Source organism: Lampris incognitus, chromosome 14 (genome assembly GCF_029633865.1).
Source record: "Lampris incognitus isolate fLamInc1 chromosome 14, fLamInc1.hap2, whole genome shotgun sequence".
In the NCBI taxonomy this organism is placed as follows: domain Eukaryota; kingdom Metazoa; phylum Chordata; class Actinopteri; order Lampriformes; family Lampridae; genus Lampris; species Lampris incognitus.
Window position 1 is genome coordinate 108,868 of NC_079224.1, and position 72,089 is coordinate 180,956.

Genomic DNA, 72,089 nt, shown 5'->3' on the forward strand with positions numbered 1-72,089 from the left:
TTTGGCATTGACCAAGCTACCAACAACCTAAAAAATGATCAGAACTGGAGAAATTACACATTGACATTGGGTGAAATCATGTAACTCTTAAGGACGTGTTGCAGACTTGTTGAATAGATTCATTTTTCTTGTTTTGTTTGTTTTTGATGAAATTGTGCTTTTCTCGTCGAGAAAAGGCGTTTAACGCGATAAAAAGGTTTAGTGCGTTCTGAGTACGGGCTAGCTTACCAAAAGTACAAATGTGAACTAAATAAGGCCGGGAGTCGTTTTTATTGTTTAAAACACGATTTCTCGACCAGAAAATGCTTTTCCAAAAAGCCATGTTCCCATGGCGAGAGACAAGTTTTCTGTGAGAAAATGCATTAAAAGGAGGGATTTCATCAGAAACACTATAAATACATATTGTACTTGTCTGAAAACGCACAGAACCTTGAAATAGAAGGTTTCTCACCAAAAAACACATTGGTGAAAACCCTATTTTAAGGCTTTGAGTGTTTGCACACATGTACAACAGGCATGTTTAAACTATAATGTTTTTAGTGAAATCATGTTTCTCTCGAGGAGAAAACGCGTTTAAAGCCATAAAAAGATCTCACTGTGTTTTGGCATTGACCAAGCTACCAACAACCTAAAAAATGATCAGAACTGGAGAAATTACACATTGACATTGGGTGAAATCATGGAACTCTTAAGGACGTGTTGCAGACTTGTTGAATAGATTCATTTTTCTTGTTTTGTTTGTTTTTGATGAAATTGTGCTTTTCTCGTCGAGAAAAGGCGTTTAACGCGATAAAAAGGTTTAGTGCGTTCTGAGTACGGGCTAGCTTACCAAAAGTACAAATGTGAACTAAATAAGGCCGGGAGTCGTTTTTATTGTTTAAAACACGATTTCTCGACCAGAAAATGCTTTTCCAAAAAGCCATGTTCCCATGGCGAGAGACTCGTTTTCTGTGAGAAAATGCATTAAAAGGAGGGATTTCATCAGAAACACTGTAAATACATATTGTACTTGTCAGAAAACGCACAGAACCTTGAAATAGGTTTCTCACCAAAAAACACATTGGTGAAACCCCTATCTTAAGGCTTTGAGTGTTTGCACACATGTACAACAGGCATGTTTAAAGTATAATGTTTTTAGTGAAATCATGTTTCTCTCTAGGAGAAAACGCGTTTAAAGCCATAAAAAGATCTCACTGTGTTTTGGCATTGACCAAGCTACCAACAACCTAAAAAATGATCAGAACTGGAGAAATTACACATTGACATTGGGTGAAATCATGGAACTCTTAAGGACGTGTTGCAGACTTGTTGAATAGATTCATTTTTCTTGTTTTGTTTGTTTTTGATGAAATTGTGCTTTTCTCGTCGAGAAAAGGCGTTTAACGCGATAAAAAGGTTTAGTGCGTTATGAATACGGGCTAGCTTACCAAAAGTACAAATGTGAACTAAATAAGGCCGGGAGTCGTTTTTATTGTTTAAAACACGATTTCTCGACGAGAATATGCTTTTTCAAAAAAGCCATGTTCCCATGGCGAGAGACTCGTTTTCTGTGAGAAAATGCATTAAAAGGAGGCATTTCATCAGAAACACTATAAATACATATTGTACTTGTCTGAAAACGCACAGAACCTTGAAATAGAAGGTTTCTCACCAAAAAACACATTGGTGAAACCCCTGTCTTAAGGCTCTGAGTGTTTGCGCACATGTACAACAGGCATGTTTAAACTATAACGTTTTTAGGGAAATCATGTTTCTCTCGAGGAGAAAATGCGTTTAAAGCCATAAAAAGATCTCACTGTGTTTTGGCATTGACCAAGCAACCAACAACCTAAAAAATGATCAGAACTGGAGAAATTACACATTGACATTGGGTGAAATCATGTAACTCTTAAGGACGTGTTGCAGACTTGTTGAATAGATTCATTTTTCTTGTTTTGTTTGTTTTTGATGAAATTGTGCTTTTCTCGTCGAGAAAAGGCGTTTAACGCGATAAAAAGGTTTAGTGCGTTCTGAGTACGGGCTAGCTTACCAAAAGTACAAATGTGAACTAAATAAGGCCGGGAGTCGTTTTTATTGTTTAAAACACGATTTCTCGACCAGAAAATGCTTTTCCAAAAAGCCATGTTCCCATGGCGAGAGACTCGTTTTCTGTGAGAAAATGCATTAAAAGGAGGGATTTCATCAGAAACACTATAAATACATATTGTACTTGTCTGAAAACGCACAGAACCTTGAAATAGAAGGTTTCTCACCAAAAAACACATTGGTGAAAACCCTATTTTAAGGCTTTGAGTGTTTGCACACATGTACAACAGGCATGTTTAAACTATAACGTTTTTAGTGAAATCATGTTTCTCTCGAGGAGAAAACGCGTTTAAAGCCATAAAAAGATTTCACTGTGTTTTGACATTTGACCAAGCTACCAACAACCTAAAAAATGATCAGCACTTGAGAAATTACACATTGGCATTGGGTGAAATCATGTAACTCTTAAGGCCGTGTTGTAGACTTGTTGAATAGATTCGTTTTTCTTGTTTTGTTCGTTTTTGATGAAATTGTGCTTTTCTCGTCGAGAAAAGGCGTTTAACGCGATAAAAAGGTTTAGTGCGTTATGAATACGGGCTAGCTTACCAAAAGTACAAATGTGAACTAAATAAGGCCGGGAGACGTTTTTATTGTTTAAAACACAATTTCTCGCCCAGAATATGCTTTTTCAAAAAGCCATGTTCCCATGGCGAGAGACTCGTTTTCTGTGAGAAAATGCATTAAAAGGAGGGATTTCATCAGAAACACTGTAAATACATATTGTACTTGTCAGAAAACGCACAGAACCTTGAAATAGGTTTCTCACCAAAAAACACATTGGTGAAACCCCTATCTTAAGGCTTTGAGTGTTTGCACACATGTACAACAGGCATGTTTAAAGTATAACGTTTTTAGGGAAATCATGTTTCTCTCGAGGAGAAAATGCGTTTAAAGCCATAAAAAGATTTCACTGTGTTTTGACATTGGACCAAGCTACCAACAACCTAAAAAATGATCAGAACTGGAGAAATTACACATTGACATTGGGTGAAATCATGTAACTCTTAAGGACGTGTTGCAGACTTGTTGAATAGATTCATTTTTCTTGTTTTGTTTGTTTTTGATGAAATTGTGCTTTTCTCGTCGAGAAAAGGCGTTTAACGCGATAAAAAGGTTTAGTGCGTTCTGAGTACGGGCTAGCTTACCAAAAGTACAAATGTGAACTAAATAAGGCCGGGAGTCGTTTTTATTGCTTAAAACACGATTTCTCGAGCAGAATATGCTTTTTCAAAAAAGCCATGTTCCCATGGCGAGAGACTCATTTTCTGTGAGAAAATGCATTAAAAGGAGGGATTTCATCAGAAACACTGTAAATACATATTGTACTTGTCTGAAAACGCACAGAACCTTGAAATAGAAGGTTTCTCACCAAAAAACACATTGGTGAAAACCCTATTTTAAGGCTTTGAGTGTTTGCACACATGTACAACAGGCATGTTTAAAGTATAATGTTTTTAGTGAAATCATGTTTCTCTCGAGGAGAAAACGCGTTTAAAGCCATAAAAAGATCTCACTGTGTTTTGGCATTGACCAAGCTACCAACAACCTAAAAAATGATCAGAACTGGAGAAATTACACATTGACATTGGGTGAAATCATGTAACTCTTAAGGACGTGTTGCAGACTTGTTGAATAGATTCATTTTTCTTGTTTTGTTTGTTTTTGATGAAATTGTGCTTTTCTCGTCGAGAAAAGGCGTTTAACGCGATAAAAAGGTTTAGTGCGTTCTGAGTACGGGCTAGCTTACCAAAAGTACAAATGTGAACTAAATAAGGCCGGGAGTCGTTTTTATTGTTTAAAACACGATTTCTCGACCAGAAAATGCTTTTCCAAAAAGCCATGTTCCCATGGCGAGAGACAAGTTTTCTGTGAGAAAATGCATTAAAAGGAGGGATTTCATCAGAAACACTATAAATACATATTGTACTTGTCTGAAAACGCACAGAACCTTGAAATAGAAGGTTTCTCACCAAAAAACACATTGGTGAAAACCCTATTTTAAGGCTTTGAGTGTTTGCACACATGTACAACAGGCATGTTTAAACTATAATGTTTTTAGTGAAATCATGTTTCTCTCGAGGAGAAAACGCGTTTAAAGCCATAAAAAGATCTCACTGTGTTTTGGCATTGACCAAGCTACCAACAACCTAAAAAATGATCAGAACTGGAGAAATTACACATTGACATTGGGTGAAATCATGGAACTCTTAAGGACGTGTTGCAGACTTGTTGAATAGATTCATTTTTCTTGTTTTGTTTGTTTTTGATGAAATTGTGCTTTTCTCGTCGAGAAAAGGCGTTTAACGCGATAAAAAGGTTTAGTGCGTTCTGAGTACGGGCTAGCTTACCAAAAGTACAAATGTGAACTAAATAAGGCCGGGAGTCGTTTTTATTGTTTAAAACACGATTTCTCGACCAGAAAATGCTTTTCCAAAAAGCCATGTTCCCATGGCGAGAGACTCGTTTTCTGTGAGAAAATGCATTAAAAGGAGGGATTTCATCAGAAACACTGTAAATACATATTGTACTTGTCAGAAAACGCACAGAACCTTGAAATAGGTTTCTCACCAAAAAACACATTGGTGAAACCCCTATCTTAAGGCTTTGAGTGTTTGCACACATGTACAACAGGCATGTTTAAAGTATAATGTTTTTAGTGAAATCATGTTTCTCTCTAGGAGAAAACGCGTTTAAAGCCATAAAAAGATCTCACTGTGTTTTGGCATTGACCAAGCTACCAACAACCTAAAAAATGATCAGAACTGGAGAAATTACACATTGACATTGGGTGAAATCATGGAACTCTTAAGGACGTGTTGCAGACTTGTTGAATAGATTCATTTTTCTTGTTTTGTTTGTTTTTGATGAAATTGTGCTTTTCTCGTCGAGAAAAGGCGTTTAACGCGATAAAAAGGTTTAGTGCGTTATGAATACGGGCTAGCTTACCAAAAGTACAAATGTGAACTAAATAAGGCCGGGAGTCGTTTTTATTGTTTAAAACACGATTTCTCGACGAGAATATGCTTTTTCAAAAAAGCCATGTTCCCATGGCGAGAGACTCGTTTTCTGTGAGAAAATGCATTAAAAGGAGGCATTTCATCAGAAACACTATAAATACATATTGTACTTGTCTGAAAACGCACAGAACCTTGAAATAGAAGGTTTCTCACCAAAAAACACATTGGTGAAACCCCTGTCTTAAGGCTCTGAGTGTTTGCGCACATGTACAACAGGCATGTTTAAACTATAACGTTTTTAGGGAAATCATGTTTCTCTCGAGGAGAAAATGCGTTTAAAGCCATAAAAAGATCTCACTGTGTTTTGGCATTGACCAAGCAACCAACAACCTAAAAAATGATCAGAACTGGAGAAATTACACATTGACATTGGGTGAAATCATGTAACTCTTAAGGACGTGTTGCAGACTTGTTGAATAGATTCATTTTTCTTGTTTTGTTTGTTTTTGATGAAATTGTGCTTTTCTCGTCGAGAAAAGGCGTTTAACGCGATAAAAAGGTTTAGTGCGTTCTGAGTACGGGCTAGCTTACCAAAAGTACAAATGTGAACTAAATAAGGCCGGGAGTCGTTTTTATTGTTTAAAACACGATTTCTCGACCAGAAAATGCTTTTCCAAAAAGCCATGTTCCCATGGCGAGAGACTCGTTTTCTGTGAGAAAATGCATTAAAAGGAGGGATTTCATCAGAAACACTATAAATACATATTGTACTTGTCTGAAAACGCACAGAACCTTGAAATAGAAGGTTTCTCACCAAAAAACACATTGGTGAAAACCCTATTTTAAGGCTTTGAGTGTTTGCACACATGTACAACAGGCATGTTTAAACTATAACGTTTTTAGTGAAATCATGTTTCTCTCGAGGAGAAAACGCGTTTAAAGCCATAAAAAGATTTCACTGTGTTTTGACATTTGACCAAGCTACCAACAACCTAAAAAATGATCAGCACTTGAGAAATTACACATTGGCATTGGGTGAAATCATGTAACTCTTAAGGCCGTGTTGTAGACTTGTTGAATAGATTCGTTTTTCTTGTTTTGTTCGTTTTTGATGAAATTGTGCTTTTCTCGTCGAGAAAAGGCGTTTAACGCGATAAAAAGGTTTAGTGCGTTATGAATACGGGCTAGCTTACCAAAAGTACAAATGTGAACTAAATAAGGCCGGGAGACGTTTTTATTGTTTAAAACACAATTTCTCGCCCAGAATATGCTTTTTCAAAAAGCCATGTTCCCATGGCGAGAGACTCGTTTTCTGTGAGAAAATGCATTAAAAGGAGGGATTTCATCAGAAACACTGTAAATACATATTGTACTTGTCAGAAAACGCACAGAACCTTGAAATAGGTTTCTCACCAAAAAACACATTGGTGAAACCCCTATCTTAAGGCTTTGAGTGTTTGCACACATGTACAACAGGCATGTTTAAAGTATAATGTTTTTAGTGAAATCATGTTTCTCTCTAGGAGAAAACGCGTTTAAAGCCATAAAAAGATCTCACTGTGTTTTGGCATTGACCAAGCTACCAACAACCTAAAAAATGATCAGAACTGGAGAAATTACACATTGACATTGGGTGAAATCATGGAACTCTTAAGGACGTGTTGCAGACTTGTTGAATAGATTCATTTTTCTTGTTTTGTTTGTTTTTGATGAAATTGTGCTTTTCTCGTCGAGAAAAGGCGTTTAACGCGATAAAAAGGTTTAGTGCGTTATGAATACGGGCTAGCTTACCAAAAGTACAAATGTGAACTAAATAAGGCCGGGAGTCGTTTTTATTGTTTAAAACACGATTTCTCGACGAGAATATGCTTTTTCAAAAAAGCCATGTTCCCATGGCGAGAGACTCGTTTTCTGTGAGAAAATGCATTAAAAGGAGGCATTTCATCAGAAACACTATAAATACATATTGTACTTGTCTGAAAACGCACAGAACCTTGAAATAGAAGGTTTCTCACCAAAAAACACATTGGTGAAACCCCTGTCTTAAGGCTCTGAGTGTTTGCGCACATGTACAACAGGCATGTTTAAACTATAACGTTTTTAGGGAAATCATGTTTCTCTCGAGGAGAAAATGCGTTTAAAGCCATAAAAAGATTTCACTGTGTTTTGACATTGGACCAAGCTACCAACAACCTAAAAAATGATCAGCACTGGAGAAATTACACATTGGCATTGGGTGAAATCATGTAACTCTTAAGGACGTGTTGTAGACTTGTTGAATAGATTCGTTTTTCTTGTTTTGTTCGTTTTTGATGAAATTGTGCTTTTCTCGTCGAGAAAAGGCGTTTAACGCGATAAAAAGGTTTAGTGCGTTCTGAGTACGGGCTAGCTTACCAAAAGTACAAATGTGAACTAAATAAGGCCGGGAGTCGTTTTTATTGTTTAAAACACGATTTCTCGACCAGAAAATGCTTTTCCAAAAAGCCATGTTCCCATGGCGAGAGACTCGTTTTCTGTGAGAAAATGCATTAAAAGGAGGGATTTCATCAGAAACACTATAAATACATATTGTACTTGTCTGAAAACGCACAGAACCTTGAAATAGAAGGTTTCTCACCAAAAAACACATTGGTGAAAACCCTATTTTAAGGCTTTGAGTGTTTGCACACATGTACAACAGGCATGTTTAAAGTATAATGTTTTTAGTGAAATCATGTTTCTCTCGAGGAGAAAACATGTTTAAAGCTATAAAAAGATTTCACTGTGTTTTGGCATTGGACCAAGCTACCAACAACCTAAAAAATGATCAGCACTGGAGAAATTACACATTGGCATTGGGTGAAATCATGTAACTCTTAAGGACGTGTTGTAGACTTGTTGAATAGATTCGTTTTTCTTGTTTTGTTCGTTTTTGATGAAATTGTGCTTTTCTCGTCGAGAAAAGGCGTTTAACGCGATAAAAAGGTTTAGTGCGTTCTGAGTACGGGCTAGCTTACCAAAAGTACAAATGTGAACTAAATAAGCCGGGAGTCGTTTTTATTGTTTAAAACACGATTTCTCGACCAGAAAATGCTTTTCCAAAAAGCCATGTTCCCATGGCGAGAGACTCGTTTTCTGTGAGAAAATGCATTAAAAGGAGGGATTTCATCAGAAACACTATAAATACATATTGTACTTGTCTGAAAACGCACAGAACCTTGAAATAGAAGGTTTCTCACCAAAAAACACATTGGTGAAAACCCTATTTTAAGGCTTTGAGTGTTTGCACACATGTACAACAGGCATGTTTAAAGTATAATGTTTTTAGTGAAATCATGTTTCTCTCGAGGAGAAAACATGTTTAAAGCTATAAAAAGATTTCACTGTGTTTTGACATTTGACCAAGCTACCAACAACCTAAAAAATGATCAGCACTTGAGAAATTACACATTGGCATTGGGTGAAATCATGTAACTCTTAAGGCCGTGTTGTAGACTTGTTGAATAGATTCGTTTTTCTTGTTTTGTTCGTTTTTGATGAAATTGTGCTTTTCTCGTCGAGAAAAGGCGTTTAACGCGATAAAAAGGTTTAGTGCGTTATGAATACGGGCTAGCTTACCAAAAGTACAAATGTGAACTAAATAAGGCCGGGAGACGTTTTTATTGTTTAAAACACAATTTCTCGCCCAGAATATGCTTTTTCAAAAAGCCATGTTCCCATGGCGAGAGACTCGTTTTCTGTGAGAAAATGCATTAAAAGGAGGGATTTCATCAGAAACACTGTAAATACATATTGTACTTGTCAGAAAACGCACAGAACCTTGAAATAGGTTTCTCACCAAAAAACACATTGGTGAAACCCCTATCTTAAGGCTTTGAGTGTTTGCACACATGTACAACAGGCATGTTTAAAGTATAATGTTTTTAGTGAAATCATGTTTCTCTCTAGGAGAAAACGCGTTTAAAGCCATAAAAAGATCTCACTGTGTTTTGGCATTGACCAAGCTACCAACAACCTAAAAAATGATCAGAACTGGAGAAATTACACATTGACATTGGGTGAAATCATGGAACTCTTAAGGACGTGTTGCAGACTTGTTGAATAGATTCATTTTTCTTGTTTTGTTTGTTTTTGATGAAATTGTGCTTTTCTCGTCGAGAAAAGGCGTTTAACGCGATAAAAAGGTTTAGTGCGTTATGAATACGGGCTAGCTTACCAAAAGTACAAATGTGAACTAAATAAGGCCGGGAGTCGTTTTTATTGTTTAAAACACGATTTCTCGACGAGAATATGCTTTTTCAAAAAAGCCATGTTCCCATGGCGAGAGACTCGTTTTCTGTGAGAAAATGCATTAAAAGGAGGCATTTCATCAGAAACACTATAAATACATATTGTACTTGTCTGAAAACGCACAGAACCTTGAAATAGAAGGTTTCTCACCAAAAAACACATTGGTGAAACCCCTGTCTTAAGGCTCTGAGTGTTTGCGCACATGTACAACAGGCATGTTTAAACTATAACGTTTTTAGGGAAATCATGTTTCTCTCGAGGAGAAAATGCGTTTAAAGCCATAAAAAGATTTCACTGTGTTTTGACATTGGACCAAGCTACCAACAACCTAAAAAATGATCAGCACTGGAGAAATTACACATTGGCATTGGGTGAAATCATGTAACTCTTAAGGACGTGTTGTAGACTTGTTGAATAGATTCGTTTTTCTTGTTTTGTTCGTTTTTGATGAAATTGTGCTTTTCTCGTCGAGAAAAGGCGTTTAACGCGATAAAAAGGTTTAGTGCGTTCTGAGTACGGGCTAGCTTACCAAAAGTACAAATGTGAACTAAATAAGGCCGGGAGTCGTTTTTATTGTTTAAAACACGATTTCTCGACCAGAAAATGCTTTTCCAAAAGCCATGTTCCCATGGCGAGAGACTCGTTTTCTGTGAGAAAATGCATTAAAAGGAGGGATTTCATCAGAAACACTATAAATACATATTGTACTTGTCTGAAAACGCACAGAACCTTGAAATAGAAGGTTTCTCACCAAAAAACACATTGGTGAAAACCCTATTTTAAGGCTTTGAGTGTTTGCACACATGTACAACAGGCATGTTTAAAGTATAATGTTTTTAGTGAAATCATGTTTCTCTCGAGGAGAAAACATGTTTAAAGCTATAAAAAGATTTCACTGTGTTTTGGCATTGGACCAAGCTACCAACAACCTAAACAATGATCAGAACTGGAGAAATTACACATTGAAATTGGGTGAAATCATGTAACTCTTAAGGACGTGTTGCAGACTTGTTGAATAGATTCATTTTTCTTGTTTTGTTTGTTTTTGATGAAATTGTGCTTTTCTCGTCGAGAAAAGGCGTTTAACGCGATAAAAAGGTTTAGTGCGTTCTGAGTACGGGCTAGCTTACCAAAAGTACAAATGTGAACTAAATAAGGCCGGGAGTCGTTTTTATTGTTTCAAACACGATTTCTCGAGCAGAATATGCTTTTTCAAAAAATTCATGTTCCCATGGCGAGAGACTCATTTTCTGTGAGAAAATGCATTAAAAGGAGGGATTTCATCAGAAACACTGTAAATACATATTGTACTTGTCTGAAAACGCACAGAACCTTGAAATAGAAGGTTTCTCACCAAAAAAACACATTGGTGAAAACCCTATTTTAAGGCTTTGAGTGTTTGCACACATGTACAGCAGGCATGTTTAAAGTATAATGTTTTTAGTGAAATCATGTTTCTCTCGAGGAGAAAACGCGTTTAAAGCCATAAAAAGATCTCACTGTGTTTTGGCATTGACCAAGCTACCAACAACCTAAAAAATGATCAGAACTGGAGAAATTACACATTGACATTGGGTGAAATCATGGAACTCTTAAGGACGTGTTGCAGACTTGTTGAATAGATTCATTTTTCTTGTTTTGTTTGTTTTTGATGAAATTGTGCTTTTCTCGTCGAGAAAAGGCGTTTAACGCGATAAAAAGGTTTAGTGCGTTATGAATACGGGCTAGCTTACCAAAAGTACAAATGTGAACTAAATAAGGCCGGGAGTCGTTTTTATTGTTTAAAACACGATTTCTCGACGAGAATATGCTTTTTCAAAAAAGCCATGTTCCCATGGCGAGAGACTCGTTTTCTGTGAGAAAATGCATTAAAAGGAGGCATTTCATCAGAAACACTATAAATACATATTGTACTTGTCTGAAAACGCACAGAACCTTGAAATAGAAGGTTTCTCACCAAAAAACACATTGGTGAAACCCCTGTCTTAAGGCTCTGAGTGTTTGCGCACATGTACAACAGGCATGTTTAAACTATAACGTTTTTAGGGAAATCATGTTTCTCTCGAGGAGAAAATGCGTTTAAAGCCATAAAAAGATTTCACTGTGTTTTGACATTGGACCAAGCTACCAACAACCTAAAAAATGATCAGAACTGGAGAAATTACACATTGGCATTGGGTGAAATCATGTAACTCTTAAGGACGTGTTGTAGACTTGTTGAATAGATTCGTTTTTCTTGTTTTGTTCGTTTTTGATGAAATTGTGCTTTTCTCGTCGAGAAAAGGCGTTTAACGCGATAAAAAGGTTTAGTGCGTTCTGAGTACGGGCTAGCTTACCAAAAGTACAAATGTGAACTAAATAAGGCCGGGAGTCGTTTTTATTGTTTAAAACACGATTTCTCGACCAGAATATGCTTTTCCAAAAAGCCATGTTCCCATGGCGAGAGACTCGTTTTCTGTGAGAAAATGCATTAAAAGGAGGGATTTCATCAGAAACACTATAAATACATATTGTACTTGTCTGAAAACGCACAGAACCTTGAAATAGAAGGTTTCTCACCAAAAAACACATTGGTGAAAACCCTATTTTAAGGCTTTGAGTGTTTGCACACATGTACAAAAGGCATGTTTAAAGTATAATGTTTTTAGTGAAATCATGTTTCTCTCGAGGAGAAAACATGTTTAAAGCTATAAAAAGATTTCACTGTGTTTTGGCATTGGACCAAGCTACCAACAACCTAAACAATGATCAGAACTGGAGAAATTACACATTGAAATTGCGTGAAATCATGTAACTCTTAAGGACGTGTTGCAGACTTGTTGAATAGATTCATTTTTCTTGTTTTGTTTGTTTTTGATGAAATTGTGCTTTTCTCGTCGAGAAAAGGCGTTTAACGCGATAAAAAGGTTTAGTGCGTTCTGAGTACGGGCTAGCTTACCAAAAGTACAAATGTGAACTAAATAAGACCGGGCGTCGTTTTTATTGCTTAAAACACGATTTCTCGACCAGAATATGCTTTTTTCAAAAAAGCCATGTTCCCATGGCGAGAGACTCGTTTTCTGTGAGAAAATGCATTAAAAGGAGGGATTTCATTAGAAACACTGTAAATACATATTGTACTTGTCTGAAAACGCACAGAACCTTGAAATAGAAGGTTTCTCACCAAAAAACACATTGGTGAAACCCCTATCTTAAGGCTCTGAGGTGTTTGCACACATGTACAACAGGCATGTTTAAACTATAACGTTTTTAGTGAAATCATGTTTCTCTCGAGGAGAAAACGCGTTTAAAGCCATAAAAAGATCTCACTGTGTTTTGGCATTGACCAAGCAACCAACAACCTAAAAAATGATCAGAACTGGAGAAATTACACATTGACATTGGGTGAAATCATGTAACTCTTAAGGACGTGTTGCAGACTTGTTGAATAGATTCATTTTTCTTGTTTTGTTTGTTTTTGATGAAATTGTGCTTTTCTCGTCGAGAAAAGGCGTTTAACGCGATAAAAAGGTTTAGTGCGTTCTGAGTACGGGCTAGCTTACCAAAAGTACAAATGTGAACTAAATAAGGCCGGGAGTCGTTTTTATTGCTTAAAACACGATTTCTCGAGCAGAATATGCTTTTTCAAAAAAGCCATGTTCCCATGGCGAGAGACTCATTTTCTGTGAGAAAATGCATTAAAAGGAGGGATTTCATCAGAAACACTGTAAATACATATTGTACTTGTCTGAAAACGCACAGAACCTTGAAATAGAAGGTTTCTCACCAAAAAACACATTGGTGAAAACCCTATTTTAAGGCTTTGAGTGTTTGCACACATGTACAACAGGCATGTTTAAAGTATAATGTTTTTAGTGAAATCATGTTTCTCTCGAGGAGAAAACGCGTTTAAAGCCATAAAAAGATCTCACTGTGTTTTGGCATTGACCAAGCTACCAACAACCTAAAAAATGATCAGAACTGGAGAAATTACACATTGACATTGGGTGAAATCATGTAACTCTTAAGGACGTGTTGCAGACTTGTTGAATAGATTCATTTTTCTTGTTTTGTTTGTTTTTGATGAAATTGTGCTTTTCTCGTCGAGAAAAGGCGTTTAACGCGATAAAAAGGTTTAGTGCGTTCTGAGTACGGGCTAGCTTACCAAAAGTACAAATGTGAACTAAATAAGGCCGGGAGTCGTTTTTATTGTTTAAAACACGATTTCTCGACCAGAAAATGCTTTTCCAAAAAGCCATGTTCCCATGGCGAGAGACAAGTTTTCTGTGAGAAAATGCATTAAAAGGAGGGATTTCATCAGAAACACTATAAATACATATTGTACTTGTCTGAAAACGCACAGAACCTTGAAATAGAAGGTTTCTCACCAAAAAACACATTGGTGAAAACCCTATTTTAAGGCTTTGAGTGTTTGCACACATGTACAACAGGCATGTTTAAAGTATAATGTTTTTAGTGAAATCATGTTTCTCTCGAGGAGAAAACGCGTTTAAAGCCATAAAAAGATCTCACTGTGTTTTGGCATTGACCAAGCTACCAACAACCTAAAAAATGATCAGAACTGGAGAAATTACACATTGGCATTGGGTGAAATCATGTAACTCTTAAGGACGTGTTGCAGACTTGTTGAATAGATTCATTTTTCTTGTTTTGTTTGTTTTTGATGAAATTGTGCTTTTCTCGTCGAGAAAAGGCGTTTAACGCGATAAAAAGGTTTAGTGCGTTCTGAGTACGGGCTAGCTTACCAAAAGTACAAATGTGAACTAAATAAGGCCGGGAGTCGTTTTTATTGTTTAAAACACGATTTCTCGACCAGAAAATGCTTTTCCAAAAAGCCATGTTCCCATGGCGAGAGACTCGTTTTCTGTGAGAAAATGCATTAAAAGGAGGGATTTCATCAGAAACACTATAAATACATATTGTACTTGTCTGAAAACGCACAGAACCTTGAAATAGAAGGTTTCTCACCAAAAAACACATTGGTGAAAACCCTATTTTAAGGCTTTGAGTGTTTGCACACATGTACAACAGGCATGTTTAAAGTATAATGTTTTTAGTGAAATCATGTTTCTCTCGAGGAGAAAACATGTTTAAAGCTATAAAAAGATTTCACTGTGTTTTGACATTTGACCAAGCTACCAACAACCTAAAAAATGATCAGCACTTGAGAAATTACACATTGGCATTGGGTGAAATCATGTAACTCTTAAGGCCGTGTTGTAGACTTGTTGAATAGATTCGTTTTTCTTGTTTTGTTCGTTTTTGATGAAATTGTGCTTTTCTCGTCGAGAAAAGGCGTTTAACGCGATAAAAAGGTTTAGTGCGTTATGAATACGGGCTAGCTTACCAAAAGTACAAATGTGAACTAAATAAGGCCGGGAGACGTTTTTATTGTTTAAAACACAATTTCTCGCCCAGAATATGCTTTTTCAAAAAGCCATGTTCCCATGGCGAGAGACTCGTTTTCTGTGAGAAAATGCATTAAAAGGAGGGATTTCATCAGAAACACTGTAAATACATATTGTACTTGTCAGAAAACGCACAGAACCTTGAAATAGGTTTCTCACCAAAAAACACATTGGTGAAACCCCTATCTTAAGGCTTTGAGTGTTTGCACACATGTACAACAGGCATGTTTAAAGTATAATGTTTTTAGTGAAATCATGTTTCTCTCTAGGAGAAAACGCGTTTAAAGCCATAAAAAGATCTCACTGTGTTTTGGCATTGACCAAGCTACCAACAACCTAAAAAATGATCAGAACTGGAGAAATTACACATTGACATTGGGTGAAATCATGGAACTCTTAAGGACGTGTTGCAGACTTGTTGAATAGATTCATTTTTCTTGTTTTGTTTGTTTTTGATGAAATTGTGCTTTTCTCGTCGAGAAAAGGCGTTTAACGCGATAAAAAGGTTTAGTGCGTTATGAATACGGGCTAGCTTACCAAAAGTACAAATGTGAACTAAATAAGGCCGGGAGTCGTTTTTATTGTTTAAAACACGATTTCTCGACGAGAATATGCTTTTTCAAAAAAGCCATGTTCCCATGGCGAGAGACTCGTTTTCTGTGAGAAAATGCATTAAAAGGAGGCATTTCATCAGAAACACTATAAATACATATTGTACTTGTCTGAAAACGCACAGAACCTTGAAATAGAAGGTTTCTCACCAAAAAACACATTGGTGAAACCCCTGTCTTAAGGCTCTGAGTGTTTGCGCACATGTACAACAGGCATGTTTAAACTATAACGTTTTTAGGGAAATCATGTTTCTCTCGAGGAGAAAATGCGTTTAAAGCCATAAAAAGATTTCACTGTGTTTTGACATTGGACCAAGCTACCAACAACCTAAAAAATGATCAGCACTGGAGAAATTACACATTGGCATTGGGTGAAATCATGTAACTCTTAAGGACGTGTTGTAGACTTGTTGAATAGATTCGTTTTTCTTGTTTTGTTCGTTTTTGATGAAATTGTGCTTTTCTCGTCGAGAAAAGGCGTTTAACGCGATAAAAAGGTTTAGTGCGTTCTGAGTACGGGCTAGCTTACCAAAAGTACAAATGTGAACTAAATAAGGCCGGGAGTCGTTTTTATTGTTTAAAACACGATTTCTCGACCAGAAAATGCTTTTCCAAAAGCCATGTTCCCATGGCGAGAGACTCGTTTTCTGTGAGAAAATGCATTAAAAGGAGGGATTTCATCAGAAACACTATAAATACATATTGTACTTGTCTGAAAACGCACAGAACCTTGAAATAGAAGGTTTCTCACCAAAAAACACATTGGTGAAAACCCTATTTTAAGGCTTTGAGTGTTTGCACACATGTACAACAGGCATGTTTAAAGTATAATGTTTTTAGTGAAATCATGTTTCTCTCGAGGAGAAAACATGTTTAAAGCTATAAAAAGATTTCACTGTGTTTTGGCATTGGACCAAGCTACCAACAACCTAAACAATGATCAGAACTGGAGAAATTACACATTGAAATTGGGTGAAATCATGTAACTCTTAAGGACGTGTTGCAGACTTGTTGAATAGATTCATTTTTCTTGTTTTGTTTGTTTTTGATGAAATTGTGCTTTTCTCGTCGAGAAAAGGCGTTTAACGCGATAAAAAGGTTTAGTGCGTTCTGAGTACGGGCTAGCTTACCAAAAGTACAAATGTGAACTAAATAAGGCCGGGAGTCGTTTTTATTGTTTCAAACACGATTTCTCGAGCAGAATATGCTTTTTCAAAAAATTCATGTTCCCATGGCGAGAGACTCATTTTCTGTGAGAAAATGCATTAAAAGGAGGGATTTCATCAGAAACACTGTAAATACATATTGTACTTGTCTGAAAACGCACAGAACCTTGAAATAGAAGGTTTCTCACCAAAAAAACACATTGGTGAAAACCCTATTTTAAGGCTTTGAGTGTTTGCACACATGTACAACAGGCATGTTTAAAGTATAATGTTTTTAGTGAAATCATGTTTCTCTCGAGGAGAAAACGCGTTTAAAGCCATAAAAAGATCTCACTGTGTTTTGGCATTGACCAAGCTACCAACAACCTAAAAAATGATCAGAACTGGAGAAATTACACATTGACATTGGGTGAAATCATGGAACTCTTAAGGACGTGTTGCAGACTTGTTGAATAGATTCATTTTTCTTGTTTTGTTTGTTTTTGATGAAATTGTGCTTTTCTCGTCGAGAAAAGGCGTTTAACGCGATAAAAAGGTTTAGTGCGTTATGAATACGGGCTAGCTTACCAAAAGTACAAATGTGAACTAAATAAGGCCGGGAGTCGTTTTTATTGTTTAAAACACGATTTCTCGACGAGAATATGCTTTTTCAAAAAAGCCATGTTCCCATGGCGAGAGACTCGTTTTCTGTGAGAAAATGCATTAAAAGGAGGCATTTCATCAGAAACACTATAAATACATATTGTACTTGTCTGAAAACGCACAGAACCTTGAAATAGAAGGTTTCTCACCAAAAAACACATTGGTGAAACCCCTGTCTTAAGGCTCTGAGTGTTTGCGCACATGTACAACAGGCATGTTTAAACTATAACGTTTTTAGGGAAATCATGTTTCTCTCGAGGAGAAAATGCGTTTAAAGCCATAAAAAGATTTCACTGTGTTTTGACATTGGACCAAGCTACCAACAACCTAAAAAATGATCAGAACTGGAGAAATTACACATTGGCATTGGGTGAAATCATGTAACTCTTAAGGACGTGTTGTAGACTTGTTGAATAGATTCGTTTTTCTTGTTTTGTTCGTTTTTGATGAAATTGTGCTTTTCTCGTCGAGAAAAGGCGTTTAACGCGATAAAAAGGTTTAGTGCGTTCTGAGTACGGGCTAGCTTACCAAAAGTACAAATGTGAACTAAATAAGGCCGGGAGTCGTTTTTATTGTTTAAAACACGATTTCTCGACCAGAATATGCTTTTCCAAAAAGCCATGTTCCCATGGCGAGAGACTCGTTTTCTGTGAGAAAATGCATTAAAAGGAGGGATTTCATCAGAAACACTATAAATACATATTGTACTTGTCTGAAAACGCACAGAACCTTGAAATAGAAGGTTTCTCACCAAAAAACACATTGGTGAAAACCCTATTTTAAGGCTTTGAGTGTTTGCACACATGTACAAAAGGCATGTTTAAAGTATAATGTTTTTAGTGAAATCATGTTTCTCTCGAGGAGAAAACATGTTTAAAGCTATAAAAAGATTTCACTGTGTTTTGGCATTGGACCAAGCTACCAACAACCTAAACAATGATCAGAACTGTAGAAATTACACATTGAAATTGCGTGAAATCATGTAACTCTTAAGGACGTGTTGCAGACTTGTTGAATAGATTCATTTTTCTTGTTTTGTTTGTTTTTGATGAAATTGTGCTTTTCTCGTCGAGAAAAGGCGTTTAACGCGATAAAAAGGTTTAGTGCGTTCTGAGTACGGGCTAGCTTACCAAAAGTACAAATGTGAACTAAATAAGACCGGGCGTCGTTTTTATTGCTTAAAACACGATTTCTCGACCAGAATATGCTTTTTTCAAAAAAGCCATGTTCCCATGGCGAGAGACTCGTTTTCTGTGAGAAAATGCATTAAAAGGAGGGATTTCATTAGAAACACTGTAAATACATATTGTACTTGTCTGAAAACGCACAGAACCTTGAAATAGAAGGTTTCTCACCAAAAAACACATTGGTGAAACCCCTATCTTAAGGCTCTGAGGTGTTTGCACACATGTACAACAGGCATGTTTAAACTATAACGTTTTTAGTGAAATCATGTTTCTCTCGAGGAGAAAACGCGTTTAAAGCCATAAAAAGATCTCACTGTGTTTTGGCATTGACCAAGCAACCAACAACCTAAAAAATGATCAGAACTGGAGAAATTACACATTGACATTGGGTGAAATCATGTAACTCTTAAGGACGTGTTGCAGACTTGTTGAATAGATTCATTTTTCTTGTTTTGTTTGTTTTTGATGAAATTGTGCTTTTCTCGTCGAGAAAAGGCGTTTAACGCGATAAAAAGGTTTAGTGCGTTCTGAGTACGGGCTAGCTTACCAAAAGTACAAATGTGAACTAAATAAGGCCGGGAGTCGTTTTTATTGCTTAAAACACGATTTCTCGAGCAGAATATGCTTTTTCAAAAAAGCCATGTTCCCATGGCGAGAGACTCATTTTCTGTGAGAAAATGCATTAAAAGGAGGGATTTCATCAGAAACACTGTAAATACATATTGTACTTGTCTGAAAACGCACAGAACCTTGAAATAGAAGGTTTCTCACCAAAAAACACATTGGTGAAAACCCTATTTTAAGGCTTTGAGTGTTTGCACACATGTACAACAGGCATGTTTAAAGTATAATGTTTTTAGTGAAATCATGTTTCTCTCGAGGAGAAAACGCGTTTAAAGCCATAAAAAGATCTCACTGTGTTTTGGCATTGACCAAGCTACCAACAACCTAAAAAATGATCAGAACTGGAGAAATTACACATTGACATTGGGTGAAATCATGTAACTCTTAAGGACGTGTTGCAGACTTGTTGAATAGATTCATTTTTCTTGTTTTGTTTGTTTTTGATGAAATTGTGCTTTTCTCGTCGAGAAAAGGCGTTTAACGCGATAAAAAGGTTTAGTGCGTTCTGAGTACGGGCTAGCTTACCAAAAGTACAAATGTGAACTAAATAAGGCCGGGAGTCGTTTTTATTGTTTAAAACACGATTTCTCGACCAGAAAATGCTTTTCCAAAAAGCCATGTTCCCATGGCGAGAGACAAGTTTTCTGTGAGAAAATGCATTAAAAGGAGGGATTTCATCAGAAACACTATAAATACATATTGTACTTGTCTGAAAACGCACAGAACCTTGAAATAGAAGGTTTCTCACCAAAAAACACATTGGTGAAAACCCTATTTTAAGGCTTTGAGTGTTTGCACACATGTACAACAGGCATGTTTAAAGTATAATGTTTTTAGTGAAATCATGTTTCTCTCGAGGAGAAAACGCGTTTAAAGCCATAAAAAGATCTCACTGTGTTTTGGCATTGACCAAGCTACCAACAACCTAAAAAATGATCAGAACTGGAGAAATTACACATTGGCATTGGGTGAAATCATGTAACTCTTAAGGACGTGTTGCAGACTTGTTGAATAGATTCATTTTTCTTGTTTTGTTTGTTTTTGATGAAATTGTGCTTTTCTCGTCGAGAAAAGGCGTTTAACGCGATAAAAAGGTTTAGTGCGTTCTGAGTACGGGCTAGCTTACCAAAAGTACAAATGTGAACTAAATAAGGCCGGGAGTCGTTTTTATTGTTTAAAACACGATTTCTCGACCAGAAAATGCTTTTCCAAAAAGCCATGTTCCCATGGCGAGAGACAAGTTTTCTGTGAGAAAATGCATTAAAAGGAGGGATTTCATCAGAAACACTATAAATACATATTGTACTTGTCTGAAAACGCACAGAACCTTGAAATAGAAGGTTTCTCACCAAAAAACACATTGGTGAAAACCCTATTTTAAGGCTTTGAGTGTTTGCACACATGTACAACAGGCATGTTTAAACTATAACGTTTTTAGTGAAATCATGTTTCTCTCGAGGAGAAAACGCGTTTAAGCCATAAAAAGATTTCACTGTGTTTTGACATTTGACCAAGCTACCAACAACCTAAAAAATGATCAGCACTTGAGAAATTACACATTGGCATTGGGTGAAATCATGTAACTCTTAAGGCCGTGTTGTAGACTTGTTGAATAGATTCGTTTTTCTTGTTTTGTTCGTTTTTGATGAAATTGTGCTTTTCTCGTCGAGAAAAGGCGTTTAACGCGATAAAAAGTTTTAGTGCGTTATGAATACGGGCTAGCTTACCAAAAGTACAAATGTGAACTAAATAAGGCCGGGAGACGTTTTTATTGTTTAAAACACAATTTCTCGCCCAGAATATGCTTTTTCAAAAAGCCATGTTCCCATGGCGAGAGACTCGTTTTCTGTGAGAAAATGCATTAAAAGGAGGGATTTCATCAGAAACACTGTAAATACATATTGTACTTGTCAGAAAACGCACAGAACCTTGAAATAGGTTTCTCACCAAAAAACACATTGGTGAAACCCCTATCTTAAGGCTCTGAGTGTTTGCGCACATGTACAACAGGCATGTTTAAACTATAACGTTTTTAGTGAAATCATGTTTCTCTCGAGGAGAAAACGCGTTTAAAGCCATAAAAAGATTTCACTGTGTTTTGACATTGGACCAAGCTACCAACAACCTAAAAAATGATCAGCACCGGAGAAATTACACATTGGCATTGGGTGAAATCATGTAACTCTTAAGGACGTGTTGTAGACTTGTTGAATAGATTCGTTTTTCTTGTTTTGTTCGTTTTTGATGAGATTGTGCTTTTCTCGTCGAGAAAAGGCGTTTAACGCGATAAAAAGGTTTAGTGCGTTCTGAGTATGGGCTAGCTTACCAAAAGTACAAATGTGAACTAAATAAGGCCGGGAGTCGTTTTTATTGTTTAAAACACGATTTCTCGAGCAGAATATGCTTTTTCAAAAAAGCCATGTTCCCATGGCGAGAGACTCATTTTCTGTGAGAACATGCATTAAAAGGAGGGATTTCATCAGAAACATTATAAATTCATATTGTACTTGTCTGAAAACGCACAGAACCTTGAAATAGAAGGTTTCTCACCAAAAAACACATTGGTGAAAACCCTATTTTAAGGCTTTGAGTGTTTGCACACATGTACAACAGGCATGTTTAAAGTACAATGTTTTTAGTGAAATCATGTTTCTCTCGAGGAGAAAACATGTTTAAAGCTATAAAAAGATTTCACTGTGTTTTGGCATTGGACCAAGCTACCAACAACCTAAAAAATGATCAGAACTGGAGAAATTACACATTGACATTGGGTGAAATCATGTAACTCTTAAGGACGTGTTGCAGACTTGTTGAATAGATTCATTTTTCTTGTTTTGTTTGTTTTTGATGAAATTGTGCTTTTCTCGTCGAGAAAAGGCGTTTAACGCGATAAAAAGGTTTAGTGCGTTCTAAGTACGGGCTAGCTTACCAAAAGTACAAATGTGAACTAAATAAGGCCGGGAGACGTTTTTATTGTTTAAAACACAATTTCTCGCCCAGAATATGCTTTTTCAAAAAAGCCATGTTCCCATGGCGAGAGACTCGTTTTCTGTGAGAAAATGCATTAAAAGGAGGGATTTCATCAGAAACACTGTAAATACATATTGTACTTGTCAGAAAACGCACAGAACCTTGAAATAGGTTTCTCACCAAAAAACACATTGGTGAAACCCCTATCTTAAGGCTCTGAGTGTTTGCGCACATGTACAACAGGCATGTTTAAACTATAACGTTTTTAGTGAAATCATGTTTCTCTCGAGGAGAAAACGCGTTTAAAGCCATAAAAAGATTTCACTGTGTTTTGACATTGGACCAAGCTACCAACAACCTAAAAAATGATCAGCACCGGAGAAATTACACATTGGCATTGGGTGAAATCATGTAACTCTTAAGGATGTGTTGTAGACTTGTTGAATAGATTCGTTTTTCTTGTTTTGTTCGTTTTTGATGAGATTGTGCTTTTCTCGTCGAGAAAAGGCGTTTAACGCGATAAAAAGGTTTAGTGCGTTCTGAGTACGGGCTAGCTTACCAAAAGTACAAATGTGAACTAAATAAGGCCGGGAGTCGTTTTTATTGTTTAAAACACGATTTCTCGAGCAGAATATGCTTTTTCAAAAAAGCCATGTTCCCATGGCGAGAGACTCATTTTCTGTGAGAACATGCATTAAAAGGAGGGATTTCATCAGAAACATTATAAATTCATATTGTACTTGTCTGAAAACGCACAGAACCTTGAAATAGAAGGTTTCTCACCAAAAAACACATTGGTGAAAACCCTATTTTAAGGCTTTGAGTGTTTGCACACATGTACAACAGGCATGTTTAAAGTATAATGTTTTTAGTGAAATCATGTTTCTCTCGAGGAGAAAACGCGTTTAAAGCCATAAAAAGATCTCACTGTGTTTTGGCATTGACCAAGCTACCAACAACCTAAAAAATGATCAGAACTGGAGAAATTACACATTGACATTGGGTGAAATCATGTAACTCTTAAGGACGTGTTGCAGACTTGTTGAATAGATTCATTTTTCTTGTTTTGTTTGTTTTTGATGAAATTGTGCTTTTCTCGTCGAGAAAAGGCGTTTAACGCGATAAAAAGGTTTAGTGCGTTATGAATACGGGCTAGCTTACCAAAAGTACAAATGTGAACTAAATAAGACCGGGCGTCGTTTTTATTGCTTAAAACACGATTTCTCGACCAGAATATGCTTTTTCAAAAAAGCCATGCTCCCATGGCGAGAGACTCGTCTTCTGTGAGAACATGCATTAAAAGGAGGGATTTCATTAGAAACACTGTAAATACATATTGTACTTGTCTGAAAACGCACAGAACCTTGAAATAGAAGGTTTCTCACCAAAAAACACATTGGTGAAACCCCTATCTTAAGGCGCTGAGGTGTTTGCACACATGTACAACAGGCATGTTTAAACTATAACGTTTTTAGTGAAATCATGTTTCTCTCGAGGAGAAAACGCGTTTAAAGCCATAAAAAGATCTCACTGTGTTTTGGCATTGACCAAGCAACCAACAACCTAAAAAATGATCAGAACTGGAGAAATTACACATTGACATTGGGTGAAATCATGTAACTCTTAAGGACGTGTTGCAGACTTGTTGAATAGATTCATTTTTCTTGTTTTGTTTGTTTTTGATGAAATTGCGCTTTTCTCATCGAGAAAAGGCGTTTAACGCGATAAAAAGGTTTAGTGCGTTATGAATACGGGCTAGCTTACCAAAAGTACAAATGTGAACTAAATAAGGCCGGGAGTCGTTTTTATTGTTTAAAACACGATTTCTCGACGAGAATATGCTTTTTAAAAAAAGCCATGTTCCCATGGCGAGAGACTCTTTTTCTGTGAGAAAATGCATTAAAAGGAGGATTTTCATCAGAAACACTATAAATACATATTGTACTTGTCTGAAAACGCACAGAACCTTGAAATAGAAGGTTTCTCACCAAAAAACACATTGGTGAAACCCCTATCTTAAGGCTCTGAGTTTTTGCGCACATGTACAACAGGCATGTTTAAACTATAACGTTTTTAGTGAAATCATGTTTCTCTCGAGGAGAAAACGCGTTTAAAGCCATAAAAAGATTTCACTGTGTTTTGACATTGGACCAAGCTACCAACAACCTAAAAAATGATCAGCACTTGAGAAATTACACATTGGCATTGGGTGAAATCATGTAACTCTTAAGGCCGTGTTGTAGACTTGTTGAATAGATTCGTTTTTCTTGTTTTGTTCGTTTTTGATGAAATTGTGCTTTTCTCGTCGAGAAAAGGCGTTTAACGCGATAAAAAGGTTTAGTGCGTTATGAATACGGGCTAGCTTACCAAAAGTACAAATGTGAACTAAATAAGGCCGGGAGACGTTTTTATTGTTTAAAACACAATTTCTCGCCCAGAATATGCTTTTTCAAAAAGCCATGTTCCCATGGCGAGAGACTCGTTTTCTGTGAGAAAATGCATTAAAAGGAGGGATTTCATCAGAAACACTGTAAATACATATTGTACTTGTCAGAAAACGCACAGAACCTTGAAATAGGTTTCTCACCAAAAAACACATTGGTGAAACCCCTATCTTAAGGCTCTGAGTGTTTGCGCACATGTACAACAGGCATGTTTAAACTATAACGTTTTTAGTGAAATCATGTTTCTCTCGAGGAGAAAACGCGTTTAAAGCCATAAAAAGATTTCACTGTGTTTTGACATTGGACCAAGCTACCAACAACCTAAAAAAATGATCAGCACCGGAGAAATTACACATTGGCATTGGGTGAAATCATGTAACTCTTAAGGACGTGTTGTAGACTTGTTGAATAGATTCGTTTTTCTTGTTTTGTTCGTTTTTGATGAGATTGTGCTTTTCTCGTCGAGAAAAGGCGTTTAACGCGATAAAAAGGTTTAGTGCGTTCTGAGTATGGGCTAGCTTACCAAAAGTACAAATGTGAACTAAATAAGGCCGGGAGTCGTTTTTATTGTTTAAAACACGATTTCTCGAGCAGAATATGCTTTTTCAAAAAAGCCATGTTCCCATGGCGAGAGACTCATTTTCTGTGAGAACATGCATTAAAAGGAGGGATTTCATCAGAAACATTATAAATTCATATTGTACTTGTCTGAAAACGCACAGAACCTTGAAATAGAAGGTTTCTCACCAAAAAACACATTGGTGAAAACCCTATTTTAAGGCTTTGAGTGTTTGCACACATGTACAACAGGCATGTTTAAAGTACAATGTTTTTAGTGAAATCATGTTTCTCTCGAGGAGAAAACATGTTTAAAGCTATAAAAAGATTTCACTGTGTTTTGGCATTGGACCAAGCTACCAACAACCTAAAAAATGATCAGAACTGGAGAAATTACACATTGACATTGGGTGAAATCATGTAACTCTTAAGGACGTGTTGCAGACTTGTTGAATAGATTCATTTTTCTTGTTTTGTTTGTTTTTGATGAAATTGTGCTTTTCTCGTCGAGAAAAGGCGTTTAACGCGATAAAAAGGTTTAGTGCGTTCTGAGTACGGGCTAGCTTACCAAAAGTACAAATGTGAACTAAATAAGGCCGGGAGACGTTTTTATTGTTTAAAACACAATTTCTCGCCCAGAATATGCTTTTTCAAAAAAGCCATGTTCCCATGGCGAGAGACTCGTTTTCTGTGAGAAAATGCATTAAAAGGAGGGATTTCATCAGAAACACTGTAAATACATATTGTACTTGTCAGAAAACGCACAGAACCTTGAAATAGGTTTCTCACCAAAAAACACATTGGTGAAACCCCTATCTTAAGGCTCTGAGTGTTTGCGCACATGTACAACAGGCATGTTTAAACTATAACGTTTTTAGTGAAATCATGTTTCTCTCGAGGAGAAAACGCGTTTAAAGCCATAAAAAGATTTCACTGTGTTTTGACATTGGACCAAGCTACCAACAACCTAAAAAATGATCAGCACCGGAGAAATTACACATTGGCATTGGGTGAAATCATGTAACTCTTAAGGACGTGTTGTAGACTTGTTGAATAGATTCGTTTTTCTTGTTTTGTTCGTTTTTGATGAGATTGTGCTTTTCTCGTCGAGAAAAGGCGTTTAACGCGATAAAAAGGTTTAGTGCGTTCTGAGTACGGGCTAGCTTACCAAAAGTACAAATGTGAACTAAATAAGGCCGGGAGTCGTTTTTATTGTTTAAAACACGATTTCTCGAGCAGAATATGCTTTTTCAAAAAAGCCATGTTCCCATGGCGAGAGACTCATTTTCTGTGAGAAAATGCATTAAAAGGAGGCATTTCATCAGAAACACTATAAATACATATTGTACTTGTCTGAAAACGCACAGAACCTTGAAATAGAAGGTTTCTCACCAAAAAACACATTGGTGAAACCCCTGTCTTAAGGCTCTGAGTGTTTGCGCACATGTACAACAGGCATGTTTAAACTATAACGTTTTTAGTGAAATCATGTTTCTCTCGAGGAGAAAACGCGTTTAAAGCCATAAAAAGATTTCACTGTGTTTTGACATTGGACCAAGCTACCAACAACCTAAAAAATGATCAGCACCGGAGAAATTACACATTGGCATTGGGTGAAATCATGTAACTCTTAAGGACGTGTTGTAGACTTGTTGAATAGATTCGTTTTTCTTGTTTTGTTCGTTTTTGATGAAATTGTGCTTTTCTCGTCGAGAAAAGGCGTTTAACGCGATAAAAAGGTTTAGTGCGTTCTGAGTACGGGCTAGCTTACCAAAAGTACAAATATGAACTAAATAAGGCCGGGAGTCGTTTTTATTGTTTAAAACACGATTTCTCGAGCAGAATATGCTTTTTCAAAAAAGCCATGTTCCCATGGCGAGAGACTCATTTTCTGTGAGAACATGCATTAAAAGGAGGGATTTCATCAGAAACATTATAAATTCATATTGTACTTGTCTGAAAACGCACAGAACCTTGAAATAGAAGGTTTCTCACCAAAAAACACATTGGTGAAAACCCTATTTTAAGGCTTTGAGTGTTTGCACACATGTACAACAGGCATGTTTAAAGTACAATGTTTTTAGTGAAATCATGTTTCTCTCGAGGAGAAAACATGTTTAAAGCTATAAAAAGATTTCACTGTGTTTTGGCATTGGACCAAGCTACCAACAACCTAAAAAATGATCAGAACTGGAGAAATTACACATTGACATTGGGTGAAATCATGTAACTCTTAAGGACGTGTTGCAGACTTGTTGAATAGATTCATTTTTCTTGTTTTGTTTGTTTTTGATGAAATTGTGCTTTTCTCGTCGAGAAAAGGCGTTTAACGCGATAAAAAGGTTTAGTGCGTTCTGAGTACGGGCTAGCTTACCAAAAGTACAAATGTGAACTAAATAAGGCCGGGAGACGTTTTTATTGCTTAAAACACAATTTCTCGCCCAGAATATGCTTTTTCAAAAAGCCATGTTCCCATGGCGAGAGACTCGTTTTCTGTGAGAAAATGCATTAAAAGGAGGGATTTCATCAGAAACACTGTAAATACATATTGTACTTGTCAGAAAACGCACAGAACCTTGAAATAGGTTTCTCACCAAAAAACACATTGGTGAAACCCCTATCTTAAGGCTCTGAGTGTTTGCGCACATGTACAACAGGCATGTTTAAACTATAACGTTTTTAGTGAAATCATGTTTCTCTCGAGGAGAAAACGCGTTTAAAGCCATAAAAAGATCTCACTGTGTTTTGGCATTGACCAAGCTACCAACAACCTAAAAAATGATCAGAACTGGAGAAATTACACATTGACATTGGGTGAAATCATGTAACTCTTAAGGACGTGTTGCAGACTTGTTGAATAGATTCATTTTTCTTGTTTTGTTTGTTTTTGATGAAATTGTGCTTTTCTCGTCGAGAAAAGGCGTTTAACGCGATAAAAAGGTTTAGTGCGTTCTGAGTACGGGCTAGCTTACCAAAAGTACAAATGTGAACTAAATAAGGCCGGGAGTCGTTTTTATTGTTTAAAACACGATTTCTCGACCAGAAAATGCTTTTCCAAAAAGCCATGTTCCCATGGCGAGAGACAAGTTTTCTGTGAGAAAATGCATTAAAAGGAGGGATTTCATCAGAAACACTATAAATACATATTGTACTTGTCTGAAAACGCACAGAACCTTGAAATAGAAGGTTTCTCACCAAAAAACACATTGGTGAAAACCCTATTTTAAGGCTTTGAGTGTTTGCACACATGTACAACAGGCATGTTTAAACTATAACGTTTTTAGTGAAATCATGTTTCTCTCGAGGAGAAAACGCGTTTAAAGCCATAAAAAGATTTCACTGTGTTTTGACATTGGACCAAGCTACCAACAACCTAAAAAATGATCAGCACTTGAGAAATTACACATTGGCATTGGGTGAAATCATGTAACTCTTAAGGCCGTGTTGTAGACTTGTTGAATAGATTCGTTTTTCTTGTTTTGTTCGTTTTTGATGAAATTGTGCTTTTCTCGTCGAGAAAAGGCGTTTAACGCGATAAAAAGGTTTAGTGCGTTCTGAGTACGGGCTAGCTTACCAAAAGTACAAATGTGAACTAAATAAGGCCGGGAGTCGTTTTTATTGTTTAAAACACGATTTCTCGACCAGAATATGCTTTTTCAAAAAAGCCATGTTCCCATGGCGAGAGACTCATTTTCTGTGAGAACATGCATTAAAAGGAGGGATTTCATCAGAAACATTATAAATTCATATTGTACTTGTCTGAAAACGCACAGAACCTTGAAATAGAAGGTTTCTCACCAAAAAACACATTGGTGAAAACCCTATTTTAAGGCTTTGAGTGTTTGCACACATGTACAACAGGCATGTTTAAAGTACAATGTTTTTAGTGAAATCATGTTTCTCTCGAGGAGAAAACATGTTTAAAGCTATAAAAAGATTTCACTGTGTTTTGGCATTGACCAAGCTACCAACAACCTAAAAAATGATCAGAACTGGAGAAATTACACATTGACATTGGGTGAAATCATGTAACTCTTAAGGACGTGTTGCAGACTTGTTGAATAGATTCATTTTTCTTGTTTTGTTTGTTTTTGATGAAATTGTGCTTTTCTCGTCGAGAAAAGGCGTTTAACGCGATAAAAAGGTTTAGTGCGTTATGAATACGGGCTAGCTTACCAAAAGTACAAATGTGAACTAAATAAGACCGGGCGTCGTTTTTATTGCTTAAAACACGATTTCTCGACCAGAATATGCTTTTTCAAAAAAGCCATGCTCCCATGGCGAGAGACTCGTCTTCTGTGAGAAAATGCATTAAAAGGAGGGATTTCATCAGAAACACTGTAAATACATATTGTACTTGTCTGAAAACGCACAGAACCTTGAAATAGAAGGTTTCTCACCAAAAAACACATTGGTGAAAACCCTCTTTTAAGGCTTTGAGTGTTTGCACACATGTACAACAGGCATGTTTAAAGTACAATGTTTTTAGTGAAATCATGTTTCTCTCGAGGAGAAAACATGTTTAAAGCTATAAAAAGATTTCACTGTGTTTTGGCATTGGACCAAGCTACCAACAACCTAAAAAATGATCAGAACTGGAGAAATTACACATTGACATTGGGTGAAATCATGTAACTCTTAAGGACGTGTTGCAGACTTGTTGAATAGATTCATTTTTCTTGTTTTGTTTGTTTTTGATGAAATTGTGCTTTTCTCGTCGAGAAAAGGCGTTTAACGCGATAAAAAGGTTTAGTGCGTTCTGAGTACGGGCTAGCTTACCAAAAGTACAAATGTGAACTAAATAAGGCCGGGAGTCGTTTTTATTGTTTAAAACACGATTTCTCGAGCAGAATATGCTTTTTCAAAAAAGCCATGTTCCCATGGCGAGAGACTCATTTTCTGTGAGAAAATGCATTAAAAGGAGGGATTTCATCAGAAACACTGTAAATACATATTGTACTTGTCTGAAAACGCACAGAACCTTGAAATAGAAGGTTTCTCACCAAAAAACACATTGGTGAAAACCCTATTTTAAGGCTTTGAGTGTTTGCACACATGTACAACAGGCATGTTTAAAGTATAATGTTTTTAGTGAAATCATGTTTCTCTCGAGGAGAAAACGCGTTTAAAGCCATAAAAAGATCTCACTGTGTTTTGGCATTGACCAAGCTACCAACAACCTAAAAAATGATCAGAACTGGAGAAATTACACATTGACATTGGGTGAAATCATGTAACTCTTAAGGACGTGTTGCAGACTTGTTGAATAGATTCATTTTTCTTGTTTTGTTTGTTTTTGATGAAATTGTGCTTTTCTCGTCGAGAAAAGGCGTTTAACGCGATAAAAAGGTTTAGTGCGTTATGAATACGGGCTAGCTTACCAAAAGTACAAATGTGAACTAAATAAGACCGGGAGTCGTTTTTATTGCTTAAAACACGATTTCTCGACCAGAATATGCTTTTTCAAAAAAGCCATGCTCCCATGGCGAGAGACTCGTCTTCTGTGAGAAAATGCATTAAAAGGAGGGATTTCATCAGAAACACTGTAAATACATATTGTACTTGTCTGAAAACGCGTAGAACCTTGAAATAGAAGGTTTCTCACCGAAAAACACATTGGTGAAAACCCTATTTTAAGGCTTTGAGTGTTTGCACACATGTACAACAGGCATGTTTAAACTATAACGTTTTTAGTGAAATCATGTTTCTCTCGAGGAGAAAACGCGTTTAAAGCCATAAAAAGATCTCACTGTGTTTTGGCATTGACCAAGCTACCAGCAACCTAAAAAATGATCAGAACTGGAGAAATTACACATTGACATTGGGTGAAATCATGTAACTCTTAAGGACGTGTTGCAGACTTGTTGAATAGATTCATTTTTCTTGTTTTGTTTGTTTTTGATGAAATTGTGCTTTTCTCGTCGAGAAAAGGCGTTTAACGCGATAAAAAGGTTTAGTGCGTTCTGAGTACGGGCTAGCTTACCAAAAGTACAAATGTGAACTAAAAAAGGCCGGGAGTCGTTTTTATTGTTTAAAACACGATTTCTCGACCAGAAAATGCTTTTCCAAAAAGCCATGTTCCCATGGCGAGAGACAAGTTTTCTGTGAGAAAATGCATTAAAAGGAGGGATTTCATCAGAAACACTATAAATACATATTGTACTTGTCTGAAAACGCACAGAACCTTGAAATAGAAGGTTTCTCACCAAAAAACACATTGGTGAAAACCCTATTTTAAGGCTTTGAGTGTTTGCACACATGTACAACAGGCATGTTTAAACTATAACGTTTTTAGTGAAATCATGTTTCTCTCGAGGAGAAAACGCGTTTAAAGCCATAAAAAGATTTCACTGTGTTTTGACATTGGACCAAGCTACCAACAACCTAAAAAATGATCAGCACTTGAGAAATTACACATTGGCATTGGGTGAAATCATGTAACTCTTAAGGCCGTGTTGTAGACTTGTTGAATAGATTCGTTTTTCTTGTTTTGTTCGTTTTTGATGAAATTGTGCTTTTCTCGTCGAGAAAAGGCGTTTAACGCGATAAAAAGGTTTAGTGCGTTATGAATACGGGCTAGCTTACCAAAAGTACAAATGTGAACTAAATAAGGCCGGGAGACGTTTTTATTGTTTAAAACACAATTTCTCGCCCAGAATATGCTTTTTCAAAAAGCCATGTTCCCATGGCGAGAGACTCGTTTTCTGTGAGAAAATGCATTAAAAGGAGGGATTTCATCAGAAACACTGTAAATACATATTGTACTTGTCAGAAAACGCACAGAACCTTGAAATAGGTTTCTCACCAAAAAACACATTGGTGAAACCCCTATCTTAAGGCTCTGAGTGTTTGCGCACATGTACAACAGGCATGTTTAAACTATAACGTTTTTAGTGAAATCATGTTTCTCTCGAGGAGAAAACGCGTTTAAAGCCATAAAAAGATTTCACTGTGTTTTGACATTGGACCAAGCTACCAACAACCTAAAAAATGATCAGCACCGGAGAAATTACACATTGGCATTGGGTGAAATCATGTAACTCTTAAGGACGTGTTGTAGACTTGTTGAATAGATTCGTTTTTCTTGTTTTGTTCGTTTTTGATGAGATTGTGCTTTTCTCGTCGAGAAAAGGCGTTTAACGCGATAAAAAGGTTTAGTGCGTTCTGAGTACGGGCTAGCTTACCAAAAGTACAAATGTGAACTAAATAAGGCCGGGAGTCGTTTTTATTGTTTAAAACACGATATCTCGACCAGAATATGCTTTTTCAAAAAAGCCATGTTCCCATGGCGAGAGACTCATTTTCTGTGAGAAAATGCATTAAAAGGAGGGATTTCATCAGAAACATTATAAATTCATATTGTACTTGTCTGAAAACGCACAGAACCTTGAAATAGAAGGTTTCTCACCAAAAAACACATTGGTGAAAACCCTATTTTAAGGCTTTGAGTGTTTGCACACATGTACAACAGGCATGTTTAAAGTACAATGTTTTTAGTGAAATCATGTTTCTCTCGAGGAGAAAACATGTTTAAAGCTATAAAAAGATTTCACTCTGTTTTGGCATTGGACCAAGCTACCAACAACCTAAAAAATGATCAGCACTTGAGAAATTACACATTGGCATTGGGTGAAATCATGTAACTCTTAAGGCCGTGTTGTAGACTTGTTGAATAGATTCGTTTTTCTTGTTTTGTTCGTTTTTGATGAAATTGTGCTTTTCTCGTCGAGAAAAGGCGTTTAACGCGATAAAAAGGTTTAGTGCGTTATGAATACGGGCTAGCTTACCAAAAGTACAAATGTGAACTAAATAAGGCCGGGAGACGTTTTTATTGTTTAAAACACAATTTCTCGCCCAGAATATGCTTTTTCAAAAAGCCATGTTCCCATGGCGAGAGACTCGTTTTCTGTGAGAAAATGCATTAAAAGGAGGGATTTCATCAGAAACACTGTAAATACATATTGTACTTGTCAGAAAACGCACAGAACCTTGAAATAGGTTTCTCACCAAAAAACACATTGGTGAAACCCCTATCTTAAGGCTCTGAGTGTTTGCGCACATGTACAACAGGCATGTTTAAACTATAACGTTTTTAGTGAAATCATGTTTCTCTCGAGGAGAAAACGCGTTTAAAGCCATAAAAAGATTTCACTGTGTTTTGACATTGGACCAAGCTACCAACAACCTAAAAAATGATCAGCACCGGAGAAATTACACATTGGCATTGGGTGAAATCATGTAACTCTTAAGGACGTGTTGTAGACTTGTTGAATAGATTCGTTTTTCTTGTTTTGTTCGTTTTTGATGAGATTGTGCTTTTCTCGTCGAGAAAAGGCGTTTAACGCGATAAAAAGGTTTAGTGCGTTCTGAGTACGGGCTAGCTTACCAAAAGTACAAATGTGAACTAAATAAGGCCGGGAGTCGTTTTTATTGTTTAAAACACGATTTCTCGACCAGAATATGCTTTTTCAAAAAAGCCATGTTCCCATGGCGAGAGACTCATTTTCTGTGAGAACATGCATTAAAAGGAGGGATTTCATCAGAAACATTATAAATTCATATTGTACTTGTCTGAAAACGCACAGAACCTTGAAATAGAAGGTTTCTCACCAAAAAACACATTGGTGAAAACCCTATTTTAAGGCTTTGAGTGTTTGCACACATGTACAACAGGCATGTTTAAAGTACAATGTTTTTAGTGAAATCATGTTTCTCTCGAGGAGAAAACATGTTTAAAGCTATAAAAAGATTTCACTGTGTTTTGGCATTGACCAAGCTACCAACAACCTAAAAAATGATCAGAACTGGAGAAATTACATATTGACATTGGGTGAAATCATGTAACTCTTAAGGACGTGTTGCAGACTTGTTGAATAGATTCATTTTTCTTGTTTTGTTTGTTTTTGATGAAATTGTGCTTTTCTCGTCGAGAAAAGGCGTTTAACGCGATAAAAAGGTTTAGTGCGTTCTGAGTACGGGCTAGCTTACCAAAAGTACAAATGTGAACTAAATAAGGCCGGGAGTCGTTTTTATTGTTTAAAACACGATTTCTCGAGCAGAATATGCTTTTTCAAAAAAGCCATGTTCCCATGGCGAGAGACTCATTTTCTGTGAGAAAATGCATTAAAAGGAGGGATTTCATCAGAAACACTGTAAATACATATTGTACTTGTCTGAAAACGCACAGAACCTTGAAATAGAAGGTTTCTCACCAAAAAACACATTGGTGAAAACCCTATTTTAAGGCTTTGAGTGTTTGCACACATGTACAACAGGCATGTTTAAAGTATAATGTTTTTAGTGAAATCATGTTTCTCTCGAGGAGAAAACGCGTTTAAAGCCATAAAAAGATCTCACTGTGTTTTGGCATTGACCAAGCTACCAACAACCTAAAAAATGATCAGAACTAGAGAAATTACACATTGACATTGGGTGAAATCATGTAACTCTTAAGGACGTGTTGCAGACTTGTTGAATAGATTCATTTTTCTTGTTTTGTTTGTTTTTGATGAAATTGTGCTTTTCTCGTCGAGAAAAGGCGTTTAACGCGATAAAAAGGTTTAGTGCGTTATGAATACGGGCTAGCTTACCAAAAGTACAAATGTGAACTAAATAAGACCGGGAGTCGTTTTTATTGCTTAAAACACGATTTCTCGACCAGAATATGCTTTTTCAAAAAAGCCATGCTCCCATGGCGAGAGACTCGTCTTCTGTGAGAAAATGCATTAAAAGGAGGGATTTCATCAGAAACACTGTAAATACATATTGTACTTGTCAGAAAACGCACAGAACCTTGAAATAGAAGGTTTCTCACCAAAAAACACATTGGTGAAAACCCTATTTTAAGGCTTTGAGTGTTTGCACACATGTACAACAGGCATGTTTAAAGTATAATGTTTTTAGTGAAATCATGTTTCTCTCGAGGAGAAAACGCGTTTAAAGCCATAAAAAGATCTCACTGTGTTTTGGCATTGACCAAGCTACCAACAACCTAAAAAATGATCAGAACTGGAGAAATTACACATTGACATTGGGTGAAATCATGTAACTCTTAAGGACGTGTTGCAGACTTGAATAGATTCATTTTTCTTGTTTTGTTTGTTTTTGATGAAATTGTGCTTTTCTCGTCGAGAAAAGGCGTTTAACGCGATAAAAAGGTTTAGTGCGTTCTGAGTACGGGCTAGCTTACCAAAAGTACAAATGTGAACTAAATAAGGCCGGGAGTCGTTTTTATTGTTTAAAACACGATTTCTCGACCAGAAAATGCTTTTCCAAAAAGCCATGTTCCCATGGCGAGAGACAAGTTTTCTGTGAGAAAATGCATTAAAAGGAGGGATTTCATCAGAAACACTATAAATACATATTGTACTTGTCTGAAAACGCACAGAACCTTGAAATAGAAGGTTTCTCACCAAAAAACACATTGGTGAAAACCCTATTTTAAGGCTTTGAGTGTTTGCACACATGTACAACAGGCATGTTTAAACTATAACGTTTTTAGTGAAATCATGTTTCTCTCGAGGAGAAAACGCGTTTAAAGCCATAAAAAGATTTCACTGTGTTTTGACATTGGACCAAGCTACCAACAACCTAAAAAATGATCAGCACTTGAGAAATTACACATTGGCATTGGGTGAAATCATGTAACTCTTAAGGCCGTGTTGTAGACTTGTTGAATAGATTCGTTTTTCTTGTTTTGTTCGTTTTTGATGAAATTGTGCTTTTCTCGTCGAGAAAAGGCGTTTAACGCGATAAAAAGGTTTAGTGCGTTCTGAGTACGGGCTAGCTTACCAAAAGTACAAATGTGAACTAAATAAGGCCGGGAGTCGTTTTTATTGTTTAAAACACGATTTCTCGACCAGAATATGCTTTTTCAAAAAAGCCATGTTCCCATGGCGAGAGACTCATTTTCTGTGAGAACATGCATTAAAAGGAGGGATTTCATCAGAAACATTATAAATTCATATTGTACTTGTCTGAAAACGCACAGAACCTTGAAATAGAAGGTTTCTCACCAAAAAACACATTGGTGAAAACCCTATTTTAAGGCTTTGAGTGTTTGCACACATGTACAACAGGCATGTTTAAAGTACAATGTTTTTAGTGAAATCATGTTTCTCTCGAGGAGAAAACATGTTTAAAGCTATAAAAAGATTTCACTGTGTTTTGGCATTGACCAAGCTACCAACAACCTAAAAAATGATCAGAACTGGAGAAATTACACATTGACATTGGGTGAAATCATGTAACTCTTAAGGACGTGTTGCAGACTTGTTGAATAGATTCATTTTTCTTGTTTTGTTTGTTTTTGATGAAATTGTGCTTTTCTCGTCGAGAAAAGGCGTTTAACGCGATAAAAAGGTTTAGTGCGTTATGAATACGGGCTAGCTTACCAAAAGTACAAATGTGAACTAAATAAGACCGGGCGTCGTTTTTATTGCTTAAAACACGATTTCTCGACCAGAATATGCTTTTTCAAAAAAGCCATGCTCCCATGGCGAGAGACTCGTCTTCTGTGAGAAAATGCATTAAAAGGAGGGATTTCATCAGAAACACTGTAAATACATATTGTACTTGTCTGAAAACGCACAGAACCTTGAAATAGAAGGTTTCTCACCAAAAAACACATTGGTGAAAACCCTCTTTTAAGGCTTTGAGTGTTTGCACACATGTACAACAGGCATGTTTAAAGTACAATGTTTTTAGTGAAATCATGTTTCTCTCGAGGAGAAAACATGTTTAAAGCTATAAAAAGATTTCACTGTGTTTTGGCATTGGACCAAGCTACCAACAACCTAAAAAATGATCAGAACTGGAGAAATTACACATTGACATTGGGTGAAATCATGTAACTCTTAAGGACGTGTTGCAGACTTGTTGAATAGATTCATTTTTCTTGTTTTGTTTGTTTTTGATGAAATTGTGCTTTTCTCGTCGAGAAAAGGCGTTTAACGCGATAAAAAGGTTTAGTGCGTTCTGAGTACGGGCTAGCTTACCAAAAGTACAAATGTGAACTAAATAAGGCCGGGAGTCGTTTTTATTGTTTAAAACACGATTTCTCGAGCAGAATATGCTTTTTCAAAAAAGCCATGTTCCCATGGCGAGAGACTCATTTTCTGTGAGAAAATGCATTAAAAGGAGGGATTTCATCAGAAACACTGTAAATACATATTGTACTTGTCTGAAAACGCACAGAACCTTGAAATAGAAGGTTTCTCACCAAAAAACACATTGGTGAAAACCCTATTTTAAGGCTTTGAGTGTTTGCACACATGTACAACAGGCATGTTTAAACTATAACGTTTTTAGTGAAATCATGTTTCTCTCGAGGAGAAAACGCGTTTAAAGCCATAAAAAGATTTCACTGTGTTTTGACATTGGACCAAGCTACCAACAACCTAAAAAATGATCAGCACTTGAGAAATTACACATTGGCATTGGGTGAAATCATGTAACTCTTAAGGCCGTGTTGTAGACTTGTTGAATAGATTCGTTTTTCTTGTTTTGTTCGTTTTTGATGAAATTGTGCTTTTCTCGTCGAGAAAAGGCGTTTAACGCGATAAAAAGGTTTAGTGCGTTATGAATACGGGCTAGCTTACCAAAAGTACAAATGTGAACTAAATAAGGCCGGGAGACGTTTTTATTGTTTAAAACACAATTTCTCGCCCAGAATATGCTTTTTCAAAAAGCCATGTTCCCATGGCGAGAGACTCGTTTTCTGTGAGAAAATGCATTAAAAGGAGGGATTTCATCAGAAACACTGTAAATACATATTGTACTTGTCAGAAAACGCACAGAACCTTGAAATAGGTTTCTCACCAAAAAACACATTGGTGAAACCCCTATCTTAAGGCTCTGAGTGTTTGCGCACATGTACAACAGGCATGTTTAAACTATAACGTTTTTAGTGAAATCATGTTTCTCTCGAGGAGAAAACGCGTTTAAAGCCATAAAAAGATTTCACTGTGTTTTGACATTGGACCAAGCTACCAACAACCTAAAAAATGATCAGCACCGGAGAAATTACACATTGGCATTGGGTGAAATCATGTAACTCTTAAGGACGTGTTGTAGACTTGTTGAATAGATTCGTTTTTCTTGTTTTGTTCGTTTTTGATGAGATTGTGCTTTTCTCGTCGAGAAAAGGCGTTTAACGCGATAAAAAGGTTTAGTGCGTTCTGAGTACGGGCTAGCTTACCAAAAGTACAAATGTGAACTAAATAAGGCCGGGAGTCGTTTTTATTGTTTAAAACACGATTTCTCGACCAGAATATGCTTTTTCAAAAAAGCCATGTTCCCATGGCGAGAGACTCATTTTCTGTGAGAAAATGCATTAAAAGGAGGGATTTCATCTGAAACATTATAAATTCATATTGTACTTGTCTGAAAACGCACAGAACCTTGAAATAGAAGGTTTCTCACCAAAAAACACATTGGTGAAAACCCTATTTTAAGGCTTTGAGTGTTTGCACACATGTACAACAGGCATGTTTAAAGTACAATGTTTTTAGTGAAATCATGTTTCTCTCGAGGAGAAAACATGTTTAAAGCTATAAAAAGATTTCACTGTGTTTTGGCATTGACCAAGCTACCAACAACCTAAAAAATGATCAGAACTGGAGAAATTACATATTGACATTGGGTGAAATCATGTAACTCTTAAGGACGTGTTGCAGACTTGTTGAATAGATTCATTTTTCTTGTTTTGTTTGTTTTTGATGAAATTGTGCTTTTCTCGTCGAGAAAAGGCGTTTAACGCGATAAAAAGGTTTAGTGCGTTATGAATACGGGCTAGCTTACCAAAAGTACAAATGTGAACTAAATAAGACCGGGCGTCGTTTTTATTGCTTAAAACACGATTTCTCGACCAGAATATGCTTTTTCAAAAAAGCCATGCTCCCATGGCGAGAGACTCGTCTTCTGTGAGAAAATGCATTAAAAGGAGGGATTTCATCAGAAACACTGTAAATACATATTGTACTTGTCTGAAAACGCACAGAACCTTGAAATAGAAGGTTTCTCACCAAAAAACACATTGGTGAAAACCCTCTTTTAAGGCTTTGAGTGTTTGCACACATGTACAACAGGCATGTTTAAAGTACAATGTTTTTAGTGAAATCATGTTTCTCTCGAGGAGAAAACATGTTTAAAGCTATAAAAAGATTTCACTGTGTTTTGGCATTGGACCAAGCTACCAACAACCTAAAAAATGATCAGAACTGGAGAAATTACACATTGACATTGGGTGAAATCATGTAACTCTTAAGGACGTGTTGCAGACTTGTTGAATAGATTCATTTTTCTTGTTTTGTTTGTTTTTGATGAAATTGTGCTTTTCTCGTCGAGAAAAGGCGTTTAACGCGATAAAAAGGTTTAGTGCGTTCTGAGTACGGGCTAGCTTACCAAAAGTACAAATGTGAACTAAATAAGGCCGGGAGTCGTTTTTATTGTTTAAAACACGATTTCTCGAGCAGAATATGCTTTTTCAAAAAAGCCATGTTCCCATGGCGAGAGACTCATTTTCTGTGAGAAAATGCATTAAAAGGAGGGATTTCATCAGAAACACTGTAAATACATATTGTACTTGTCTGAAAACGCACAGAACCTTGAAATAGAAGGTTTCTCACCAAAAAACACATTGGTGAAAACCCTATTTTAAGGCTTTGAGTGTTTGCACACATGTACAACAGGCATGTTTAAAGTATAATGTTTTTAGTGAAATCATGTTTCTCTCGAGGAGAAAACGCGTTTAAAGCCATAAAAAGATCTCACTGTGTTTTGGCATTGACCAAGCTACCAACAACCTAAAAAATGATCAGAACTGGAGAAATTACACATTGACATTGGGTGAAATCATGTAACTCTTAAGGACGTGTTGCAGACTTGTTGAATAGATTCATTTTTCTTGTTTTGTTTGTTTTTGATGAAATTGTGCTTTTCTCGTCGAGAAAAGGCGTTTAACGCGATAAAAAGGTTTAGTGCGTTATGAATACGGGCTAGCTTACCAAAAGTACAAATGTGAACTAAATAAGACCGGGAGTCGTTTTTATTGCTTAAAACACGATTTCTCGACCAGAATATGCTTTTTCAAAAAAGCCATGCTCCCATGGCGAGAGACTCGTCTTCTGTGAGAAAATGCATTAAAAGGAGGGATTTCATCAGAAACACTGTAAATACATATTGTACTTGTCAGAAAACGCACAGAACCTTGAAATAGGTTTCTCACCAAAAAACACATTGGTGAAACCCCTATCTTAAGGCTCTGAGTGTTTGCGCACATGTACAACAGGCATGTTTAAACTATAACGTTTTTAGTGAAATCATGTTTCTCTCGAGGAGAAAACGCGTTTAAAGCCATAAAAAGATTTCACTGTGTTTTGACATTGGACCAAGCTACCAACAACCTAAAAAATGATCAGCACCGGAGAAATTACACATTGGCATTGGGTGAAATCATGTAACTCTTAAGGACGTGTTGTAGACTTGTTGAATAGATTCGTTTTTCTTGTTTTGTTCGTTTTTGATGAGATTGTGCTTTTCTCGTCGAGAAAAGGCGTTTAACGCGATAAAAAGGTTTAGTGCGTTCTGAGTACGGGCTAGCTTACCAAAAGTACAAATGTGAACTAAATAAGGCCGGGAGTCGTTTTTATTGTTTAAAACACGATTTCTCGACCAGAATATGCTTTTTCAAAAAAGCCATGTTCCCATGGCGAGAGACTCATTTTCTGTGAGAAAATGCATTAAAAGGAGGGATTTCATCAGAAACATTATAAATTCATATTGTACTTGTCTGAAAACGCACAGAACCTTGAAATAGAAGGTTTCTCACCAAAAAACACATTGGTGAAAACCCTATTTTAAGGCTTTGAGTGTTTGCACACATGTACAACAGGCATGTTTAAAGTACAATGTTTTTAGTGAAATCATGTTTCTCTCGAGGAGAAAACATGTTTAAAGCTATAAAAAGATTTCACTGTGTTTTGGCATTGACCAAGCTACCAACAACCTAAAAAATGATCAGAACTGGAGAAATTACATATTGACATTGGGTGAAATCATGTAACTCTTAAGGACGTGTTGCAGACTTGTTGAATAGATTCATTTTTCTTGTTTTGTTTGTTTTTGATGAAATATTGCTTTTCTCGTCGAGAAAAGGCGTTTAACGCGATAAAAAGGTTTAGTGCGTTATGAATACGGGCTAGCTTACCAAAAGTACAAATGTGAACTAAATAAGACCGGGCGTCGTTTTTATTGCTTAAAACACGATTTCTCGACCAGAATATGCTTTTTCAAAAAAGCCATGCTCCCATGGCGAGAGACTCGTCTTCTGTGAGAAAATGCATTAAAAGGAGGGATTTCATCAGAAACACTGTAAATACATATTGTACTTGTCTGAAAACGCACAGAACCTTGAAATAGAAGGTTTCTCACCAAAAAACACATTGGTGAAAACCCTCTTTTAAGGCTTTGAGTGTTTGCACACATGTACAACAGGCATGTTTAAAGTACAATGTTTTTAGTGAAATCATGTTTCTCTCGAGGAGAAAACATGTTTAAAGCTATAAAAAGATTTCACTGTGTTTTGGCATTGGACCAAGCTACCAACAACCTAAAAAATGATCAGAACTGGAGAAATTACACATTGACATTGGGTGAAATCATGTAACTCTTAAGGACGTGTTGCAGACTTGTTGAATAGATTCATTTTTCTTGTTTTGTTTGTTTTTGATGAAATTGTGCTTTTCTCGTCGAGAAAAGGCGTTTAACGCGATAAAAAGGTTTAGTGCGTTCTGAGTACGGGCTAGCTTACCAAAAGTACAAATGTGAACTAAATAAGGCCGGGAGTCGTTTTTATTGTTTAAAACACGATTTCTCGAGCAGAATATGCTTTTTCAAAAAAGCCATGTTCCCATGGCGAGAGACTCATTTTCTGTGAGAAAATGCATTAAAAGGAGGGATTTCATCAGAAACACTGTAAATACATATTGTACTTGTCTGAAAACGCACAGAACCTTGAAATAGAAGGTTTCTCACCAAAAAACACATTGGTGAAAACCCTATTTTAAGGCTTTGAGTGTTTGCACACATGTACAACAGGCATGTTTAAAGTATAATGTTTTTAGTGAAATCATGTTTCTCTCGAGGAGAAAACGCGTTTAAAGCCATAAAAAGATCTCACTGTGTTTTGGCATTGACCAAGCTACCAACAACCTAAAAAATGATCAGAACTGGAGAAATTACACATTGACATTGGGTGAAATCATGTAACTCTTAAGGACGTGTTGCAGACTTGTTGAATAGATTCATTTTTCTTGTTTTGTTTGTTTTTGATGAAATTGTGCTTTTCTCGTCGAGAAAAGGCGTTTAACGCGATAAAAAGGTTTAGTGCGTTATGAATACGGGCTAGCTTACCAAAAGTACAAATGTGAACTAAATAAGACCGGGAGTCGTTTTTATTGCTTAAAACACGATTTCTCGACCAGAATATGCTTTTTCAAAAAAGCCATGCTCCCATGGCGAGAGACTCGTCTTCTGTGAGAAAATGCATTAAAAGGAGGGATTTCATCAGAAACACTGTAAATACATATTGTACTTGTCAGAAAACGCACAGAACCTTGAAATAGAAGGTTTCTCACCAAAAAACACATTGGTGAAAACCCTATTTTAAGGCTTTGAGTGTTTGCACACATGTACAACAGGCATGTTTAAAGTATAATGTTTTTAGTGAAATCATGTTTCTCTCGAGGAGAAAACGCGTTTAAAGCCATAAAAAGATCTCACTGTGTTTTGGCATTGACCAAGCTACCAACAACCTAAAAAATGATCAGAACTGGAGAAATTACACATTGACATTGGGTGAAATCATGTAACTCTTAAGGACGTGTTGCAGACTTGTTGAATAGATTCATTTTTCTTGTTTTGTTTGTTTTTGATGAAATTGTGCTTTTCTCGTCGAGAAAAGGCGTTTAACGCGATAAAAAGGTTTAGTGCGTTCTGAGTACGGGCTAGCTTACCAAAAGTACAAATGTGAACTAAATAAGGCCGGGAGTCGTTTTTATTGTTTAAAACACGATTTCTCGACCAGAAAATGCTTTTCCAAAAAGCCATGTTCCCATGGCGAGAGACTCGTTTTCTGTGAGAAAATGCATTAAAAGGAGGGATTTCATCAGAAACACTATAAATACATATTGTACTTGTCTGAAAACGCACAGAACCTTGAAATAGAAGGTTTCTCACCAAAAAACACATTGGTGAAAACCCTATTTTAAGGCTTTGAGTGTTTGCACACATGTACAACAGGCATGTTTAAACTATAACGTTTTTAGTGAAATCATGTTTCTCTCGAGGAGAAAACGCGTTTAAAGCCATAAAAAGATCTCACTGTGTTTTGGCATTGACCAAGCTACCAACAACCTAAAAAATGATCAGAACTGGAGAAATTACACATTGACATTGGGTGAAATCATGTAACTCTTAAGGACGTGTTGCAGACTTGTTGAATAGATTCATTTTTCTTGTTTTGTTTGTTTTTGATGAAATTGTGCTTTTCTCGTCGAGAAAAGGCGTTTAACGCGATAAAAAGGTTTAGTGCGTTCTGAGTACGGGCTAGCTTACCAAAAGTCCAAATGTGAACTAAATAAGGCCGGGAGTCGTTTTTATTGTTTAAAACACGATTTCTCGACCAGAAAATGCTTTTCCAAAAAGCCATGTTCCCATGGCGAGAGACAAGTTTTCTGTGAGAAAATGCATTAAAAGGAGGGATTTCATCAGAAACACTATAAATACATATTGTACTTGTCTGAAAACGCACAGAACCTTGAAATAGAAGGTTTCTCACCAAAAAACACATTGGTGAAAACCCTATTTTAAGGCTTTGAGTGTTTGCACACATGTACAACAGGCATGTTTAAACTATAACGTTTTTAGTGAAATCATGTTTCTCTCGAGGAGAAAACGCGTTTAAAGCCATAAAAAGATTTCACTGTGTTTTGACATTGGACCAAGCTACCAACAACCTAAAAAATGATCAGCACTTGAGAAATTACACATTGGCATTGGGTGAAATCATGTAACTCTTAAGGACGTGTTGTAGACTTGTTGAATAGATTCGTTTTTCTTGTTTTGTTCGTTTTTGATGAAATTGTGCTTTTCTCGTCGAGAAAAGGCGTTTAACGCGATAAAAAGGTTTAGTGCGTTATGAATACGGGCTAGCTTACCAAAAGTACAAATGTGAACTAAATAAGGCCGGGAGACGTTTTTATTGTTTAAAACACAATTTCTCGCCCAGAATATGCTTTTTCAAAAAGCCATGTTCCCATGGCGAGAGACTCGTTTTCTGTGAGAAAATGCATTAAAAGGAGGGATTTCATCAGAAACACTGTAAATACATATTGTACTTGTCAGAAAACGCACAGAACCTTGAAATAGGTTTCTCACCAAAAAACACATTGGTGAAACCCCTATCTTAAGGCTCTGAGTGTTTGCGCACATGTACAACAGGCATGTTTAAACTATAACGTTTTTAGTGAAATCATGTTTCTCTCGAGGAGAAAACGCGTTTAAAGCCATAAAAAGATTTCACTGTGTTTTGACATTGGACCAAGCTACCAACAACCTAAAAAATGATCAGCACCGGAGAAATTACACATTGGCATTGGGTGAAATCATGTAACTCTTAAGGACGTGTTGTAGACTTGTTGAATAGATTCGTTTTTCTTGTTTTGTTCGTTTTTGATGAGATTGTGCTTTTCTCCTCGAGAAAAGGCGTTTAACGCGATAAAAAGGTTTAGTGCGTTCTGAGTACGGGCTAGCTTACCAAAAGTACAAATGTGAACTAAATAAGGCCGGGAGTCGTTTTTATTGTTTAAAACACGATTTCTCGAGCAGAATATGCTTTTTCAAAAAAGCCATGTTCCCATGGCGAGAGACTCATTTTCTGTGAGAACATGCATTAAAAGGAGGGATTTCATCAGAAACATTATAAATTCATATTGTACTTGTCTGAAAACGCACAGAACCTTGAAATAGAAGGTTTCTCACCAAAAAACACATTGGTGAAAACCCTATTTTAAGGCTTTGAGTGTTTGCACACATGTACAACAGGCATGTTTAAAGTACAATGTTTTTAGTGAAATCATGTTTCTCTCGAGGAGAAAACATGTTTAAAGCTATAAAAAGATTTCACTGTGTTTCTGCATTGGACCAAGCTACCAACAACCTAAAAAATGATCAGAACTGGAGAAATTACACATTGACATTGGGTGAAATCATGTAACTCTTAAGGACGTGTTGCAGACTTGTTGAATAGATTCATTTTTCTTGTTTTGTTTGTTTTTGATGAAATTGTGCTTTTCTCGTCGAGAAAAGGCGTTTAACGCGATAAAAAGGTTTAGTGCGTTCTGAGTACGGGCTAGCTTACCAAAAGTACAAATGTGAACTAAATAAGGCCGGGAGTCGTTTTTATTGTTTAAAACACGATTTCTCGAGCAGAATATGCTTTTTCAAAAAAGCCATGTTCCCATGGCGAGAGACTCATTTTCTGTGAGAACATGCATTAAAAGGAGGGATTTCATCAGAAACACTGTAAATACATATTGTACTTGTCTGAAAACGCACAGAACCTTGAAATAGAAGGTTTCTCACCAAAAAACACATTGGTGATACCCCTATCTTAAGGCGCTGAGGTGTTTGCACACATGTACAACAGGCATGTTTAAACTATAACGTTTTTAGTGAAATCATGTTTCTCTCGAGGAGAAAACGCGTTTAAAGCCATAAAAAGATCTCACTGTGTTTTGGCATTGACCAAGCAACCAACAACCTAAAAAATGATCAGAACTGGAGAAATTACACATTGACATTGGGTGAAATCATGTAACTCTTAAGGACGTGTTGCAGACTTGTTGAATAGATTCATTTTTCTTGTTTTGTTTGTTTTTGATGAAATTGTGCTTTTCTCATCGAGAAAAGGCGTTTAACGCGATAAAAAGGTTTAGTGCGTTATGAATACGGGCTAGCTTACCAAAAGTACAAATGTGAACTAAATAAGGCCGGGAGTCGTTTTTATTGTTTAAAACACGATTTCTCGACGAGAATATGCTTTTTCAAAAAAGCCATGTTCCCATGGCGAGAGACTCGTTTTCTGTGAGAAAATGCATTAAAAGGAGGATTTTCATCAGAAACACTATAAATACATATTGTACTTGTCTGAAAACGAACAGAACCTTGAAATAGAAGGTTTCTCACCAAAAAACACATTGGTGAAACCCCTATCTTAAGGCTCTGAGTGTTTGCGCACATGTACAACAGGCATGTTTAAACTATAACGTTTTTAGGGAAATCATGTTTCTCTCGAGGAGAAAATGCGTTTAAAGCCATAAAAAGATTTCACTGTGTTTTGACATTGGACCAAGCTACCAACAACCTAAAAAATGATCAGCACTGGAGAAATTACACATTGGCATTGGGTGAAATCATGTAACTCTTAAGGACGTGTTGTAGACTTGTTGAATAGATTCGTTTTTCTTGTTTTGTTCGTTTTTGATGAAATTGTGCTTTTCTCGTCGAGAAAAGGCGTTTAACGCGATAAAAAGGTTTAGTGCGTTCTGAGTACGGGCTAGCTTACCAAAAGTACAAATGTGAACTAAATAAGGCCGGGAGTCGTTTTTATTGTTTAAAACACGATTTCTCGAGCAGAATATGCTTTTTCAAAAAAGCCATGTTCCCATGGCGAGAGACTCATTTTCTGTGAGAACATGCATTAAAAGGAGGGATTTCATCAGAAACACTGTAAATACATATTGTACTTGTCTGAAAACGCACAGAACCTTGAAATAGAAGGTTTCTCACCAAAAAACACATTGGTGAAAACCCTATTTTAAGGCTTTGAGTGTTTGCACACATGTACAACAGGCATGTTTAAAGTATAATGTTTTTAGTGAAATCATGTTTCTCTCGAGGAGAAAACGCGTTTAAAGCCATAAAAAGATCTCACTGTGTTTTGGCATTGACCAAGCTACCAACAACCTAAAAAATGATCAGAACTGGAGAAATTACACATTGACATTGGGTGAAATCATGTAACTCTTAAGGACGTGTTGCAGACTTGTTGAATAGATTCATTTTTCTTGTTTTGTTTGTTTTTGATGAAATTGTGCTTTTCTCGTCGAGAAAAGGCGTTTAACGCGATAAAAAGGTTTAGTGCGTTATGAATACGGGCTAGCTTACCAAAAGTACAAATGTGAACTAAATAAGACCGGGCGTCGTTTTTATTGCTTAAAACACGATTTCTCGACGAGAATATGCTTTTTCAAAAAAGCCATGTTCCCATGGCGAGAGACTCGTTTTCTGTGAGAAAATGCATTAAAAGGAGGATTTTCATCAGAAACACTATAAATACATATTGTACTTGTCTGAAAACGCACAGAACCTTGAAATAGAAGGTTTCTCACCAAAAAACACATTGGTGAAACCCCTATCTTAAGGCTCTGAGTGTTTGCGCACATGTACAACAGGCATGTTTAAACTATAACGTTTTTAGGGAAATCATGTTTCTCTCGAGGAGAAAATGCGTTTAAAGCCATAAAAAGATTTCACTGTGTTTTGACATTGGACCAAGCTACCAACAACCTAAAAAATGATCAGCACTGGAGAAATTACACATTGGCATTGGGTGAAATCATGTAACTCTTAAGGACGTGTTGTAGACTTGTTGAATAGATTCGTTTTTCTTGTTTTGTTCGTTTTTGATGAAATTGTGCTTTTCTCGTCGAGAAAAGGCGTTTAACGCGATAAAAAGGTTTAGTGCGTTCTGAGTACGGGCTAGCTTACCAAAAGTACAAATGTGAACTAAATAAGGCCGGGAGTCGTTTTTATTGTTTAAAACACGATTTCTCGACCAGAAAATGCTTTTCCAAAAAGCCATGTTCCCATGGCGAGAGACTCGTCTTCTGTGAGAAAATGCATTAAAAGGAGGGATTTCATCAGAAACACTGTAAATACATATTGTACTTGTCTGAAAACGCACAGAACCTTGAAATAGAAGGTTTCTCACCAAAAAACACATTGGTGAAAACCCTCTTTTAAGGCTTTGAGTGTTTGCACACATGTACAACAGGCATGTTTAAAGTACAATGTTTTTAGTGAAATCATGTTTCTCTCGAGGAGAAAACATGTTTAAAGCTATAAAAAGATTTCACTGTGTTTTGGCATTGGACCAAGCTACCAACAACCTAAAAAATGATCAGAACTGGAGAAATTACACATTGACATTGGGTGAAATCATGTAACTCTTAAGGACGTGTTGCAGACTTGTTGAATAGATTCATTTTTCTTGTTTTGTTTGTTTTTGATGAAATTGTGCTTTTCTCGTCGAGAAAAGGCGTTTAACGCGATAAAAAGGTTTAGTGCGTTCTGAGTACGGGCTAGCTTACCAAAAGTACAAATGTGAACTAAATAAGGCCGGGAGTCGTTTTTATTGTTTAAAACACGATTTCTCGAGCAGAATATGCTTTTTCAAAAAAGCCATGTTCCCATGGCGAGAGACTCATTTTCTGTGAGAAAATGCATTAAAAGGAGGGATTTCATCAGAAACACTGTAAATACATATTGTACTTGTCTGAAAACGCACAGAACCTTGAAATAGAAGGTTTCTCACCAAAAAACACATTGGTGAAAACCCTATTTTAAGGCTTTGAGTGTTTGCACACATGTACAACAGGCATGTTTAAAGTATAATGTTTTTAGTGAAATCATGTTTCTCTCGAGGAGAAAACGCGTTTAAAGCCATAAAAAGATCTCACTGTGTTTTGGCATTGACCAAGCTACCAACAACCTAAAAAATGATCAGAACTGGAGAAATTACACATTGACATTGGGTGAAATCATGTAACTCTTAAGGACGTGTTGCAGACTTGTTGAATAGATTCATTTTTCTTGTTTTGTTTGTTTTTGATGAAATTGTGCTTTTCTCGTCGAGAAAAGGCGTTTAACGCGATAAAAAGGTTTAGTGCGTTATGAATACGGGCTAGCTTACCAAAAGTACAAATGTGAACTAAATAAGACCGGGAGTCGTTTTTATTGCTTAAAACACGATTTCTCGACCAGAATATGCTTTTTCAAAAAAGCCATGCTCCCATGGCGAGAGACTCGTCTTCTGTGAGAAAATGCATTAAAAGGAGGGATTTCATCAGAAACACTGTAAATACATATTGTACTTGTCAGAAAACGCACAGAACCTTGAAATAGAAGGTTTCTCACCAAAAAACACATTGGTGAAAACCCTATTTTAAGGCTTTGAGTGTTTGCACACATGTACAACAGGCATGTTTAAAGTATAATGTTTTTAGTGAAATCATGTTTCTCTCGAGGAGAAAACGCGTTTAAAGCCATAAAAAGATCTCACTGTGTTTTGGCATTGACCAAGCTACCAACAACCTAAAAAATGATCAGAACTGGAGAAATTACACATTGACATTGGGTGAAATCATGTAACTCTTAAGGACGTGTTGCAGACTTGTTGAATAGATTCATTTTTCTTGTTTTGTTTGTTTTTGATGAAATTGTGCTTTTCTCGTCGAGAAAAGGCGTTTAACGCGATAAAAAGGTTTAGTGCGTTATGAGTACGGGCTAGCTTACCAAAAGTACAAATGTGAACTAAATAAGGCCGGGAGTCGTTTTTATTGTTTAAAACACGATTTCTCGACCAGAAAATGCTTTTCCAAAAAGCCATGTTCCCATGGCGAGAGACTCGTTTTCTGTGAGAAAATGCATTAAAAGGAGGGATTTCATCAGAAACACTATAAATACATATTGTACTTGTCTGAAAACGCACAGAACCTTGAAATAGAAGGTTTCTCACCAAAAAACACATTGGTGAAAACCCTATTTTAAGGCTTTGAGTGTTTGCACACATGTACAACAGGCATGTTTAAACTATAACGTTTTTAGTGAAATCATGTTTCTCTCGAGGAGAAAACGCGTTTAAAGCCATAAAAAGATCTCACTGTGTTTTGGCATTGACCAAGCTACCAACAACCTAAAAAATGATCAGAACTGGAGAAATTACACATTGACATTGGGTGAAATCATGTAACTCTTAAGGACGTGTTGCAGACTTGTTGAATAGATTCATTTTTCTTGTTTTGTTTGTTTTTGATGAAATTGTGCTTTTCTCGTCGAGAAAAGGCGTTTAACGCGATAAAAAGGTTTAGTGCGTTCTGAGTACGGGCTAGCTTACCAAAAGTCCAAATGTGAACTAAATAAGGCCGGGAGTCGTTTTTATTGTTTAAAACACGATTTCTCGACCAGAAAATGCTTTTCCAAAAAGCCATGTTCCCATGGCGAGAGACAAGTTTTCTGTGAGAAAATGCATTAAAAGGAGGGATTTCATCAGAAACACTATAAATACATATTGTACTTGTCTGAAAACGCACAGAACCTTGAAATAGAAGGTTTCTCACCAAAAAACACATTGGTGAAAACCCTATTTTAAGGCTTTGAGTGTTTGCACACATGTACAACAGGCATGTTTAAACTATAACGTTTTTAGTGAAATCATGTTTCTCTCGAGGAGAAAACGCGTTTAAAGCCATAAAAAGATTTCACTGTGTTTTGACATTGGACCAAGCTACCAACAACCTAAAAAATGATCAGCACTTGAGAAATTACACATTGGCATTGGGTGAAATCATGTAACTCTTAAGGCCGTGTTGTAGACTTGTTGAATAGATTCGTTTTTCTTGTTTTGTTCGTTTTTGATGAAATTGTGCTTTTCTCGTCGAGAAAAGGCGTTTAACGCGATAAAAAGGTTTAGTGCGTTATGAATACGGGCTAGCTTACCAAAAGTACAAATGTGAACTAAATAAGGCCGGGAGACGTTTTTATTGTTTAAAACACAATTTCTCGCCCAGAATATGCTTTTTCAAAAAGCCATGTTCCCATGGCGAGAGACTCGTTTTCTGTGAGAAAATGCATTAAAAGGAGGGATTTCATCAGAAACACTGTAAATACATATTGTACTTGTCAGAAAACGCACAGAACCTTGAAATAGGTTTCTCACCAAAAAACACATTGGTGAAACCCCTATCTTAAGGCTCTGAGTGTTTGCGCACATGTACAACAGGCATGTTTAAACTATAACGTTTTTAGTGAAATCATGTTTCTCTCGAGGAGAAAACGCGTTTAAAGCCATAAAAAGATTTCACTGTGTTTTGACATTGGACCAAGCTACCAACAACCTAAAAAATGATCAGCACCGGAGAAATTACACATTGGCATTGGGTGAAATCATGTAACTCTTAAGGACGTGTTGTAGACTTGTTGAATAGATTCGTTTTTCTTGTTTTGTTCGTTTTTGATGAGATTGTGCTTTTCTCGTCGAGAAAAGGCGTTTAACGCGATAAAAAGGTTTAGTGCGTTCTGAGTACGGGCTAGCTTACCAAAAGTACAAATGTGAACTAAATAAGGCCGGGAGTCGTTTTTATTGTTTAAAACACGATTTCTCGACCAGAATATGCTTTTTCAAAAAAGCCATGTTCCCATGGCGAGAGACTCATTTTCTGTGAGAACATGCATTAAAAGGAGGGATTTCATCAGAAACATTATAAATTCATATTGTACTTGTCTGAAAACGCACAGAACCTTGAAATAGAAGGTTTCTCACCAAAAAACACATTGGTGAAAACCCTATTTTAAGGCTTTGAGTGTTTGCACACATGTACAACAGGCATGTTTAAAGTACAATGTTTTTAGTGAAATCATGTTTCTCTCGAGGAGAAAACATGTTTAAAGCTATAAAAAGATTTCACTGTGTTTCTGCATTGGACCAAGCTACCAACAACCTAAAAAATGATCAGAACTGGAGAAATTACACATTGACATTGGGTGAAATCATGTAACTCTTAAGGACGTGTTGCAGACTTGTTGAATAGATTCATTTTTCTTGTTTTGTTTGTTTTTGATGAAATTGTGCTTTTCTCGTCGAGAAAAGGCGTTTAACGCGATAAAAAGGTTTAGTGCGTTATGAATACGGGCTAGCTTACCAAAAGTACAAATGTGAACTAAATAAGACCGGGAGTCGTTTTTATTGTTTAAAACACGTTTTCTCGAGCAGAATATGCTTTTTCAAAAAAGCCATGTTCCCATGGCGAGAGACTCATTTTCTGTGAGAACATGCATTAAAAGGAGGGATTTCATCAGAAACACTGTAAATACATATTGTACTTGTCTGAAAACGCACAGAACCTTGAAATAGAAGGTTTCTCACCAAAAAACACATTGGTGATACCCCTATCTTAAGGCGCTGAGGTGTTTGCACACATGTACAACAGGCATGTTTAAACTATAACGTTTTTAGTGAAATCATGTTTCTCTCGAGGAGAAAACGCGTTTAAAGCCATAAAAAGATCTCACTGTGTTTTGGCATTGACCAAGCAACCAACAACCTAAAAAATGATCAGAACTGGAGAAATTACACATTGACATTGGGTGAAATCATGTAACTCTTAAGGACGTGTTGCAGACTTGTTGAATAGATTCATTTTTCTTGTTTTGTTTGTTTTTGATGAAATTGTGCTTTTCTCATCGAGAAAAGGCGTTTAACGCGATAAAAAGGTTTAGTGCGTTATGAATACGGGCTAGCTTACCAAAAGTACAAATGTGAACTAAATAAGGCCGGGAGTCGTTTTTATTGTTTAAAACACGATTTCTCGACGAGAATATGCTTTTTCAAAAAAGCCATGTTCCCATGGCGAGAGACTCGTTTTCTGTGAGAAAATGCATTAAAAGGAGGATTTTCATCAGAAACACTATAAATACATATTGTACTTGTCTGAAAACGAACAGAACCTTGAAATAGAAGGTTTCTCACCAAAAAACACATTGGTGAAACCCCTATCTTAAGGCTCTGAGTGTTTGCGCACATGTACAACAGGCATGTTTAAACTATAACGTTTTTAGGGAAATCATGTTTCTCTCGAGGAGAAAATGCGTTTAAAGCCATAAAAAGATTTCACTGTGTTTTGACATTGGACCAAGCTACCAACAACCTAAAAAATGATCAGCACTGGAGAAATTACACATTGGCATTGGGTGAAATCATGTAACTCTTAAGGACGTGTTGTAGACTTGTTGAATAGATTCGTTTTTCTTGTTTTGTTCGTTTTTGATGAAATTGTGCTTTTCTCGTCGAGAAAAGGCGTTTAACGCGATAAAAAGGTTTAGTGCGTTCTGAGTACGGGCTAGCTTACCAAAAGTACAAATGTGAACTAAATAAGGCCGGGAGTCGTTTTTATTGTTTAAAACACGATTTCTCGACGAGAATATGCTTTTTCAAAAAAGCCATGTTCCCATGGCGAGAGACTCATTTTCTGTGAGAACATGCATTAAAAGGAGGGATTTCATCAGAAACACTGTAAATACATATTGTACTTGTCTGAAAACGCACAGAACCTTGAAATAGAAGGTTTCTCACCAAAAAACACATTGGTGAAAACCCTATTTTAAGGCTTTGAGTGTTTGCACACATGTACAACAGGCATGTTTAAAGTATAATGTTTTTAGTGAAATCATGTTTCTCTCGAGGAGAAAACGCGTTTAAAGCCATAAAAAGATCTCACTGTGTTTTGGCATTGACCAAGCTACCAACAACCTAAAAAATGATCAGAACTGGAGAAATTACACATTGACATTGGGTGAAATCATGTAACTCTTAAGGACGTGTTGCAGACTTGTTGAATAGATTCATTTTTCTTGTTTTGTTTGTTTTTGATGAAATTGTGCTTTTCTCGTCGAGAAAAGGCGTTTAACGCGATAAAAAGGTTTAGTGCGTTCTGAGTACGGGCTAGCTTACCAAAAGTACAAATGTGAACTAAATAAGGCCGGGAGTCGTTTTTATTGTTTAAAACACGATTTCTCGAGCAGAATATGCTTTTTCAAAAAAGCCATGTTCCCATGGCGAGAGACTCATTTTCTGTGAGAACATGCATTAAAAGGAGGGATTTCATCAGAAACACTGTAAATACATATTGTACTTGTCTGAAAACGCACAGAACCTTGAAATAGAAGGTTTCTCACCAAAAAACACATTGGTGAAAACCCTATTTTAAGGCTTTGAGTGTTTGCACACATGTACAACAGGCATGTTTAAAGTATAATGTTTTTAGTGAAATCATGTTTCTCTCGAGGAGAAAACGCGTTTAAAGCCATAAAAAGATCTCACTGTGTTTTGGCATTGACCAAGCTACCAACAACCTAAAAAATGATCAGAACTGGAGAAATTACACATTGACATTGGGTGAAATCATGTAACTCTTAAGGACGTGTTGCAGACTTGTTGAATAGATTCATTTTTCTTGTTTTGTTTGTTTTTGATGAAATTGTGCTTTTCTCGTCGAGAAAAGGCGTTTAACGCGATAAAAAGGTTTAGTGCGTTATGAATACGGGCTAGCTTACCAAAAGTACAAATGTGAACTAAATAAGACCGGGAGTCGTTTTTATTGCTTAAAACACGATTTCTCGACCAGAATATGCTTTTTCAAAAAAGCCATGCTCCCATGGCGAGAGACTCGTCTTCTGTGAGAAAATGCATTAAAAGGAGGGATTTCATCAGAAACACTGTAAATACATATTGTACTTGTCAGAAAACGCACAGAACCTTGAAATAGAAGGTTTCTCACCAAAAAACACATTGGTGAAAACCATATTTTAAGGCTTTGAGTGTTTGCACACATGTACAACAGGCATGTTTAAAGTATAATGTTTTTAGTGAAATCATGTTTCTCTCGAGGAGAAAACGCGTTTAAAGCCATAAAAAGATCTCACTGTGTTTTGGCATTGACCAAGCTACCAACAACCTAAAAAATGATCAGAACTGGAGAAATTACACATTGACATTGGGTGAAATCATGTAACTCTTAAGGACGTGTTGCAGACTTGTTGAATAGATTCATTTTTCTTGTTTTGTTTGTTTTTGATGAAATTGTGCTTTTCTCGTCGAGAAAAGGCGTTTAACGCGATGAAAAGGTTTAGTGCGTTATGAATACGGGCTAGCTTACCAAAAGTACAAATGTGAACTAAATAAGACCGGGCGTCGTTTTTATTGCTTAAAACACGATTTCTCGACCAGAATATGCTTTTTCAAAAAAGCCATGCTCCCATGGCGAGAGACTCGTCTTCTGTGAGAAAATGCATTAAAAGGAGGGATTTCATTAGAAACACTGTAAATACATATTGTACTTGTCTGAAAATGCACAGAACCTTGAAATAGAAGGTTTCTCACCAAAAAACACATTGGTGAAACCCCTATCTTAAGGCGCTGAGGTGTTTGCACACATGTACAACAGGCATGTTTAAACTATAACGTTTTTAGTGAAATCATGTTTCTCTCGAGGAGAAAACGCGTTTAAAGCCATAAAAAGATCTCACTGTGTTTTGGCATTGACCAAGCAACCAACAACCTAAAAAATGATCAGAACTGGAGAAATTACACATTGACATTGGGTGAAATCATGTAACTCTTAAGGACGTGTTGCAGACTTGTTGAATAGATTCATTTTTCTTGTTTTGTTTGTTTTTGATGAAATTGTGCTTTTTTCATCGAGAAAAGGCGTTTAACGCAATAAAAAGGTTTAGTGCGTTATGAATACGGGCTAGCTTACCAAAAGTACAAATGTGAACTAAATAACGCCGGGAGTCGTTTTTATTGTTTAAAACACGATTTCTCGACGAGAATATGCTTTTTCAAAAAAGCCATGTTCCCATGGCGAGAGACTCGTTTTCTGTGAGAAAATGCATTAAAAGGAGGATTTTCATCAGAAACACTATAAATACATATTGTACTTGTCTGAAAACGCACAGAACCTTGAAATAGAAGGTTTCTCACCAAAAAACACATTGGTGAAACCCCTATCTTAAGGCTCTGAGTGTTTGCGCACATGTACAACAGGCATGTTTAAACTATAACGTTTTTAGGGAAATCATGTTTCTCTCGAGGAGAAAATGCGTTTAAAGCCATAAAAAGATTTCACTGTGTTTTGACATTGGACCAAGCTACCAACAACCTAAAAAATGATCAGCACTGGAGAAATTACACATTGGCATTGTGTGAAATCATGTAACTCTTAAGGACGTGTTGCAGACTTGTTGAATAGATTCATTTTTCTTGTTTTGTTTGTTTTTGATGAAATTGTGCTTTTCTCGTCGAGAAAAGGCGTTTAACGCGATAAAAAGGTTTAGTGCGTTATGAATACGGGCTAGCTTACCAAAAGTACAAATGTGAACTAAATAAGACCGGGCGTCGTTTTTATTGCTTAAAACACGATTTCTCGACCAGAATATGCTTTTTCAAAAAAGCCATGCTCCCATGGCGAGAGACTCGTCTTCTGTGAGAAAATGCATTAAAAGGAGGGATTTCATTAGAAACACTGTAAATACATATTGTACTTGTCTGAAAATGCACAGAACCTTGAAATAGAAGGTTTCTCACCAAAAAACACATTGGTGAAACCCCTATCTTAAGGCGCTGAGGTGTTTGCACACATGTACAACAGGCATGTTTAAACTATAACGTTTTTAGTGAAATCATGTTTCTCTCGAGGAGAAAACGCGTTTAAAGCCATAAAAAGATCTCACTGTGTTTTGGCATTGACCAAGCAACCAACAACCTAAAAAATGATCAGAACTGGAGAAATTACACATTGACATTGGGTGAAATCATGTAACTCTTAAGGACGTGTTGCAGACTTGTTGAATAGATTCATTTTTCTTGTTTTGTTTGTTTTTGATGAAATTGTGCTTTTTTCATCGAGAAAAGGCGTTTAACGCAATAAAAAGGTTTAGTGCGTTATGAATACGGGCTAGCTTACCAAAAGTACAAATGTGAACTAAATAACGCCGGGAGTCGTTTTTATTGTTTAAAACACGATTTCTCGACGAGAATATGCTTTTTCAAAAAAGCCATGTTCCCATGGCGAGAGACTCGTTTTCTGTGAGAAAATGCATTAAAAGGAGGATTTTCATCAGAAACACTATAAATACATATTGTACTTGTCTGAAAACGCACAGAACCTTGAAATAGAAGGTTTCTCACCAAAAAACACATTGGTGAAACCCCTATCTTAAGGCTCTGAGTGTTTGCGCACATGTACAACAGGCATGTTTAAACTATAACGTTTTTAGGGAAATCATGTTTCTCTCGAGGAGAAAACGCGTTTAAAGCCATAAAAAGATTTCACTGTGTTTTGACATTGGACCAAGCTACCAACAACCTAAAAAATGATCAGCACCGGAGAAATTACACATTGGCATTGGGTGAAATCATGTAACTCTTAAGGACGTGTTGTAGACTTGTTGAATAGATTCGTTTTTCTTGTTTTGTTCGTTTTTGATGAGATTGTGCTTTTCTCGTCGAGAAAAGGCGTTTAACGCGATAAAAAGGTTTAGTGCGTTCTGAGTACGGGCTAGCTTACCAAAAGTACAAATGTGAACTAAATAAGGCCGGGAGTCGTTTTTATTGTTTAAAACACGATTTCTCGACCAGAATATGCTTTTTCAAAAAAGCCATGTTCCCATGGCGAGAGACTCATTTTCTGTGAGAACATGCATTAAAAGGAGGGATTTCATCAGAAACATTATAAATTCATATTGTACTTGTCTGAAAACGCACAGAACCTTGAAATAGAAGGTTTCTCACCAAAAAACACATTGGTGAAAACCCTATTTTAAGGCTTTGAGTGTTTGCACACATGTACAACAGGCATGTTTAAAGTACAATGTTTTTAGTGAAATCATGTTTCTCTCGAGGAGAAAACATGTTTAAAGCTATAAAAAGATTTCACTGTGTTTCTGCATTGGACCAAGCTACCAACAACCTAAAAAATGATCAGAACTGGAGAAATTACACATTGACATTGGGTGAAATCATGTAACTCTTAAGGACGTGTTGCAGACTTGTTGAATAGATTCATTTTTCTTGTTTTGTTTGTTTTTGATGAAATTGTGCTTTTCTCGTCGAGAAAAGGCGTTTAACGCGATAAAAAGGTTTAGTGCGTTCTGAGTACGGGCTAGCTTACCAAAAGTACAAATGTGAACTAAATAAGGCCGGGAGTCGTTTTTATTGTTTAAAACACGATTTCTCGAGCAGAATATGCTTTTTCAAAAAAGCCATGTTCCCATGGCGAGAGACTCATTTTCTGTGAGAACATGCATTAAAAGGAGGGATTTCATCAGAAACACTGTAAATACATATTGTACTTGTCTGAAAACGCACAGAACCTTGAAATAGAAGGTTTCTCACCAAAAAACACATTGGTGATACCCCTATCTTAAGGCGCTGAGGTGTTTGCACACATGTACAACAGGCATGTTTAAACTATAACGTTTTTAGTGAAATCATGTTTCTCTCGAGGAGAAAACGCGTTTAAAGCCATAAAAAGATCTCACTGTGTTTTGGCATTGACCAAGCAACCAACAACCTAAAAAATGATCAGAACTGGAGAAATTACACATTGACATTGGGTGAAATCATGTAACTCTTAAGGACGTGTTGCAGACTTGTTGAATAGATTCATTTTTCTTGTTTTGTTTGTTTTTGATGAAATTGTGCTTTTCTCATCGAGAAAAGGTGTTTAACGCGATAAAAAGGTTTAGTGCGTTATGAATACGGGCTAGCTTACCAAAAGTACAAATGTGAACTAAATAAGGCCGGGAGTCGTTTTTATTGTTTAAAACACGATTTCTCGACGAGAATATGCTTTTTCAAAAAAGCCATGTTCCCATGGCGAGAGACTCGTTTTCTGTGAGAAAATGCATTAAAAGGAGGGATTTCATCAGAAACACTATAAATACATATTGTACTTGTCTGAAAACGCACAGAACCTTGAAATAGAAGGTTTCTCACCAAAAAACACATTGGTGAAAACCCTATTTTAAGGCTTTGAGTGTTTGCACACATGTACAACAGGCATGTTTAAACTATAACGTTTTTAGTGAAATCATGTTTCTCTCGAGGAGAAAACGCGTTTAAAGCCATAAAAAGATCTCACTGTGTTTTGGCATTGACCAAGCTACCAACAACCTAAAAAATGATCAGAACTGGAGAAATTACACATTGACATTGGGTGAAATCATGTAACTCTTAAGGACGTGTTGCAGACTTGTTGAATAGATTCATTTTTCTTGTTTTGTTTGTTTTTGATGAAATTGTGCTTTTCTCGTCGAGAAAAGGCGTTTAACGCGATAAAAAGGTTTAGTGCGTTCTGAGTACGGGCTAGCTTACCAAAAGTCCAAATGTGAACTAAATAAGGCCGGGAGTCGTTTTTATTGTTTAAAACACGATTTCTCGACCAGAAAATGCTTTTCCAAAAAGCCATGTTCCCATGGCGAGAGACAAGTTTTCTGTGAGAAAATGCATTAAAAGGAGGGATTTCATCAGAAACACTATAAATACATATTGTACTTGTCTGAAAACGCACAGAACCTTGAAATAGAAGGTTTCTCACCAAAAAACACATTGGTGAAAACCCTATTTTAAGGCTTTGAGTGTTTGCACACATGTACAACAGGCATGTTTAAACTATAACGTTTTTAGTGAAATCATGTTTCTCTCGAGGAGAAAACGCGTTTAAAGCCATAAAAAGATTTCACTGTGTTTTGACATTGGACCAAGCTACCAACAACCTAAAAAATGATCAGCACTTGAGAAATTACACATTGGCATTGGGTGAAATCATGTAACTCTTAAGGCCGTGTTGTAGACTTGTTGAATAGATTCGTTTTTCTTGTTTTGTTCGTTTTTGATGAAATTGTGCTTTTCTCGTCGAGAAAAGGCGTTTAACGCGATAAAAAGGTTTAGTGCGTTATGAATACGGGCTAGCTTACCAAAAGTACAAATGTGAACTAAATAAGGCCGGGAGACGTTTTTATTGTTTAAAACACAATTTCTCGCCCAGAATATGCTTTTTCAAAAAGCCATGTTCCCATGGCGAGAGACTCGTTTTCTGTGAGAAAATGCATTAAAAGGAGGGATTTCATCAGAAACACTGTAAATACATATTGTACTTGTCAGAAAACGCACAGAACCTTGAAATAGGTTTCTCACCAAAAAACACATTGGTGAAACCCCTATCTTAAGGCTCTGAGTGTTTGCGCACATGTACAACAGGCATGTTTAAACTATAACGTTTTTAGTGAAATCATGTTTCTCTCGAGGAGAAAACGCGTTTAAAGCCATAAAAAGATTTCACTGTGTTTTGACATTGGACCAAGCTACCAACAACCTAAAAAATGATCAGCACCGGAGAAATTACACATTGGCATTGGGTGAAATCATGTAACTCTTAAGGACGTGTTGTAGACTTGTTGAATAGATTCGTTTTTCTTGTTTTGTTCGTTTTTGATGAGATTGTGCTTTTCTCGTCGAGAAAAGGCGTTTAACGCGATAAAAAGGTTTAGTGCGTTCTGAGTACGGGCTAGCTTACCAAAAGTACAAATGTGAACTAAATAAGGCCGGGAGTCGTTTTTATTGTTTAAAACACGATTTCTCGAGCAGAATATGCTTTTTCAAAAAAGCCATGTTCCCATGGCGAGAGACTCATTTTCTGTGAGAACATGCATTAAAAGGAGGGATTTCATCAGAAACATTATAAATTCATATTGTACTTGTCTGAAAACGCACAGAACCTTGAAATAGAAGGTTTCTCACCAAAAAACACATTGGTGAAAACCCTATTTTAAGGCTTTGAGTGTTTGCACACATGTACAACAGGCATGTTTAAAGTACAATGTTTTTAGTGAAATCATGTTTCTCTCGAGGAGAAAACATGTTTAAAGCTATAAAAAGATTTCACTGTGTTTCTGCATTGGACCAAGCTACCAACAACCTAAAAAATGATCAGAACTGGAGAAATTACACATTGACATTGGGTGAAATCATGTAACTCTTAAGGACGTGTTGCAGACTTGTTGAATAGATTCATTTTTCTTGTTTTGTTTGTTTTTGATGAAATTGTGCTTTTCTCGTCGAGAAAAGGCGTTTAACGCGATAAAAAGGTTTAGTGCGTTCTGAGTACGGGCTAGCTTACCAAAAGTACAAATGTGAACTAAATAAGGCCGGGAGTCGTTTTTATTGTTTAAAACACGATTTCTCGAGCAGAATATGCTTTTTCAAAAAAGCCATGTTCCCATGGCGAGAGACTCATTTTCTGTGAGAACATGCATTAAAAGGAGGGATTTCATCAGAAACACTGTAAATACATATTGTACTTGTCTGAAAACGCACAGAACCTTGAAATAGAAGGTTTCTCACCAAAAAACACATTGGTGATACCCCTATCTTAAGGCGCTGAGGTGTTTGCACACATGTACAACAGGCATGTTTAAACTATAACGTTTTTAGTGAAATCATGTTTCTCTCGAGGAGAAAACGCGTTTAAAGCCATAAAAAGATCTCACTGTGTTTTGGCATTGACCAAGCAACCAACAACCTAAAAAATGATCAGAACTGGAGAAATTACACATTGACATTGGGTGAAATCATGTAACTCTTAAGGACGTGTTGCAGACTTGTTGAATAGATTCATTTTTCTTGTTTTGTTTGTTTTTGATGAAATTGTGCTTTTCTCATCGAGAAAAGGCGTTTAACGCGATAAAAAGGTTTAGTGCGTTATGAATACGGGCTAGCTTACCAAAAGTACAAATGTGAACTAAATAAGGCCGGGAGTCGTTTTTATTGTTTAAAACACGATTTCTCGACGAGAATATGCTTTTTCAAAAAAGCCATGTTCCCATGGCGAGAGACTCGTTTTCTGTGAGAAAATGCATTAAAAGGAGGATTTTCATCAGAAACACTATAAATACATATTGTACTTGTCTGAAAACGAACAGAACCTTGAAATAGAAGGTTTCTCACCAAAAAACACATTGGTGAAACCCCTATCTTAAGGCTCTGAGTGTTTGCGCACATGTACAACAGGCATGTTTAAACTATAACGTTTTTAGGGAAATCATGTTTCTCTCGAGGAGAAAATGCGTTTAAAGCCATAAAAAGATTTCACTGTGTTTTGACATTGGACCAAGCTACCAACAACCTAAAAAATGATCAGCACTGGAGAAATTACACATTGGCATTGGGTGAAATCATGTAACTCTTAAGGACGTGTTGTAGACTTGTTGAATAGATTCGTTTTTCTTGTTTTGTTCGTTTTTGATGAAATTGTGCTTTTCTCGTCGAGAAAAGGCGTTTAACGCGATAAAAAGGTTTAGTGCGTTCTGAGTACGGGCTAGCTTACCAAAAGTACAAATGTGAACTAAATAAGGCCGGGAGTCGTTTTTATTGTTTAAAACACGATTTCTCGAGCAGAATATGCTTTTTCAAAAAAGCCATGTTCCCATGGCGAGAGACTCATTTTCTGTGAGAACATGCATTAAAAGGAGGGATTTCATCAGAAACACTGTAAATACATATTGTACTTGTCTGAAAACGCACAGAACCTTGAAATAGAAGGTTTCTCACCAAAAAACACATTGGTGAAAACCCTATTTTAAGGCTTTGAGTGTTTGCACACATGTACAACAGGCATGTTTAAAGTATAATGTTTTTAGTGAAATCATGTTTCTCTCGAGGAGAAAACGCGTTTAAAGCCATAAAAAGATCTCACTGTGTTTTGGCATTGACCAAGCTACCAACAACCTAAAAAATGATCAGAACTGGAGAAATTACACATTGACATTGGGTGAAATCATGTAACTCTTAAGGACGTGTTGCAGACTTGTTGAATAGATTCATTTTTCTTGTTTTGTTTGTTTTTGATGAAATTGTGCTTTTCTCGTCGAGAAAAGGCGTTTAACGCGATAAAAAGGTTTAGTGCGTTCTGAGTACGGGCTAGCTTACCAAAAGTACAAATGTGAACTAAATAAGGCCGGGAGTCGTTTTTATTGTTTAAAACACGATTTCTCGAGCAGAATATGCTTTTTCAAAAAAGCCATGTTCCCATGGCGAGAGACTCATTTTCTGTGAGAACATGCATTAAAAGGAGGGATTTCATCAGAAACACTGTAAATACATATTGTACTTGTCTGAAAACGCACAGAACCTTGAAATAGAAGGTTTCTCACCAAAAAACACATTGGTGAAAACCCTATTTTAAGGCTTTGAGTGTTTGCACACATGTACAACAGGCATGTTTAAAGTATAATGTTTTTAGTGAAATCATGTTTCTCTCGAGGAGAAAACGCGTTTAAAGCCATAAAAAGATCTCACTGTGTTTTGGCATTGACCAAGCTACCAACAACCTAAAAAATGATCAGAACTGGAGAAATTACACATTGACATTGGGTGAAATCATGTAACTCTTAAGGACGTGTTGCAGACTTGTTGAATAGATTCATTTTTCTTGTTTTGTTTGTTTTTGATGAAATTGTGCTTTTCTCGTCGAGAAAAGGCGTTTAACGCGATAAAAAGGTTTAGTGCGTTATGAATACGGGCTAGCTTACCAAAAGTACAAATGTGAACTAAATAAGACCGGGAGTCGTTTTTATTGCTTAAAACACGATTTCTCGACCAGAATATGCTTTTTCAAAAAAGCCATGCTCCCATGGCGAGAGACTCGTCTTCTGTGAGAAAATGCATTAAAAGGAGGGATTTCATCAGAAACACTGTAAATACATATTGTACTTGTCAGAAAACGCACAGAACCTTGAAATAGAAGGTTTCTCACCAAAAAACACATTGGTGAAAACCATATTTTAAGGCTTTGAGTGTTTGCACACATGTACAACAGGCATGTTTAAAGTATAATGTTTTTAGTGAAATCATGTTTCTCTCGAGGAGAAAACGCGTTTAAAGCCATAAAAAGATCTCACTGTGTTTTGGCATTGACCAAGCTACCAACAACCTAAAAAATGATCAGAACTGGAGAAATTACACATTGACATTGGGTGAAATCATGTAACTCTTAAGGACGTGTTGCAGACTTGTTGAATAGATTCATTTTTCTTGTTTTGTTTGTTTTTGATGAAATTGTGCTTTTCTCGTCGAGAAAAGGCGTTTAACGCGATGAAAAGGTTTAGTGCGTTATGAATACGGGCTAGCTTACCAAAAGTACAAATGTGAACTAAATAAGACCGGGCGTCGTTTTTATTGCTTAAAACACGATTTCTCGACCAGAATATGCTTTTTCAAAAAAGCCATGCTCCCATGGCGAGAGACTCGTCTTCTGTGAGAAAATGCATTAAAAGGAGGGATTTCATTAGAAACACTGTAAATACATATTGTACTTGTCTGAAAATGCACAGAACCTTGAAATAGAAGGTTTCTCACCAAAAAACACATTGGTGAAACCCCTATCTTAAGGCGCTGAGGTGTTTGCACACATGTACAACAGGCATGTTTAAACTATAACGTTTTTAGTGAAATCATGTTTCTCTCGAGGAGAAAACGCGTTTAAAGCCATAAAAAGATCTCACTGTGTTTTGGCATTGACCAAGCAACCAACAACCTAAAAAATGATCAGAACTGGAGAAATTACACATTGACATTGGGTGAAATCATGTAACTCTTAAGGACGTGTTGCAGACTTGTTGAATAGATTCATTTTTCTTGTTTTGTTTGTTTTTGATGAAATTGTGCTTTTTTCATCGAGAAAAGGCGTTTAACGCAATAAAAAGGTTTAGTGCGTTATGAATACGGGCTAGCTTACCAAAAGTACAAATGTGAACTAAATAACGCCGGGAGTCGTTTTTATTGTTTAAAACACGATTTCTCGACGAGAATATGCTTTTTCAAAAAAGCCATGTTCCCATGGCGAGAGACTCGTTTTCTGTGAGAAAATGCATTAAAAGGAGGATTTTCATCAGAAACACTATAAATACATATTGTACTTGTCTGAAAACGCACAGAACCTTGAAATAGAAGGTTTCTCACCAAAAAACACATTGGTGAAACCCCTATCTTAAGGCTCTGAGTGTTTGCGCACATGTACAACAGGCATGTTTAAACTATAACGTTTTTAGGGAAATCATGTTTCTCTCGAGGAGAAAATGCGTTTAAAGCCATAAAAAGATTTCACTGTGTTTTGACATTGGACCAAGCTACCAACAACCTAAAAAATGATCAGCACTGGAGAAATTACACATTGGCATTGTGTGAAATCATGTAACTCTTAAGGACGTGTTGCAGACTTGTTGAATAGATTCATTTTTCTTGTTTTGTTTGTTTTTGATGAAATTGTGCTTTTCTCGTCGAGAAAAGGCGTTTAACGCGATAAAAAGGTTTAGTGCGTTATGAATACGGGCTAGCTTACCAAAAGTACAAATGTGAACTAAATAAGACCGGGCGTCGTTTTTATTGCTTAAAACACGATTTCTCGACCAGAATATGCTTTTTCAAAAAAGCCATGCTCCCATGGCGAGAGACTCGTCTTCTGTGAGAAAATGCATTAAAAGGAGGGATTTCATTAGAAACACTGTAAATACATATTGTACTTGTCTGAAAATGCACAGAACCTTGAAATAGAAGGTTTCTCACCAAAAAACACATTGGTGAAACCCCTATCTTAAGGCGCTGAGGTGTTTGCACACATGTACAACAGGCATGTTTAAACTATAACGTTTTTAGTGAAATCATGTTTCTCTCGAGGAGAAAACGCGTTTAAAGCCATAAAAAGATCTCACTGTGTTTTGGCATTGACCAAGCAACCAACAACCTAAAAAATGATCAGAACTGGAGAAATTACACATTGACATTGGGTGAAATCATGTAACTCTTAAGGACGTGTTGCAGACTTGTTGAATAGATTCATTTTTCTTGTTTTGTTTGTTTTTGATGAAATTGTGCTTTTTTCATCGAGAAAAGGCGTTTAACGCAATAAAAAGGTTTAGTGCGTTATGAATACGGGCTAGCTTACCAAAAGTACAAATGTGAACTAAATAACGCCGGGAGTCGTTTTTATTGTTTAAAACACGATTTCTCGACGAGAATATGCTTTTTCAAAAAAGCCATGTTCCCATGGCGAGAGACTCGTTTTCTGTGAGAAAATGCATTAAAAGGAGGATTTTCATCAGAAACACTATAAATACATATTGTACTTGTCTGAAAACGCACAGAACCTTGAAATAGAAGGTTTCTCACCAAAAAACACATTGGTGAAACCCCTATCTTAAGGCTCTGAGTGTTTGCGCACATGTACAACAGGCATGTTTAAACTATAACGTTTTTAGGGAAATCATGTTTCTCTCGAGGAGAAAACGCGTTTAAAGCCATAAAAAGATTTCACTGTGTTTTGACATTGGACCAAGCTACCAACAACCTAAAAAATGATCAGCACCGGAGAAATTACACATTGGCATTGGGTGAAATCATGTAACTCTTAAGGACGTGTTGTAGACTTGTTGAATAGATTCGTTTTTCTTGTTTTGTTCGTTTTTGATGAGATTGTGCTTTTCTCGTCGAGAAAAGGCGTTTAACGCGATAAAAAGGTTTAGTGCGTTCTGAGTACGGGCTAGCTTACCAAAAGTACAAATGTGAACTAAATAAGGCCGGGAGTCGTTTTTATTGTTTAAAACACGATTTCTCGACCAGAATATGCTTTTTCAAAAAAGCCATGTTCCCATGGCGAGAGACTCATTTTCTGTGAGAACATGCATTAAAAGGAGGGATTTCATCAGAAACATTATAAATTCATATTGTACTTGTCTGAAAACGCACAGAACCTTGAAATAGAAGGTTTCTCACCAAAAAACACATTGGTGAAAACCCTATTTTAAGGCTTTGAGTGTTTGCACACATGTACAACAGGCATGTTTAAAGTACAATGTTTTTAGTGAAATCATGTTTCTCTCGAGGAGAAAACATGTTTAAAGCTATAAAAAGATTTCACTGTGTTTCTGCATTGGACCAAGCTACCAACAACCTAAAAAATGATCAGAACTGGAGAAATTACACATTGACATTGGGTGAAATCATGTAACTCTTAAGGACGTGTTGCAGACTTGTTGAATAGATTCATTTTTCTTGTTTTGTTTGTTTTTGATGAAATTGTGCTTTTCTCGTCGAGAAAAGGCGTTTAACGCGATAAAAAGGTTTAGTGCGTTCTGAGTACGGGCTAGCTTACCAAAAGTACAAATGTGAACTAAATAAGGCCGGGAGTCGTTTTTATTGTTTAAAACACGATTTCTCGAGCAGAATATGCTTTTTCAAAAAAGCCATGTTCCCATGGCGAGAGACTCATTTTCTGTGAGAACATGCATTAAAAGGAGGGATTTCATCAGAAACACTGTAAATACATATTGTACTTGTCTGAAAACGCACAGAACCTTGAAATAGAAGGTTTCTCACCAAAAAACACATTGGTGATACCCCTATCTTAAGGCGCTGAGGTGTTTGCACACATGTACAACAGGCATGTTTAAACTATAACGTTTTTAGTGAAATCATGTTTCTCTCGAGGAGAAAACGCGTTTAAAGCCATAAAAAGATCTCACTGTGTTTTGGCATTGACCAAGCAACCAACAACCTAAAAAATGATCAGAACTGGAGAAATTACACATTGACATTGGGTGAAATCATGTAACTCTTAAGGACGTGTTGCAGACTTGTTGAATAGATTCATTTTTCTTGTTTTGTTTGTTTTTGATGAAATTGTGCTTTTCTCATCGAGAAAAGGTGTTTAACGCGATAAAAAGGTTTAGTGCGTTATGAATACGGGCTAGCTTACCAAAAGTACAAATGTGAACTAAATAAGGCCGGGAGTCGTTTTTATTGTTTAAAACACGATTTCTCGACGAGAATATGCTTTTTCAAAAAAGCCATGTTCCCATGGCGAGAGACTCGTTTTCTGTGAGAAAATGCATTAAAAGGAGGATTTTCATCAGAAACACTATAAATACATATTGTACTTGTCTGAAAACGAACAGAACCTTGAAATAGAAGGTTTCTCACCAAAAAACACATTGGTGAAACCCCTATCTTAAGGCTCTGAGTGTTTGCGCACATGTACAACAGGCATGTTTAAACTATAACGTTTTTAGGGAAATCATGTTTCTCTCGAGGAGAAAATGCGTTTAAAGCCATAAAAAGATTTCACTGTGTTTTGACATTGGACCAAGCTACCAACAACCTAAAAAATGATCAGCACTGGAGAAATTACACATTGGCATTGGGTGAAATCATGTAACTCTTAAGGACGTGTTGTAGACTTGTTGAATAGATTCGTTTTTCTTGTTTTGTTCGTTTTTGATGAAATTGTGCTTTTCTCGTCGAGAAAAGGCGTTTAACGCGATAAAAAGGTTTAGTGCGTTCTGAGTACGGGCTAGCTTACCAAAAGTACAAATGTGAACTAAATAAGGCCGGGAGTCGTTTTTATTGTTTAAAACACGATTTCTCGAGCAGAATATGCTTTTTCAAAAAAGCCATGTTCCCATGGCGAGAGACTCATTTTCTGTGAGAACATGCATTAAAAGGAGGGATTTCATCAGAAACACTGTAAATACATATTGTACTTGTCTGAAAACGCACAGAACCTTGAAATAGAAGGTTTCTCACCAAAAAACACATTGGTGAAAACCCTATTTTAAGGCTTTGAGTGTTTGCACACATGTACAACAGGCATGTTTAAAGTATAATGTTTTTAGTGAAATCATGTTTCTCTCGAGGAGAAAACGCGTTTAAAGCCATAAAAAGATCTCACTGTGTTTTGGCATTGACCAAGCTACCAACAACCTAAAAAATGATCAGAACTGGAGAAATTACACATTGACATTGGGTGAAATCATGTAACTCTTAAGGACGTGTTGCAGACTTGTTGAATAGATTCATTTTTCTTGTTTTGTTTGTTTTTGATGAAATTGTGCTTTTCTCGTCGAGAAAAGGCGTTTAACGCGATAAAAAGGTTTAGTGCGTTCTGAGTACGGGCTAGCTTACCAAAAGTACAAATGTGAACTAAATAAGGCCGGGAGTCGTTTTTATTGTTTAAAACACGATTTCTCGAGCAGAATATGCTTTTTCAAAAAAGCCATGTTCCCATGGCGAGAGACTCATTTTCTGTGAGAACATGCATTAAAAGGAGGGATTTCATCAGAAACACTGTAAATACATATTGTACTTGTCTGAAAACGCACAGAACCTTGAAATAGAAGGTTTCTCACCAAAAAACACATTGGTGAAAACCCTATTTTAAGGCTTTGAGTGTTTGCACACATGTACAACAGGCATGTTTAAAGTATAATGTTTTTAGTGAAATCATGTTTCTCTCGAGGAGAAAACGCGTTTAAAGCCATAAAAAGATCTCACTGTGTTTTGGCATTGACCAAGCTACCAACAACCTAAAAAATGATCAGAACTGGAGAAATTACACATTGACATTGGGTGAAATCATGTAACTCTTAAGGACGTGTTGCAGACTTGTTGAATAGATTCATTTTTCTTGTTTTGTTTGTTTTTGATGAAATTGTGCTTTTCTCGTCGAGAAAAGGCGTTTAACGCGATAAAAAGGTTTAGTGCGTTATGAATACGGGCTAGCTTACCAAAAGTACAAATGTGAACTAAATAAGACCGGGAGTCGTTTTTATTGCTTAAAACACGATTTCTCGACCAGAATATGCTTTTTCAAAAAAGCCATGCTCCCATGGCGAGAGACTCGTCTTCTGTGAGAAAATGCATTAAAAGGAGGGATTTCATCAGAAACACTGTAAATACATATTGTACTTGTCTGAAAACGCACAGAACCTTGAAATAGAAGGTTTCTCACCAAAAAACACATTGGTGAAAACCATATTTTAAGGCTTTGAGTGTTTGCACACATGTACAACAGGCATGTTTAAAGTATAATGTTTTTAGTGAAATCATGTTTCTCTCGAGGAGAAAACGCGTTTAAAGCCATAAAAAGATCTCACTGTGTTTTGGCATTGACCAAGCTACCAACAACCTAAAAAATGATCAGAACTGGAGAAATTACACATTGACATTGGGTGAAATCATGTAACTCTTAAGGACGTGTTGCAGACTTGTTGAATAGATTCATTTTTCTTGTTTTGTTTGTTTTTGATGAAATTGTGCTTTTCTCGTCGAGAAAAGGCGTTTAACGCGATAAAAAGGTTTAGTGCGTTATGAATACGGGCTAGCTTACCAAAAGTACAAATGTGAACTAAATAAGACCGGGCGTCGTTTTTATTGCTTAAAACACGATTTCTCGACCAGAATATGCTTTTTCAAAAAAGCCATGCTCCCATGGCGAGAGACTCGTCTTCTGTGAGAAAATGCATTAAAAGGAGGGATTTCATTAGAAACACTGTAAATACATATTGTACTTGTCTGAAAATGCACAGAACCTTGAAATAGAAGGTTTCTCACCAAAAAACACATTGGTGAAACCCCTATCTTAAGGCGCTGAGGTGTTTGCACACATGTACAACAGGCATGTTTAAACTATAACGTTTTTAGTGAAATCATGTTTCTCTCGAGGAGAAAACGCGTTTAAAGCCATAAAAAGATCTCACTGTGTTTTGGCATTGACCAAGCAACCAACAACCTAAAAAATGATCAGAACTGGAGAAATTACACATTGACATTGGGTGAAATCATGTAACTCTTAAGGACGTGTTGCAGACTTGTTGAATAGATTCATTTTTCTTGTTTTGTTTGTTTTTGATGAAATTGTGCTTTTTTCATCGAGAAAAGGCGTTTAACGCAATAAAAAGGTTTAGTGCGTTATGAATACGGGCTAGCTTACCAAAAGTACAAATGTGAACTAAATAACGCCGGGAGTCGTTTTTATTGTTTAAAACACGATTTCTCGACGAGAATATGCTTTTTCAAAAAAGCCATGTTCCCATGGCGAGAGACTCGTTTTCTGTGAGAAAATGCATTAAAAGGAGGATTTTCATCAGAAACACTATAAATACATATTGTACTTGTCTGAAAACGCACAGAACCTTGAAATAGAAGGTTTCTCACCAAAAAACACATTGGTGAAACCCCTATCTTAAGGCTCTGAGTGTTTGCGCACATGTACAACAGGCATGTTTAAACTATAACGTTTTTAGGGAAATCATGTTTCTCTCGAGGAGAAAATGCGTTTAAAGCCATAAAAAGATTTCACTGTGTTTTGACATTGGACCAAGCTACCAACAACCTAAAAAATGATCAGCACTGGAGAAATTACACATTGGCATTGGGTGAAATCATGTAACTCTTAAGGACGTGTTGCAGACTTGTTGAATAGATTCATTTTTCTTGTTTTGTTTGTTTTTGATGAAATTGTGCTTTTCTCGTCGAGAAAAGGCGTTTAACGCGATAAAAAGGTTTAGTGCGTTATGAATACGGGCTAGCTTACCAAAAGTACAAATGTGAACTAAATAAGACCGGGCGTCGTTTTTATTGCTTAAAACACGATTTCTCGACCAGAATATGCTTTTTCAAAAAAGCCATGCTCCCATGGCGAGAGACTCGTCTTCTGTGAGAAAATGCATTAAAAGGAGGGATTTCATTAGAAACACTGTAAATACATATTGTACTTGTCTGAAAATGCACAGAACCTTGAAATAGAAGGTTTCTCACCAAAAAACACATTGGTGAAACCCCTATCTTAAGGCGCTGAGGTGTTTGCACACATGTACAACAGGCATGTTTAAACTATAACGTTTTTAGTGAAATCATGTTTCTCTCGAGGAGAAAACGCGTTTAAAGCCATAAAAAGATCTCACTGTGTTTTGGCATTGACCAAGCAACCAACAACCTAAAAAATGATCAGAACTGGAGAAATTACACATTGACATTGGGTGAAATCATGTAACTCTTAAGGACGTGTTGCAGACTTGTTGAATAGATTCATTTTTCTTGTTTTGTTTGTTTTTGATGAAATTGTGCTTTTTTCATCGAGAAAAGGCGTTTAACGCAATAAAAAGGTTTAGTGCGTTATGAATACGGGCTAGCTTACCAAAAGTACAAATGTGAACTAAATAACGCCGGGAGTCGTTTTTATTGTTTAAAACACGATTTCTCGACGAGAATATGCTTTTTCAAAAAAGCCATGTTCCCATGGCGAGAGACTCGTTTTCTGTGAGAAAATGCATTAAAAGGAGGATTTTCATCAGAAACACTATAAATACATATTGTACTTGTCTGAAAACGCACAGAACCTTGAAATAGAAGGTTTCTCACCAAAAAACACATTGGTGAA